Here is a 69,118-nt window from a genome sequence, read left to right as displayed (position 1 = left end):
GTGGCCGTGAGGGAGGTTTGACCAACTCCATCTTTTCTAACAAGGGGGTGAGACAGGGGTGCATACTAGCGCCCCTGTTATTTAATTTATACCTAAATGACCTGAGAGCATCTTGCCTCTCTCAGGAATTTCACTCCCCAAAAATTGCAGAAATAAGATGCCCTCTGCTTTTGTACGCAGACGACGCGGCCCTTCTCTCCCTTTCAAAAGTAGGGCTTAAACGAATGCTACGAGCTTTCATGTTCTATTGCTGTGAAAATCGATTGATTATTAACTTCTCCAAAACCAAAATTTTGGTATTTTCCAATCGTAAAACAACCTCTGTCTGGTCAATTAACGGTCATCAAATAGAACAGGTCCCATATTATAGATACTTAGGGATTATCTTTCACTACTCGATGAACTGGACTACCCATATAAGAGCGGCAATTATGAATGCTCGTAACACGATCAAGGGCGTGTTATGCTTCTTCTTTTCCAAGGGTGGGCAGTACGTGCCAGCTGTCATCCAGGTTTTCAAAGTCAAAATCATCCCCCAGCTCTTATATGGGATCCCCATTTGGATACATTAATTTAATTTCTCGGTGGAATCAGTTCTTTCACTTCTCTTACGCAGGGTGCTAGGCGTCCCAAGATGTGTTACCTCTGCAGCTCTCAGACTAGAATGCGGTCTCACATCTTTGGAATGCCAGGCATGGTTGATGGCGGTGAACTTTTGGGTCTCACGAGCATTTAACCCACGGCCAGGATATTTAACTGCCCTCTGGAATGATGATTTTACATCTAATTGGTGTAAAAAATTTACCACGAAATTATTACGGTTAGGTTTTTCCGCGGAATATTTAGTATCCCAACCATTTTCCATGGCAAAAGCCCAAATTGGATCTCGGCTTAGAGATTCTGACTTACAATCTACGATCAGCGGAGCCACTAAAGTATGTTCTCTTTTTTTGAAACTAAAAATGGTCCCTGAAAATTATGCTCCCTATTTGGACTACCTTACAGTACCTAAATTTAGACTAGCTTTTACGAAGGCCAGATTCAATTCTCTGCACTCAGCACTGTTGAAAGGAAGGTATGCTGGTCTCCCTGTTGTACAACGTCTTTGCCCATGTGGAATGGGCTCCATCGAAACCCTTCACCACATGGTTTTAAACTGTCCCCTATACTCTTCGCTAAGGGACAAATATCTTTCCCTCTTGCTACTAAGGTATTCTTCCAAGCCCCCGGAAACTATAGTATCTTACCTATTGGCTGGTTCAGATAGGGAAACTTCCCTCCAAGTAGCTAAGTTTATTCAGGCCTCCCAACAAATATGGCTAACCTTGTCCTCTTAACTGAATGCTCTTGCTTCGAAGCAATGTTATTTTGTATTCTGTTTTATTGTCATTCTGTTCCTTTTGTATATATACTGTATTTTGTATCTCTTGTTTTATAGTGGGTCCTTGACCGTAATAATAAACTTATGACTTATGATTGCTGTGTGCAAAGCCAACAGATTTTAAATGGTTTTTATATTGTTTTAAATTTTAAAATTGTGTTTTAAATTGTTTTTAAAATATGTGTTTTAAATTGTATATTTGTTTTAATGTTTTTGATTGCTGTAACCCGCCCAGAGAGCTTCGGCTATGGGGCGGTATACAAGTGCAATAAACAAACAAACAAACAAACAGAGTATTTGGGCACCTTAAAGATTCTGAGATGCTTTCAACTAAGTTCTACTAAGAGTAGACCCATTGACATTAATGTACTTGTTAGTCATAACTATTCACTTCAATGGGTCTACTCTGAGTAGGGCTAGCATTGAATACCACCTAACAGATTTTTCATTATTATTTATTAATAAATTTATTATGAAGGCAATTTCATCAGATGTATTATTTTCCTGAGTTACAGGTAAATATACATACGGTTTGGGGCGGGGGGTTTAAACAACAACGTTAAGTTTACTTTTACGCAAGCTTCTCATTTTTTGAACTCTGAGAGTTGGTAGTAACAATGTAACAAGGAGATGCGCCACTTTCCCTCCGATCAGTCAACAAAAAGAGGACCAGAATTCTCCCATCTCGAAAAAACGGAAGCCGCTAGAGCATATATAGGCGTGGCTCGTTGGATACTGCAGGAAATTTGAGCGTAACTCTGCATTACACCCCCTCCCATGTGCATGGAGCTTCTTTCTTAAAGAAAAAGAGTCTGAAGTAGGAGGAACCTTTTTCCTTTAGGGCGGAGGTTGTAGCAGGGACAAGTTTTGGTGGGACGCCAAAATGGCAGCGCCTCTTCTAATCTATTCTGGCCGTATTGCAGCGTTCAAGGTAACCGAGAGAGAGGCTGTAGGAGACGCTTTTAACTCTTCGCTGTGGTGGGGGTTTTTCCCTGTCGCTAGAGTTGCGCTACTGTGCCATTTTATGTTTGTCTTAGCGGTTAGACTTGCTGGGGTGGTGGCGTCAGGATTTGATGTGAAGTTTCTAGGTTGTGCAGTTGATTCGGTGCATGTTTATTTGACACTAAGGCCACATTCACACCATACGTTTATTTCACTATTGTTCCACTTTAAACAGTCATGACTTCCCCCAAAGAATCCTGGGCGGTATAGTTTATGAAAGGTACTGAGAGTTATTAGGAGACTCCTACAGCTTTTAGAGCGGTTTAACAGTTCCTCTTCTCAGAGTACTCCTGAAACTGTAGCTCTAAGTGGAGAATAGGGGTCTCCCAATAACCTGTGGTGTGGTGACTTATCTTCATATAATAGTGATATTTCAATGATATTACAAGAGTGTTTGAATGAGATGCTTATGGAAACAATTAGAAGTTGTGACTAAATGGTAGCTTAATTATCATTCTCAGGAGGAACAATTACTTGAAGCTTTTTAAACCACTTTAGGTTTTAAATTGGTCTTTACTGTTGTATTAAATTTTATACTAGTACAAGTACTGACATGGTTAGCCTGAATTCTTGCTCCTTATTCTTATTCCTATAATTGGTAGTATTATCTGCAGGTTGTTGTGGTACAGGTTTTGAATATGAAGCTTTAAATTCTGCAGTATTTCTTTATGTGTGGTTATTGAGCCACTTGTCATTTGGACTATGAATGAAAGAAGTAGTAGTTTCTTCCATGGTAGTTTTATATTCTACATTTGTCTAGTATCTTACAATAGGAGTGGGAACCCTAAGGCCCAGGTGCTGAATACAGCCCTCCAGCTAACTCTCTAGTTGGCTCTTGAAAATCTTGCCGGGCCACACATTCTCTCCCCAGGCCACACCCCCTCACTGGCACTCTTTCCCACCCCAACTATTTTTGCCTGGCTAGAATCTGTCTTTAAACTCTGATAATGCCTCTTGCTTGCCTGGATGAAGGATAAAGAGAGGTGTGTGAGTGTGTGTGGTGCACAAAGGTAATATTTTCATTCATTGTTCCTCCCATTTTTGAGTCTGGCTCCTTCTGTCTCTGGTATGTGGCCCTCAGAAGGTTGTACAGAAGGAAATGTAGCCCTCAGGCTGAAAAAAGTTCCCCATCCCTGTTCCACAATGATGTAGAAGGGGTGTATTTGCCCCCCCATCAAACATTACACTCGCATGACCATAGCCACATTTGGAAAAATATCCCCTCATTCATTTGTAAGTCAGTTGTGTATTGAGGCTGTTGGTGGGTGGAGGAAAAAGAAACGCATTTCTAGGTGCTAGCATCATATTCTAACGTTCCATTTAAGCATTTGATGTGAGCACCTAGGACTTTTAAAAATGTTCAGAGCCCTGAAGTAAGTATATTTGATGTCTGAGAGGAAAAGTGTGTCGTTTTAAATATCTAAATATTTATGAATGTTCCATTTCTTGGTGCAAATGGATATACACAGAGCAACAAAGCCTTTTGTTAGTTAAAGACAGCATTAAAAATTTCTTCATTTTCTTACTTAAAACACGTCACTCACAGAGATTCTTATTCACCATTACTGTACATAAACCCCTAATTTTTGCCATATTAGTCTACACTGTACTTTATACTTGTTATTTATTCATTTTTAGCCTTGCTAATTAAAAATGACATAATTAAATCAAGTGTCTTTCTTAATTCTTTCAGTTGCAAGCATGGGGGCTTCGAAGCCTACGTTCTGCTGTTTCTTTCAGTACCAAACCAGGGGACTCTAAGAAAGGCTCAAAAAAAAGTAAGAAACCTTTTCATTGTTTATTAACTACGCAAGCTATAATATGATGCTTTCCATACATTTTTGTAGCAATATTGATCAAGATTTGTTTATTTTAATGGTATGTAGAATGTTAAGATTCAAATATTTAAAACTACGTACAGTGGTTGATTCTAAGTGTTCTATAAAGGAATTCTAAAATTGCTTTTAAAGAATTGTGTGGCACAGGTTGTTCATCTAACGTTTCAAGGTTTATTTTTAAAATCACATTATTCTAAGAGTTTTTAAGAGATTAAAACACTCAGTGCAGTAACACTTGCGGTTGTCAAACCATTAAACATATAATGTTGAAACTCTGTGACATTCCAATGTAATAGACATTATAATAAGGACAGAAATTTAAGAAGAATGTTGTTATAAACTTTTAGCAAGGTGGCAGATTACTGGCCATACTGCCTGGGGCTGATGGGAGCTGGAGTCCAAACAACTTCTGGAGGGCCAGGTTTGTTATTTCTGCTTACAGAGTTTGTTTAACAATGTCTAACAGATGGATACTGACAGGTAAGTGGAGCATAAGGAAATTAGTCCACCCAATGCAGTTTATAATTCTTATTATATCTATGCTATGTTCATCTGTTCTTGGGATATGTTTTTGGCACAATATGGTATACATGTCATTGTGCTGCAAGCCTCCTGTCATCCCTACCTATCCTCAAAGAGAATTGTTATATTTTTTATATTGCAGAGCTTCGTTTCTCAGATCTGTTTGAATAGCCTGTAAAAATGAATGCAAGGAAGGTTGTACAAGAGCATCATAGCCTGGTCTTCCCCTGACTCTCCACATGCTGTGGAGGAGTAGCCCACATATTCTAGACTGAAGAGTGTGCACCACACTTGGTCTTTTGCACTGATGAAGGGACACATTTCCTGTGAGCATCAATGGAAAATAAAAATTGAGTACATAGATGCTGCTTTTCTGATGCTACTGGAAGTGAAATGGGTTCTGCTAGTTTGATAGATAGTATAGTTGTCCTCTGTCAGAAGTGTACCACCTCTGCTATTCTTGCCATCCATGCTTTGCATCCTTAAAAACACTGTGGAAAACAGTTTCACTATATAGCAGTCCAGTCGTCAGTGGTGGTGATTATTCTTCAGTTGGACCAAATTCAGTAGCACTTGAGGTGTAGGTGTGTGAGAGAGTTAAGTGGGGAGTACTGCAACTTAGAAAGTTGCTGCAATGTGGCCATTGACTTTCAAGCTAAATTTTTGTTCAGTCCCTAATTAATTTTCCCATGCTAACATGACTGATGAATAAGCTGAAAATGAATAATTCTGCTACCATGCTTTTAGATACTGTCCTCCTTTTTCCCAGTAATGATGGCCATGCTAATGTTCCACTTTGATTACTTCATTCCTCCTTAGCTGTCTGAGCTTCACAGCATGTATACAACTCTGTCTTAGTTCCATGCTGACTTATTTATTTAATGTCTTTTGGCACTCTCTGTTAAGGCTTCTGTTAAGTGCACTTGGTACAAGGACATCTTAGAAATGAATTAATTTTCGTAGATATGAAACATATACCTTACAATTCCCTGCATTATCATCATACATTTTATCGCTTAAATGCCCCCAAAATATATCTTGCTGTGATTAGCTCAGGAACTTGGGAACAAGTCAAGGAAATGCACCCAGTACATTGCAAAGGAATAAAAAAACAGAAGACAGTGTTTGGAACAAAACAGTTATGGTTCAAGCAGCATTTGAGCTAAAAACTAAAGGAAGAAAATATCTGTTCAGAAGATGTGGGGCAAGACAAGGGCTAGCAAGCAGAACAGGGACAAAAGAAGTAATGGTCACTAGTTTGGTTCCAGTCACAGTAGTGGACTGGTCTGTAACCTTGACTTTGAGATTCCCATTTTGTCCAGCAAGGTGGCAGATCTATGTCTGGATTGGATCTTTTAGACTGCAAGTGTGGTTCACATGATTGCATGTTCTTCTGCATACAAAACAAAAACATATACTATAGATAGCTAGCATGTCATAGAGAACCGTTTCCCCCAACATCTAGTTTTTCTATATGCAAGGAATTTGTTTGCGACAATTAGGCCATGGGAGCTTGAGCCAGTCTGATGAAACAAGCTTGGCTTGGGTATGGCTAATGAGGGGCAAACAGTTGGACATCCTGCTTCAGTTTAGTGCCAGTCCCTGATGCTTTACCTGCCTGTGCAATGCTTGGTTCTTTTTTGTGCTTTGCCTTGTTGAAAGATGCTACAGTACTTTTCAACTGCCAATAACAATGATTAACTGTTATAGGATATGTGGAAAGAATTATTGAGACTTGCAACTGTATTTTCTGTCCTACTTTGCATACAGCTGATGTGGACCTCCTAGGAAAAGGGTAGTATGCCATGAGGATTCACTGAAACGATAAAAACAGTTGGTACAAGAATATAGGGACATATTCTGCAACAAAGAACACAACTCTCCAGTCTGTGTTTCAGGAAAGGTGGTGTTAATGCTTTACATTCATTCAATTTTTCTGCTGGGGTGGCCTAACTGTACAAAGAGCCCAAGTAGTTGCTTGGGGTGGCAATGGTTTTTAGGCATACAGGTGAAGCAACATGTGTTACTTCCCCCGCATCAAAGAAATCCTGGCTGCACTTCTAGATCATGCAGTCTGCAAAATGTCTTGGGGCAGTTGTGATCCAGTAAATGTTGCTTCTGTCTCCTTGAGGTCTTGCATTAGTGCAACATCTTTTTTCAACATACAGAATTCACTGCCACAAGAAGCTCTGGTGGTCACTAGCTTAAATGGCTTTTAAAAAAGAACTAGATGTATCGCTGAGGGAAAGGGCTGTCAGTGGTTATTGGACTCTTCATGTGTAAAGACAGAATTCCTTGAATTCTGGGAAATCTGCTACATTCATACCCTGCTTTTGAGTGCCCAGAGGCATATGGATAGCTGCTTCTGTTGCAATAGATTGCTAGACTAGATGGACCTGGGTCTGATCCAGCAAGACAATTCTTATTTTCAGAGGTGGTGGATATGACAGTTGCTCTTCATTTACATATTCCTTGGTATAGATCAACACAATTTATGTAAGTAAAAGGAGACCACTAAAACTTCATTGTGATAAGAAATGGGAACGAAATAGCCATAGGAAGCACCACTGAAAGACAAAATACTCATTTTGCATGACAAATATAGAAACATATAAATTTCATTATACTGAAAAGCAAGTGTTTAATTTCCAGTGTAAAGCCATTCATAATATATAAATGTTGCACTTGCAACATATTCTATTGCAGTTGTTGAAAGTTGTGGTAGCACTGAAATGCTTTGTTTGAATCAACTTCTCACAAAATATATTGAATGTAGTTAAGGTACTTAGATACTGCAGCACTAAATATCTTTTTCACACAGCTAAATATACTCTTCAAAATGCACTTGAGGAGATAGGAAAGTGTTTTCATCCCCAGTTCAAAGATTGGAACAGAGTGTTTCTGACAACATTATGTTCACAAGCAGTGTGACACCACAAGGAAGAAATACTCTTCATGTTCCTATAAGGAACTTCTGCAAGCAAAGGCCTCTTTGGGTGCATATTTATATGAAATGCAGCGCCTAATGGAATCTGAACTTCTAAACTGGTGTTTATTCCAGATAATTTCACAAATATTTCCATATTAATAGGTATATTTGAAACTGTCTATTCAAAAATTATATTCCTCTCTGCCATTTTATAAATGTAATTGGCACCAAAGGAGTGTACCAAAACAGCAGTTAAATGTCCTCTAAAAGCTGTCTCCTAATTCTTTTCCACAATTTACAGATAAAGGTGAGATCATAATTAACACTAAACCTGCTGCTGCTGTAAAAAGAAAAGATGAAGATCTGAGGAAATCCTTGGCAAAGAAAACTGTGGTAACATTTCCTCAGAGAGCAAAGTTTCCTTCTCTTGAGGGACAGTCTGTTTTCTCCTCAACAGGAGGCTTGAGTAAGAAGAAGGCAGATGGAGAGACATCCTCTTCATCAAGCTCTGAGTCAGATTCTAGCTCTGATTCTGAAGAAGATAATGCCTTCAAAGATACAATAAAAACCAAAATATCATTTCCAAGTCGAGATCCTCTTGCTTCTGAGAATAGAACAAAGAAGACAAAAATAACAAGAGAAAAACATTTTTCCCAAGAGCAAATAAAGGACAAAGCACCTGAGAAGTCCCCTTGTAGTCCTGGATTCACAGAAACCCCTATCCAACAAAAGGAGTTGCATCGGACAACAGGTGGTGATAAATGGTTAAGGTCAGATTTGTCAAAACGTGCCACAAAACAAAGATATGAAGAAACACACTTAAAGAGTACAGGCTTGGGAACAAAAGTTGCAGAGAGTCAAAAGCCAACAGAAGTTACAGCTAAACATCTAGAGGCGTCTCTCCCTGAAGCAACTTCAAGTACATTGTCGAGAATTCAGTCGGGGCCTCCACAAAGTGTGGCACAAAATCTGACTTTGCTGAGACAGGAAGAAAATGTAGCAAGGGAGACACAAAAGGCTGAAATGCAAGGAAGAACTGCTGCTGAGCTGCAAGGAGAGGATTTGGAAGGCAGAATGCCAGTGGCAGAAACCACAGTGAAGGAGGAGACTGTCCTAGAAGCAGGAGCTCAGACTGAACAACACAGCACTATTCAGGGTATCACTTTATCTTGTTTGATCTGCACTGATGTCCTGTGGGAGATGAGGGCTTTAGATGAGCAAATACCTTTTCACTCTTACTAGTGTTATTTGAAAACCTTCTGGAATCCCTTCCACTCTTTCTTGGAGCTTTATGGTCATTTGAGCAGACTTTTTCACTTTGCTGATGAGTTCTTTGTCCAATTCTTTGCCTTTCTAGTCTTCTGTTCTTTGATTCTCCTGTTTAGCTTTTAGGTTGTCAATGGAAGATGGCAGTGTTTTCATAGCATTCTCCTTAATTTTGTCTGTACCAGTGGTCTTAACTATTTGAACTATTTATACCAGTGGTCTTAACTATTTGAACTATTAAAAACTAATTGGGAAGTGGGGGCTTTGAAACTGAAGTGAGCCAAATGAAAATGGGCAACCATAACAAAATCAAAATTTTGACCGAGTTTTGCTAGAAGCACAATGAGGCTATTGAGCAACCTATTTTGCAGTCTCTTGCTCTTCCTGCCCAGAGCTTGCCCTCAGGCTTAACAGCTGCTTTTCTGCTGGGACTGTCTGTTCCTCCAATACTCCTTGTTCATGTCTTTTTCCCCCTCTTGCAATGCTCTTACAATGGTAGAAGCTGCCTCTTGTGCTAATGGGATCACAAGGAACAAAGTTTACTTTGGCAGCCGGGGAGTGATGGAGAAGCTGTGCCTTCAGGCTAGCAGAGATACAGCTTACCAGAGCCCAGATTTAGCAACAAAGGACATTCATAGCATGTGACTTTCCCTGGTGTTCTTCCTTAGTAACATCTCTCTGTAAATTGAACTCATTTGGTTTTTACATTTGTAGACTATTTTGGAGTCTCTTTTGGTCTCAAAATGCACCAAAAACTCACTAAAAATTATTTCTCATCACTTCCCTCCCTCCCAGTACTTCAAAGACTGGATAAATTCATAATTCAAACTATGTTCTTTTTTATACTCTTTCGTTTTTTGTGGTGCACTCATGTACTTCAAAAATCAGTACATTTTGTACTAAGACACATTATTTATCTCCCCAATAATTAGTCAACTTATAAGGCAGAGAAAATAATATTGAAGCCAGTTGGAAGATGACTTGCAACTGGTCTAGAAAACAAAGAATCCTGCTGGGCGAAACTCTTTCATATGTACCCACAAGAAGCTTTGCAAATGTTTGGGCTTCTGTCCATCCAACAGAGGGCACTAGCAACTAGAAAAAGCTCTGCTGAGATCATATACTGAGAATGCTTTGACAGTGTTCCATTTTACCTTGGTTGTAGCCTAGAAAAATTGAAATAATTGGAAAACTGGAGGTAGGTGAAACATGAAACTTTAAATAGACTGTATTTAGCAGACAAGGTATAATCCAGTGGAGCTTCTCGAAACTGATGTCAATGTAACTAAAAGCCAAATCTGGCTGTGGGTTTGTATCTAGGGCATAATCCCGGCAAAGGTAAGCATTTTAAAGTCCCATTGATTTCAGTGGGAAAGGCTTTAACATATGCTGAATTTTCCCATGGAAATCAATGAGACTTAAGTGCTGGACTGTGCACAAAATCTCTTGCCTCTCTAACATTGTGTTCAAGCTTTTTCTATCTGATATTCTATGCCCTCTGCAGCTGGTTTACTGACCAAGGAATAATAGAAATAGAACATAGAGGTGAGAGTGTAGATTTTTTTAAAGAAAACACTAAAAAAGGTCTAAAAGCATAAACTAATTTATTGATTATGACAGGGGCGGATGAGAATTAAAATGTTCAATGAAACACTGAGCCATGCAAATTAGGGGTGGTTGTAATACTTTCTAACTACTTGTGGGTGCTTTCATAGAAATTTTGTGTTACAACCAAAGGAGTACCAGGTGGTGTTTCATGGCAGTGCGAGAGTTCTCATTGCATTACTTAAAGTACTTGTCCATCCTTCAGTAGATTTCTACTACTTGTGGCCTTTGTGAACTTACTAGGGAGATAAATACTCCTCTGAGGGGAAAAATGCAAACCTCTCTTTGGTTTTGTATATTCTCCATTGGAAGTAGAAGACTGAGGAGCAGGTGCAAAATCTATAAAAATGCACCTGTGAGCCCTGGATCTAAAAGTAGAACATGCATATGCAGAGGAAAGCTGTGTTGCCTAGTCAGAGCTACGCTTCCTTGTTTTTCACAGCAGCACTTCTTCCTGCCAAAGAAAGAAGCCACTTTCTTCTCTCTGGCAATGAGAATGGCTGTGACATATACAAGAAGCAAAACTTCAGTTGCATGTATGGAGGAGTCTCATGTGCACATGTTCCTGTTTTGAATCCGGCATTAGTATTCCTGTTTGAGAATATTTAAAGAAACTAACCTCCTTGAAATGAGTTGCAACTAGATGTATACATTTTTTTATTATTTGTATCTTGAGGCAATCCTACATGTTCACATTTAAGTTCTCTTGAATATTGTGGTGTATTCTTGGTTCCCTGTAAAATATCAGTAGTTGGCTACTGTCTCGAGTGGCAGAGTGAGAAATCTCCACCTATATGAAATCTGATGGTGCCAGAAAAGATGTTTCTTCTTTTATCTCTGAGTTCACAAGTATATTTTTCCCCCGTAGAGGCCACACCATCAGCTGAAACTGCTCAAGAAGTATTTGACATTTCTACCTACAAGAATCTGCAGCATCATGAATATACACCATACACCTTTGTGGATTATGATGTTCAGCTCTCAAAATTCAGGCTGCCTCAGCCATCATCTGGGAGATTATCTCCATGACACTGAACCAAATGTGGAGACGTGCAGACAAATTACTTAATTCTGGCAATGAAACAATATCTATATTACAATTAAAGTGCTGTAAATGAGTTTGCTCACTGTCAGTTATTTTAACATATGGATCCCCTTTGAGAAGTCACAAAATCACAGCTTCTGTTTCTAACAATCTCCCACTGTGTACTACTTTGTATTCTCAGTATCACACTTGTATTGCTTAGCTTTATCTAGAAAATCCCTGCTTATAAAATCCACGCAGAGTACCTATCAGTTGGGACTGAATTGTAATGGACAAGGCACTTTTGATCAAATAAAACTACATTTTCAATATGGTCTTGGATAAAGTTGCACTACCGGCTACCTGCTGAATAAAGTCTCTTTTAGCTTAAACTAATGTGCATATTATTGTAGTAGGTATTGAAGACAAGACTAGTGTAATAGTTTATGTCTGTGGAGATGATAGTGCTCATGCAACCTGAAGTCCTTCTAATTTCAGGTGTGTGAGAGTTGCAGTCCTCGTATGAAATCAAGAAAAAGTAACATGTACATGCTTAGAAGCATGCTCCTTTATTACTGCATAAGGTTCAGTTCTAGCATGCAGAACAGATTCTAGAAGTGAGCCCTCAAAACTTTGAATTGAAATTCAGAATGCTGGAAGGTAATTAGGTACACTAGTATTCATGTATTAAACCTGTAGGAGAAAGAAGAGATCAGCTGTCCTAGTATTGACTTTAGGATTTGATTGATTTCACTTCAATAAAATCCCAACATAGGTTTATTATTAGATATAATGCACATTTTAGGTATATTTGATTAAAACCAATTTTGCTTGGGGAAAACTATTAGCAACACAGAATACTTATCCCCACATGTGCCTTTATTTAGTCTACATAAAATATGCCATAATGGGAGGAATAGTTCTATTTTTGGAAACATTTTTATCTTATGACTGGTAGCTCCTTTAGCTTAATTCTACTGCCCTTCATTTTTTAAAAAGTGTTAATATAGTAAAACTTCCTTTGTTTGTGACCAGGTACGATGAAGAATATGAAGTTAGCCAATTGGCTCTCTGCTATCCATACATTACTTTAGGTTAGCTATAACTCTGGTGTATTGGGACTAACTTTGAAAGTGTTTCATAAGTAGCTGAAAGCAAACAGGACATCATATATATGGATTGGATCCCGGGTTGGGCTGCAATCCTAACCATGCCTACTCAGAAATAAGGTCCCTAGAATTCAGTGGAACTTACTCCCTGGTAAATGGAGTTAGGATTGCAGCTTTATGCAAGAACAGAGTAGACCATTGAAATTTGTGGGACAAGTTACTTGTGACCAACTTAGTCCCATTGATTTTAATGGGTCTGCTCTAAGCATGACTGAGTTTGAATCCAACCTGTATGCGTGTGTTGCGTGTGTTTATTCAACTGTTTATAATACAGTTTGTATGTCAGTAAGTGAACAAAGTACATCATGCTTTTAGAGATGAACATGATTTTAGAGCTGGTTCCTCTTATCCAAATCTGATCCCTCTGCTTTGCCTTACTTCTGTTTAGTCTCACCTTCCCTGAAGTAACTTAGCCGTTTTCACATTGCGTTAAACCATAGTTTATAACATAGAACAAGCAGGAATGAGCTGATGTTCCCCTTTTATTGCCAAACTGGGGGGATAAGTTCAGAAGCTTTCACTTCCACCTTTATTTAACAGTGGTTTATTGTTTCATCTGAACCAACAAACTCTGGTGAACATCATCATTAGTTTCAAGCAAGCAACTTCAAACCATATTAGTAAAGGTGACTTAGCATTCAACAGGAGATTTGGGGCGAGGTGTCAGCAGTATGCTGACAATACCCAGCTCTTATTTCTCCATAATGTCTGAATCGGGAGAGGCCGTGCAAGCCCTGGACCGCTGCCTGGACTTGGTGATGGGCTGGATAGGGCCGATAAACTGAGTCTGAATCCTAGCAAGACGGAGCAACTGTGGATTAGTGGTTCGCGAGTTCAGATGATTGGTCGGTTGCCTGCTTTGGATGGGGTCATACTCCCTCTGAAAGAGCAGGTTTGTAGTCTGGGGGCCCTCTTTGTCGCTAGAGGTCCAGGTGACCTCTATGACTAGGAGTGCCTTTTACTAGCTGCGGCTGATAAGACAGCTGTGGCTGTTTCTGGACCAGGATATCCTGACCACTGTAGTCCAGGGACTACAGGCTGGATTACTGTAATGGCTCTATGACGGGCTGTCCTTGAGGTTGGTCCGGAAGTTGCAGCTGGTGCAAAGTGCGGCAGTGAGACCACTCACTGGAGCAGGGTATCAGCAACATGTCACCCCGCTGCTGAAAGAATTGCACTGGCTGCCCATTTGCTACTGGGCCAAGTTCAAGGTTCTAGTTCTGGTGTACAAAGCCCTATATATCTTGAGACCAGGATACCTGAAAGACCATCTTACCCCTTTTATACCCAGTCGATAACTGCACTCTGCAGGTGAGGGCCTCCTACAGATACCTTCTTATCAGGAGGTACATTCTGCACAACATAGGAAATGGACCTTTAGTGTGGTAGCACCTACCCTGTGGAACTCCTTCCCCTTAAATATTAGGCAGGCGCCATCTCTGCTATCTTTTCGGCGCCTATTGAAGACTTTCCTCTTTCAACAAGCCTTTTAAATTGAGACCTATCCCAGTCTGCGTCTGTGTTGGAATTGCTTTTAATATCTTTTTTAAAACCTTTTTTTCCTAAACAATATGTTTTTTTAACCCTTTTTATTTAAGATGTTTTTAAAGCTTTTTTAAAGAATGTTTTTAAAGTTGTTTTGTTTTAATGTATTTTCAGGTCCGTTTATATGATATTTTAAAGGTGTTTTTGGTCCTGTTGTTTGCTACCCTGGGCTCCTGCTGGGAGGAAGGGCGGGATATAAATAAATAAATAAATAAATAAATCCTGACTTCTGGGGACCCTAGGTCAACTTTTCATTGTGTAATTTACACAATGTAAATTGTGTAAAAACAGGATGCTAGGACATTGTCACTAATTTTAACCTATATAGCCTTCTCAAATTTTGGCCAGTTACTACTTACTGTTTTTCTCAGAGCTTGGAAGATTACTTTTAAAAAGTAATAAATTACAGTTACAGTTGCATGGCCCAAAAAAAGTAGTAATTACCATTACAATTACAATTGCTCTGAAAGTAACTGATTACTTTACTTTTCCTCCAAGTAATCACTACAATTACATTTCAGTTACTTTAAAAAAAAGCCTACAAGGTGCTGGCCTTGGCTGCTGCCTAAAACAACATTAAAAATAAACAAACACATACAGAGGTAGTAGAATAATTATTTTTATTCATAAGATAGCAATGGTGGTCTCTCCGCTGGTAAGGGTGGTGGGGAGAAAGGCAGAGGCCACTACTTAGATCTTTCCACGTCAAACCAAGTGCACCCCCCCCACTCAGCCAGCCAGCATAATCTCTCTTACTTAACCACCTCCCAGACCCTGCCCTGCCACCAACTAAGGGACACTCACTCAAGCAAACATTTTCCCCTGAGATGCAAAAAAGTTAAAATACTGCAAATGCAGCACAGTAGCCAGAGAGGGTGGTGGTGGCCACTTTGTGTGGCATGTGCAAACATAGTATTCACACACACACACACATCTTGTCATCTTTCACCTCCACAGTTCTTTATCTCCATTCTGCTGCTGCCTCCTTCTCCTCCTTTATCCATGTTCTTGACCTCCAGATCCTTTTCCCCTCCACTCCATTCTTCACCACCACTATCCATTTTTTTAAATAATTGTTTTCTCCACTCCACCCCGTCTCACTCTCTGCCTCCTCCCTCGTCACCTCCTACCCATCCACAGAGCATGAGGAAAGAGCAACACTGCACAGAAGCCCAGTTTGAGGCACATGATTTTCATCTACAAATCAGAGGAGCAGAAGACTTGCCCTGCTCCCCCCCAAATAATGCCCAAAAGTAATTCTGGAAACGTTACAATTACTCCACAAAAGTAGTAAAATTACTCCTAGTTCTATTACAATCAAAATGTAAAGGAATTACCCATTCGTTACTCAAAAAAGTAATGAATTACAAGTAATTTGTTACTTGTAACTAGTTACTTCCAAGCTCTGGTTTTTCTTTTAGAAAACAAACACCACTTATTGTTTTTCTTTTGGAAAACAAAAAAAACTAGTAGTGTCTAAATAAGCCCCAGCAAAAAGCTCCAGGAGCAAATTGTGTTGTTTACTCAAGAAGCATGGGGAAGGGGCTAGCTCAGAAAAATTCTACCTCCTGAATAAGGTGGGGGTTTTTGGGGGGGGTGTTTTGGTGTTTTGGTATTGTCAAGTATACTTGTGCTAACAACACAGAAAAAATGGTCTCTGGGGGACAAAGTTACCCCATCCTTCCATTGGAAATCTCATTGGGGTACAAATATACCCCAAAGTCAGCCAGCATGATTCTTTGTTGGGTCTTTAAATTAGCCATAGTTAAGATTAACCACAGTTTGGCGTCTGAGCAACATGGCAAGCTGTGGTTAAAAGCTGAAGTGAAAGTGCCTGAACTGCCAGGAAGGTGAAATAAGAAAAAGGAAGTAGAGAGTATACAAACCTGAGCACCAGTGCAGCTTGTTCCTTGTTGTTTACATCATACTAAATTATGATTTAGGCCAATGTTAATTTAGCCAGTTTTTATGGCTGAGGGTTGTGTCAAATGGTACGAATACTCTGACACAGTATAAGGCAACTTCCTATGCTCCTTCTGTCAGTGGAACTGGAAGCAAATCAGTGTTTGGAGATTCCTTGTTTCTCCTGCAGCCCTTCCACTTCTGCCCCAGAGGGTTGGGGGCCTCTCCAGAGGAGATTTAGAAGATGGGGTGGGGTGGGGTAGGGTAGGGTGGAGGAGGAATTGCCAAAACCATTGTGTTTAATGAAACATTCATCCAATACAGCCGCATCAGTGTGGGTAAAATAGGTCCTTTACCAACTGCCCAACAATAACCATAATTGGTAATGCTGCTGAAATCCAGAAATAACCACACTGAGCAGTTTTTTTTGTCTTTTTTTTCAGATACATTTCATTAATTTATAGACTGCTTTTTGGCTCCAAAGCTTCCATTCCAACAAAATATACAGCACAGTACAATAAAATGTTATGAATCGGAAAGCAAAATATGAGGCAGTAAAATCACAACATGGGAAAAAGCCTTCCCAAACTAAGGATTAAAGGGTGCGCTTATCAACCCTACTTCCCCAACATTTAGAGGCTAGAAACCAGAACGGACAATTGAAAATACTAAAACAGCTTACTCCAACTAGAAGAATTAGGGGTAAAATAAAAAGTAAAATTACAAATACATTATTAATCACTGCCACAAAACGTTACGTGGTACCCCATGCTTCCTAGACAAGCAGAGTCTGGCAAAAGTTTAGCATAAAAAGGATGTGGCCCTGTCCTTATGCCAACCCAACAGCCTCAGTCAAGAGCTTCAGGCTCTCCTCTCAACTAGTTCCACCTGAGTTAACTGCCAAGGCACTGGCTTTTCAGGCAGTGTGCACTGCATTCAGTATTTGTTGAGCAACACATATTAGGGGTGTGCGTTCTTTACCACAAACAAATTAAATAGAAATGAATGACTTCAGAACAGGCATCTGTGTATTTTTTTGTTTTGTTTTAAAAAAAGGTTTCATTTACTGTAGCAGTAGCCAGATCAGTCTGAGGTTATAGGGGAAAGGGGAGGGTTTTTTTTAGTTAGGTCTATTTATAGTCTAATCCTGAACACCATTTGGTGGTCCAATTTGTACTGAACATCCAAGCCGTTCCTTTTTGCCTAAAAAAACTCACCATACGCTAAAGAGGTAAAGGACAGATAGGGACGAGGGGAGTTTAGCAGCTAGTGGGATTTATAATAGTCCTTATTTTTCAGGTTGTTTTCCAGGAGCTTGGTTAGATAAACTCTGGGGCTGTACAGCTTCTTTCTCCCAAGGCTTAGAATATCAATGGTCCATTGATCCCTAAGTCTTAAAAATCCTTTTGGATTTTTTAATTTCACATTGTGTGAGCACCTGTTGGGGTCCTGGACTTGGACTAAAAATAGATGACATTTTTAAAAAGTTTGGCCATTCATCTTTGTGACTTTTTAAATTATAATATAGGCATCCCTTTTCTTTCTCTCTGAAATTTGGCCATTTTGTTCCGTTAGAGGGTAGTAAAATATTAAAAAATCATGCAAATTGGATGAGAAATACCCAAGTTGCAGGCAGCAGAAGAGTGCCTGGATCTTTTGCTGAAATCAGTGGAAAATGAAAACAGAAAAGACCAAATGAGCAAAACTTGACATAAAAAGGATGCCATTCTGATAAATTAAAACAATTGATTTTCTTTTTAAGAATGGAGTGACAGAACACTTCTCCCCTTGTTACCACCCTCCTCCAGCACTTGTACACCCTATATTCAAGCTAGTATGTCAGGTAAAGTAACCTCTGGTAACTTTTATCCTTTGGGGCCAAACAACATGCTTTCAACCTCCTTCATCTATCACAAGAACAGTTTATTAATACGAATTAATGTTTCTTTACACTAAACCTTTGTACCCATAAAATCTTGGCAGTATCACCCTTAGCATACCCTGAGCACTAATTCATAGTCCCTGATTTTAATTTTTAATTCTTTCAAAATCAGAGGAACTGGTGTGATGGCTATATATTTCTTTGTAACAACCCTTAGGCAACTAGAATGTACCATGTCTATGAAATACACATGGGCCAAAAATTCAGAACGCTCCTTGACATGAATGGCAGTGCTGTTGGAGCAAATTCAACTCCAGAGTAACAAACCAGACAGACAAATATCTAGAAAAATGATGTGATAAAATCCAAATATAAAGAGAATCTGAATCAATTGCCTATACCTTTCCAAAACATTATGAATAACTGTACATCTTGACAATCTTACCCAAAACATTACAATCTCTCTGTGATATCACTGCACTCCCAGTAATATCCAAAATATTAAATTATTCGCAGCTTGATGATCTAGAGTCTAATTTCAACCATGTAACAATTACTATTAGTTTTTTTAATTATATAACAATTTCTGAAAAGATGCATTGGTCCAAAGTCTTATTGGACATCTTCCTTCCTGCTGTAATAAGCCATACAGTCTCCCATTTGTTTTGAGATTAGAAAAATATACATATGCTTTGGTTTTATTTCACACCAAGGAAAATGAATTGCCAGTAAAAGCACGCAATTTGGGCTCTAAATGCACACAGGAAAGTTACTGAGTAGGAAAACAATTTCCTAGACTTACTTTCCAATTGCAAGCAGACTTTAATTGCCTTCTGTAGAAGTATACTTGAAAACATAATTTTGCACAGACAACTGATGAACAAAGTCTGAATGATGTTTTGAGTGATAGTGAGAAAAAGCATTATTGAAATGCAGTAATTAAGATAAAAACTAAATGCTTCCTTATTTTTAAAGTTTTAAAATACAGCTTAGGAACAATACTTAATTCAAAATTAATCAAAATCAGAGAAGAAATTAGGTAGTTTTGCAGCTGTTGAAATGACTGTTGGGGGTTTCTACCGTTTTCCCTCCCCATCTGTTGTCTCTTGCCATATCCACTGAAGAAAAACATTTTTCTTTCTTTTATGTTTAGTGCCATTATGATAAACCTAATGTTTGGGACTTCTAGAGATAAGTGCAATTATACAGAGAGATGTGTGCACCCGAGTATATTAAAGTTAATTTTTCTACAACTGACAGAAAGCTGAAGCATGGTACACATGCAATTCAATCAAAACATGATTAGTTGAAACATCTAAGAATGAGTTATTTTTACATGTCTCTGGCTGCATACACACCATACTTTAAAGCACATTCAAAACACATTATTGTCCCCCAAAGAATCCTGGGAACTGTCGTTCCTTGAAGTTGCCAGGATCTAACTCTGTGAGGGGTAAATTACATAAAGGTTGAAGCTAAGCTATAAATGTAAGCCAGGGATGGGGAACCTGTGGCCCTCCAGATGTTGGCCCACAACTCTTATTATTCCTGACCATTTGTTATGCTGGCTGGGGCTCATGGGAGCCGGAGTCCAACAACATCTGGAGGGCCACAGATTCCCTATCTCTGACCTAGGCTGACTGCACAATAATTTCCCCCAGAACTACAGTAACAGTAGTTATGGGAGGAAGATGAAGTTTAGGGATCCATTGCACAGAATTCTCTGGAACTAGACCAAAATATAATTGCAAGGATTCTGTGCAAAAGCATGAGAGTCCCATGATATAGAACTGCTAGATATTTGTAAGCCACTGTCTTGTAGTACTGGCCAGTGCTTTACAAAGAGGAAGTCAATCAATACATGCAATGGAATGGAGGGTTGTGGAGCTCCCCTTCATACATCGACCAGCTCTTGAGACAGGAATAGGAGACTTTCCAGTCAGTGACATACTGGGACTGCATATGGGCTGAATTAGACATTACAGCAGCGTGGCAATTACAATGTGGGTTTTGCTGATTTCCTATAGCAGGATGCAGCATGTGTGGAGGGAGCAAATTTAGATTACAGCATGCCAGGTAGGAGGTGCTGAGCCTTTTCTGTTCTTACACTTCTGAAACTGCTTCTCTCCTACTGTTTTTTCCCCTGTTCTTCTGGATTACCTCAAGTCTTGTCGCCCTGCTGGTAGAAAAACAGCTGTAAAGTAGTTCTGTGAGGAAAAGCATGGGTGAGAGTGAAGGGCTCACCTCCACCCCTCCTATGTTCAGCTCACAGTGTGCTTTTTAATGGCCTCCCAGGTCCCTCACCACTTTATAGGAAATGGTACAAACTGCATTGTAACACATGGGCTTCTAATTTATTCCTTGGGTTATAAAAGGTAAACTACACATGCCAAAAAAAAATGGAAGTATATGGGAGGTCACTCTAGAAGCCCTTTTGGAGCAGTGAGGTGTTTGCAAAGGGACCTGCTTACAAGTACAATTACTGAACTGGATACTTCACTGCAAAGATGAATCCTATCAAAGCTGTATACATGGCCAAGAGTGTGGCAATTTGGTGCATTGCAGAAGTCTTATTTAATGCTAGGCTACCAGCAGCGAGTGCTGGAATAATTCAGTTTTAATAGTTCATTTTGGCTTTTGTGAAATTAGACTTAAATCTGCAGTCTTCATTATCTTTTTGGGGAGTCAGTTTGAATGTGGCACAAGGAGGGGTTACATTGGAGAAAAGGTGCGAAGTTACTTAACTATTCTTGACCTGGGAATGGGATTAGCTGAATAACCTGCAGGAAAAATATTTCAGTTGGTGAGACCCTTTATAGAAAGATTGGGCCATACCAAAGATCTGTAAGTCAGGCTACTGAGGATATATTGCCTATTGGCTGTACTAGATACTTATTCAACTGTATATAATTAAATCAGAAAGGGGGAGAGACCTATTTGTACTGCCACTGAAAAAGTGTTAGCAGTAATAGACTAATATATAAGGTTCAATTCTGTGTAATGGATACTTTCTGTTCCATTTCCAAATGACTTGCAGATGTATTACTGTTGCAGCTGTTTGCAGGCCTTGTAATAGCGTTAGGCTCTGACTCCATCAGTTGGTGCCAATGAATTCTGGCAGCATAATGTGTTTTGATATTCCCAAGGATGGAATCATAGTCAGCTGTAAGGGCCTGATGAGGAGAAACTAAACCAAGAAATGATAACCGAGAAAGCTTTAATCCAACCAATTTTAAAGGGTTTTTTTTTCAGGAGTGGGGGTGAGGGAGAGGGCTTATTAACCCAGTAACATTTTACTAAAATCTGCCTTTGAAGGACATATTTGAATGTGTAGTTTTAGCTCTTATTTCAGACTCTCTGAAAACACAATGCTCCTAAAGCCACATTAATTTAATTGCTGTAAACAGCCCAGAGAGCTTTGGCTATGGGGCAGTATCTAAATGTAACAAATAAATAAATAATGCTATTAGAGTATGATAAGGTAGGTATTCTGTAGCTTTATTGAATTGGGCTCAATGGTTATTTATCAAACACAGTAAATAGCATTCTTTTGAGCTTCCAAGTTATTAGAGACTTCAAAATCACCACCCAAAATACTACCTCTAGCAGAGGTGTTTTTTATTATTATTATTTTAGAAAACTTGCCCATCCAAAAAGACACGGAAAATATATCAGTAAGAATGATTTAATATTGAACACTGCACACTATGAGTGGGCTTGTTTCAATCTTCTTATATATAAAATATATCAGGAAGCAGAAACACATTTATTTTTATGAGCAGAGACATTCCAGTTACAAGAAGCAGCATATCAAAAAGAAAAAAAGTTTGACTGTTTTCACTTATATTGCTCATAAAGCAGGATTATGTGAAATAAACCCTAGAGACAGAAGCAGTATAATAGAACTCTGAATTCTCTACTGTGCTCAGCACTAGACAGCATGTGCAGAATGTGTATTTTATTACTATAACTCCATATATTTTGGAATATTTATGGAACATACTGGTTACAGTTGACAGTGTGAACTAAATTTACAGCTGCTCAAATAATTTGTGCTGTCTGTGCAACTATTATAAAAACATATTAATAGATACAAGCTTTTTGGCATTTTTTCCCAGTTGATCATTCTAGCACTAGTGTTTCATTAACATCTATACTATGTATTCAATGCCTAGTAAATTATTGCATTTTTATAAAAAGAATAGAATTGTATGCTATATATTTTAATCTTACTTTATGTACTCAAAAAAGCCTTTGCTGTCCACTAGGAATTCTCAAGATTTTAAAAGATGTAACAATGTGTCAACCCTAGTACCAAAAGGATGAGTGTAATACCCATTATTTTAAATAAAACTTTTTATCACTTGATTTGTATTGTGTTCCTTATTGGAACTCCAAAGCAGCTACAAACTTCATAAAACAAGTGCCTTTGCCTTCTTCCTTCCTTCTACTTGTCATAGGGCTGTTGTTCTTACATGGCTGCTGTAGGTGGAAGAGGGCATTTTCACGTTCACAATTGAGAACACAACAATCCCCCCCCCCAAAAAAAACCCTTTCACTTCGATTGGAAGCTGCCTTAAATTTAGTCAGACCACACTGATCCATCTGCCAGCACCTCTGTCCAGAAACTGAGGAGTCTTTTCCAGCCCTACCTGGAGATGCCAGGGACTGAACCTGGGACCTTTTGGATGCAAAGCCTGGCTTCTGCCATTTAGCCATGGCCCTTCTTCTTACCTTCCTGAGATGCAAAAGGAATTTGCCAAATCAGATATAGGGTCTTGTGGAGGGAAAGGGTTCTATAAATCTGTTTTTGTGTTTGGTGATTCTGTGAATGTGTTTTGCTTGTTATATGTAGAAACAAGGGGAAAGAATTCCTCCAACTAAGAATTCCTCCAACTTAGCTAGTGACCCTGGAGTTTTTGCCTGCCCCCCTCCCCCAGTACTGCCTTCAGTTTTCCAAAGCTATCAAAACCTTGATAGGCTGCATATTATTTGCTGCCACCTCTGCCTACTTGTGACACAATGTGGTATCAATTCTGTATGCAGGAGGCAGATATGTTGAAGATCCGTCCTCAAAGAAATTGTCTTTGTTATTCTTTACACACACACAAAATAGCATGTATCGGTTCAAAGCACTTACTATACATTTTCTTGATAATTTTCTCTACAATGGTCAGCTAGTTAGTATCATCCCCATATTGTATATGGAGGCCTGTGGCTAAAAGATCTTCCCAATTGCAGCCTTGTAAATTCAGACTAGAAATTTTAATTTTCACAGCTCACCCTTTTAGCCACTGCAACGTATAAGAACTCTAGTTTTAGGATAGATTGAGTCCTTATCAACAGGGCTGTGGAGTCAGAGTCGTGGAGTCGGAAGCAATTTTGGGTGGAGTTGGAGTCGGTAGAAATGTATTGACTCCGACTTCAAAATAAAATTAATATTTTAATATTATTATTAATACATTAATATACATTTGCCATTTATGAAGGAGTCAGAGTCAGACAGTACAAAAATTAATATACATTTGCCATTTATGAAGGAGTTGAGTCGGACAGTAGAAAAATAGAGGAGTCGGAGTCGAAGGTTTGACATACCGACTCCACAGCCCTATCAAGACCCAACATAATCCTACTGAACCCAAGCAGCAGTTTTGCACAGATGGCATAAAATTAATCAAATCAGTTTTACACTAATGTAACAGACCAATATCCTTCACATGTAAAAAAAAGTTCATCAAAAATTATTTACACACTTATAAAACTCTTCCCCTTAAAATGAATAGATGCTTCCATTAAACTTGATGAGAGCCAGTGTGGTCTAATGGCTAGAGCACTGGGCTATGACCTGTAAGACCAGGCTTTGAATTCCCACTCAGCCATGAAGCGTACTGGGTTACCTTGGGCCAATCACAGCCTCTCAGCTTAACGTACCTCACAGGGTTATTGTGAGGATAAAATGGGGAGGGGAGAACCATGTATACCACCTTGAGCTCTTTGCAGAAAAAGGTGGTATATAAATGAAATATTAATCATAGAATAGTAGAGTTGGAAGGGGCCTATATGGCCATCAAGTCCAACCCTCTGCTCAATGCAGGAATCCAAATCAAAGCATTCCTGACAGATGGCTGTCCAGCTGCCTCTTGAATGCCTCCAGTGTCGGAGAGCCCACTACCTCTCTAGGTAATTGGTTCCATTGTCGTATGGCTCTAACAGTTAGGAATTTTTTCCAGATGTCCAGTCAAAATCTGGCTTCCTGCAACTTGAGCCCATTATTCCGTGTCCTGCACTCTGGGACGATCGAGAAGATATCCCAGCCCTCCTCTATGTGACAACCTTTCATGTACTTGAAGAGTGTAATCATATCTTCCCTTAGTCTTCTCCAGACTAAACATGCCCAGTTCTTTTAGTCTCTCCTCATAGGGCTTTGTTTCCAGTCCCCTTATCATCCTTGTTGCCCTCCTCTGAACCTGTTCCAGTTTGTCTGCATCCTTCTTGAAGTGCGGAGACCAGAACTGGATGCAGTATTCAAGATGAGGCCTAACCAGTACTAAATAGAGGGGAACTAATACTTAACGCAATTTGGAAACTATACTTCTGTTAATGCAGCCTAATATAGCATTTGCCTTTTTTGCAGCCACATCACACTGTTGGCTCATATTCAGCTTGTGATCAGCGACAATTCCAAGATCCTTCTCACATGGTGTACTGCTGAGCCAAGTATCCCCCATCTTATAACTGTGCATTTGGTTTCTTTTTCCTAAGTGTAGAACTTTGCATTTATCCCTATTGAATTTCATTCTATTGCTTTCAGCCCAATGCTCCAGCCTATCAAGGTCCCTTTGAATTTTGTTTCTGTCTTCCATGGTATTAGTTGTGCCCCCGAACTTTGTATCATCTGCAAATTTGATAAGCATGCTCTGTACCTCCTCATCCAAGTCATTAATAAAAATGTTGAAGAGCACTGGAGACCGAGCCCTGTGGTACCGCACTTGTTAGTTCTGTCCAGTTTGAGAAGAAACCATTGATAAGCACTCTTTGAGTTTGATTCTGGAGCCAACTGTGGATCCATCTGATAGTTGTTCCATCCAGCCCACATTTAGCTAGCTTGCTAATCAGAATATCATGGGGCACTTTGTCAAAAGCTTTGCTGAAGTCGAGATATATTATGTCCACAGCATTCCCAGAGTCTACAAGGGAGGTTATAGATAATATATTCTCAAGCAAAAAAAATGTTTATGACTGGAAATATTTTTAACTCCAATTCACAGATTCTCCTAAAAGCATGAAAGAAGGCATAGAACCAGAGAATAGTAAAGTTGGAAGGAGCCTATAAGGCCATTGGGTCCAACTCCCTACTCAATGCAGGAATCCAACTTAAAGCATACCCGATAGGTGGCTGTCCAGCTGCCTCTTGAATGCCTCCAGTGTTGGAGAGCCCACCACCTCCCTAGGCGATTGGTTTCATTGTCGTATTCTCTAAGAGTTGGGAAGTTTTTCCTGATGTTCAACCAAAATCTGGCATTCTATAACTTGAACCCATTATTCTGTGTCCTGCATTCTGGCATGATTGAGAAGAGATCCTGGCCCTCCGCTGTGTGACAACCTTTCAAGTACTTGAAGAGTGCTATCATATCTCCCCTGTCTTCTGAAGGCTAAACATGCCCATTTCTTTCAGTTTCTCCTCATAGGGCTTTGTTTCCAGGTCTGGCATGTTTGAGCATTACTTAATTTAGATGGGCTGTGTATCCGATACTCCCTGCTCTCTCTGATTCCCTGCTCGGCATACTGAAAGAGGATTATGGGACTGGCTCAGGCTGTGCTGTCCACAGTAAGTTTTGTTTTGGTGCAGGCTTGTAGCAGGTGAAATTGTGTCTTCTAAGCATGAAGAAAGCAATGGCTGGCATGGCATATAGTAGTGGTACCAATATAAACAATTCTCATAAGCTTAGAATCAGAAGAGATCTTGAAGGTCATTTAAATAGGGATAATGTCTATGAAGAACGGCTACTGAGACTAATCTGGGAGAGGAGGAGCCAAATACCAGTTGGTCCCAGCCAAAGCAATGGAATGAGCTGTGCCGTTTCATCTCTTTCTCTACCGTAGTCAGTTGAAATGTGCACAGTGTGTTCTTTAGGATAAAACAGATAATAATAATAATAATAATAATAATAATAATAATAAGAAGAAGAAGAAGAAGAAGAAGAAGAAGAAGAAGAAAGATGATGATGATGCATAGGCACCTGCAGCCAGGACAAGGGGGGCAGTTGCCTTAATACAGACAAGACTGAGACACTGTTAGTGGGTGTTTCCCTAGACCAGATGGGTGGGGCAAGGTCTGCTCTGGATGGGGTTATTACATTCCTTCTGAAGGAGGGGGTACGTACTTGGGAGTACTTCTGGATCCATTATTGTCTCTTGAGGTCAAGTGGCCTCAGTGGTGCGGAGTGCCTTTCATCAGCTTTAATTGGTAGCCCAGCTGTGCCCATCTGGATAGGGGCAGCCTAACTTCAGTTGTCTATGTTCTGGTAATCTCTAGGTTGGATTACTGCAATGCGTTATCTGTGGGGTTGCCTTTTAAGATGTTCGGAAACTGCAGCTGGTGCAAAATTTGGCAGCCAGATTAAGTGGGACAGGATGGTCAGAACATATAACTGCATTGGCTATCAGTTAGTTTCGGGGCTCAATTTAAAGTGCTGGTTTTGATTTATAAAGCTGTATGCGGCTCAGGACCTCAATACCTCAAGGGCTGCCTCTCCCCACATAAACCAGCCTGGATCCTGTATTCTTCATCTCAGACCATTCTCCATGTGCCCCCTCCAAGGGAAGTGAGAGGGTGGCAACATGAGAATGGGCCTTTTCAGTGATGGCCCCCACTTGTGGAATGCTCTCTCCAGGAAGGTACGCCTAGCACCATCATTATCTATTTTCAGGTGCCAGGCAAAAATCTTTTTTATCCAGGGTTTTGGCCCTTAATTTGAAGAACGTTAGGTATCAATGGCCTCTTTTAATGTGGCAGTCTTGCAAGTCCTGTCTTTATTTGTACTGATCTGTTTTTAGGTTGTGTTGTGCTTGTTATTTTAATGGGTTTGTTATAATTGGATTTAATCTTATTGTTGTAAGTCGCTTTGGTTGCTTTGCAAGGAAAGCGACTAATAAATATAAATTATTATTAATATTATTATTTAACCCAACCCCCATGTCACTATCATATTTATTTTTATTTATTTATAAGATTGCTTATTCACCCTTCACCATTTTTTAAAATTTATTTAACAAAATTTATATACAGCTTCGTAACAAAACCTCTAAGCTGTTTACAAGAAATAAGGTCTCAAGGCATATTATAATAATATAGCCATAGTTATAAAAACATGTAAAACAGTAAAACAATTCCAGCCAAAATGGAAAGGGGTCACGTCTTAATTGTCTGTTCTCCAGGCTAAGCATACCCAACTCCTTCAACTTTTCCTCAAAGAATTTGATCTCCTGGCCCCTCACCATCCTCATCTGCCGCCACTGGACATGTTCAATGAAATAAGCACCTCAAAAGTTTTGAAGTCAGTGAAGTATGTTCAGCTGGACACAAACGTTGCTTTCATTTCAACTACCATTTCTTTCAAATAAATAATAAGATAGTAGACAGGGTGACTCTGTTGTATAAATGGAGCATTATGGAACTGATCAAACAAAGAGAGATGTCTAAATCTTACAAATGATGTAAATTATCTCTTTTTTCAGGCTACTTCCAAGTAGATTGCAAAGTTAAACACATAAATATTCTCAATTAATTCAGCTAAAGCAGTTAGCTTGGATCCAGATATGAAGTCCTTTCTATTACCACATTTCTTTAGCAGTGTTCTAGTTCATGTTTCATGGACAAATATTCAGTAATTTAGGGGAAAAAAATAAATTAAGCAGATCTTCCAGTGGGCTAATGCAGGCATATTTTTGGATCAAGATGACATTCATCCAAAAAAGAATTAAGCCACATGAAAGAATTGTTACATTTTCTTGATGAAAACATGTCTCCGTTTTTATTTACAAACTTGGAAAAGCCCTTTTTTGCAGCTCCAGTTCAATTTAAAACATTATAATCATTCAGCGTCCCATTGACTTAAAAGGGAAAGCCAGCATGTTCCATGTGTATTTCTATGCCATATATAACATAACAGCCAGCAAATATTAGTACAGTATTGACCCACAAGTGCTATTCTGTTGCATTAAGGTTTATCAAAGCAGGGATACAGTTAACCTACATGTCTTTCTTGTCATTTTAACAGCTTAACTGACAAATTGAAAATAGAGGAAAACATTGTTCGGCAGAGGCCCTTTTTAATTTATTTTAAATCTTTCTACCATTTGTACCCTACCCTTCAGCTAAAAAGTCTCCCAGCGTATCTACATATACTCAAAACAAGACAGTCCCTGCCCACAGGCTTACAATCTAAGACACAACACAAAAGGAAAGAGAATATCCCTTTTTTGTGGTTAGTATTCCCCCAGTTTCAATGAGAATTTGTACAAAGGCCTGCCATAAACATGCGATCACTAAATTATCCACTCAACCTGTTATAACTATTATTACACTCACCAACTGCTGTTCTAAAAAGAAAAAATAATTGGTATCCATATGAGAAGTGAATCATTCTTGTCCGGTTCCTGGACAAAGTTGTCTTCTTGTTGCTGTTTTCTGGCAGAAATAAATGACTTTTCATTTGAGTAATAATTATAGTAAAATTGGAAGATATTGAGGTATATCTTTACCCCTCTTACTGTGCAGAAGCAAAGTCATTCTGCCAGCAAGTTATGGTATATGATCATATCTGAAAACTAGGCCCAGTGTTCCTAAAGCTGTGTCATGGAAAGCTTCCTTCAATCCAGGAAACAATATTCAAATATTCCTAAATGTAACCTTAGGAAAACAAAGCCCACTGTTCATCTGGAAGCGCTCACTCTTTTCAGCCCTGGAGAAGATTAAAGGAACAGGAAGAAAGGAAGTTCACATGATGTAGGAGAAAGTTCCTTTGTAATCAAGAAGCCTGCAAAAAAGATTGCCCAAATGACCCTCAATTTAAACAATTTAAGGGTTAGATTAAGTGGTTAGTATCACATACCAAGACAACCATGCAGCAGGGCCCCTACAAAAACTACAGTTCCTCTATCCATAGACTATATTTTGGCAGAATTAAGTAAAGCAATACTATAGCCCTCCTAAGAGTTAAAGAATTAACCACAAAATGTCTTTCATTTGAGCAATTTTCAGTGAACTAATGTGCTTCAAAAATAGGTGGTACATACACAGCTATGAAAGTGGCTTTGGTGTGGAGCTGGGAGGAACCAGGAACCAGAATAAAGCTCTTTTATCTAGACCTGGAATGGGGAACTTGTGACCCTCCAGATGTTGTTCAAACTCTTCAGCCCCAACCAGCATGGCCAATGGTCAGGGGTGATAGGAGCTGTAGCCCCACAATATCTTGAGGGCCAAGGTTCCCCCATCTCTGATCTAGATTCAGTGTTCCACTATATTTCTGTATTACAAAGCAGACAGTTTGGGGGAAGATTTTATTCTTATCCAAGGGTTCTTACGACTTCAATCTGGCCCAATTTAAGATGTGAATCTTGCAGCCTTTATGCTATATTTGTTGAATGGTGGGAAGGAGCTTGTTACCCTGCCTTTCAATCCAATCAAAGCTAGTGCTGGCTCAAAATGAGAAAGAACACTTCTTATATAGGAAACTCACTTTGAAATGGGTTGTTTCGTCAATTTTTTGGTGAAACAGCAGTTCATCCTTGCCTCCCAGGACCAGCATCCTTCCTGGGATTCAGAGAGAGTAAAGTATGGGTAACAATTATCTCCTCTTTAAATAATTTACTCTCTTTAATTCTTCCTCTGCCTTTCTGTTGTGTTGCAAACTTCCCTTCTCTGCCTTAGAAACTGAAGTTCACTAATCAACCTTGCCTTGACCCTTCCTTCTCTTTCTCTGTCCCTTCATGGGAAGCCTTCAGTAATTAGCTATTTAATTGCTATTTTGTTATGTTTTCTCAATAAAAACACAATTTCTAGAGAAGCTCTGGTCTCATTCCATCACTCTCTTTGGGTAGCATGTATACAGTCCCTGTTATTCACACTTGGCTCTTTTGTGTGTTAGTTTAAAATGTGATATTCTGAGTCAGCAGCCTGTCCTCCAGAAGACTCAGAATTACAGTGGGAAACAGTTCCCACTAATACATTTCAGTTAAGTTCCTAGTCATTTGTCTTCCTTGAGAGCTTACTATCAAAACATGGAGAAGTAGTCTGTAGACATGCTTACAGACAAGCGTCCCAAGCAAAGTTAACAGATAACGGATAGCACTTGAATATCCGTTGAAAAGGTTTTGCTGAGTGTTCCTCTAGCACTTCACCTGAGAAGTATTGTGTTAAATACCCCGCCCAAAAAAGGGGGGGACAGCAACTGAAACAGACTTGTTAGAAAAAAGTCATGATGTTCCATCTGATGCAATCTTATTTTTAAACCTGAAATACTACGGGAAGACCATTTTTACACGGATTTATTTTTATTTTTAAAAAATTATCTTGCAAAAATTCAGTTACTTTATCTAAAAAAATGGAAAAGGACTGCCTTCAAGTCAATCCTGAGTTATGATGACCCTATGAGTAGGGTTTTCATGGTAAGTGGTATTCAGAGGGGGTTTACCATTGCCTTCCTCTGAGGCTGAGAGGCAGTGACTGGCCCAAGGCCACCCAGGGAGCTTCATGGCTGCGTGGTGATTCAAACTCTGGTCTCCCAGGTCATAGTCCAATACTCTAACCACTACACCAAAAGCAGAACCAAAGGCTTAAAAGGGACTTTGAGGGGAGGGAGAATCAGAGACTGAAAGTGCAATCCTGTACATCAAGTTATATGGAATTTACTTCCAAGTAAATGTGTTGACTAATTAGCAATATAAATTAATGAAATGTTTTTTTGAGGGGAGAATTTCAGGAAACCAATTCTCTTTGAAATTACTGGATCAATTCCACAATGTTTTTGTTGGAATCACTTTCTCCCCACAACTAATCAAAACAGTGGTATCCTTCTGCATATGGAAGGAGGCGCTCTTGAATCCAGTTTCTAGCCATTGTAAATGAAATCAATTACTGTAAGGTGCTTTATGTGGGACTACCCTTGTATCTGGTCCAGAAGCGGCAACTAGTGCAGAACGCAGGGGCCAGACTGCTTACAGAAGCAGATTACTGGTAACATGTTACCCCGCTGCTGAAAAAGCTACACTGGTTTACTACTGGGCCAAGTTCAAGGTACTGTAATTCACAAAGCCCTAAACAACTTGAGCTCAAAGTACTTTAAGGACTGCCTGACCCCTATGTTCTATCCCGATCACAGAGATCTTCTAATGGGGCACTCTTAGTAGTTCCCTATGCCCCTATGACCGAGCCTTTAGCATGGCAGACCCTGCCTTGTGGAACTCCCTACCAATAGAGGTTTCAGGCGTGTTTTGAAACCTAAATTTTTAGACAGGCCATTTACCATGATTCCCCCCCACCCCCCAGCCAATACAGTATTATGGATGCTTTTATGAGTTATATTTTTAGTTTTTAATTTTTTATGCTGTTGTATGTTGTAAGCCACCTTGATGTACTCTATGAAAAGTGTGGCCTATAAATACTTTAATAAATAAATAAATATTAATAATGTGCATTATGACCATGACAACACTGGTGAACAGCAGTTGTCAGCACCGCCTGTTAACCAGTACCATGAAACATTTTAAACTACAAGGTTTTTAATTTTTGATTAAAATTAAACATGGCAGTGGCTAAGAGCCTGAAATACAGAAGGAATTTATGTCTTATTATTGGTTATTATGAGAGCCAGTGTGGTGTAGTGGTTAAGGTGTTGGACTACAACCTGGGAGACCAGGGTTCAAATTCCCACATAGCCATGAAGCTCACTGGCTGACATTGGGCCAGTCACTGCCTCTCAGCCTTATGAAAACCCTATTCATAGGGTCGCCATAAGTCGGAATCGACTTGAAGGCAGTATATTTACATTTTATTGCTTATTATGTATTATAGGTAATATCCAACTAACTCATACTCAGAATAGATCCACTGAAATCAATGGACCTACTTCCAGTATGACTTGGTTGGATACCACTTTATGTTTATACCCCAACAGTTCAGGGGGACATACAACCAGTTTTAAATCATGGCCTAGTTCTTATTGTAATTATGGGGAAATTTCCCAACCGTTATCTGAGAAGCAGAAAGCGTACTTAATTCATTTGCCTTTATTTCCACTCTTCCTCATTTTGACCATTCAGACTTACTAAGATGACCTTTATTGCAGTATCAGCTGTATAAAACCTATGAAGGTCAAGGACATGTGGAGAGGCAATCACTGCAACTGCTTCTCATCTCCTTTTCTCTGGAGATTCGCCAAATCCCAAGCATTTTCCAGAAGCAATGCCAGCCCTTTTTCATTTGGACAGGCATTTGGTGACTGGGAGTTAAGCCAACAGGGAGTTATTTTAAAAGAGGCTGTATGTTTTTACTCTATGATCTTATTTTTTGTCTCTATTATAAACATGCTACCTGCTCTGATACTTTATGATTGGATAAGATACCTAGAAAAAAAATTTATTATTCCATCCATAGGTCATCACAAAAATCAAACTACGAACATGTTTTTGAATATGGACTCAGATCCTAAAATTTTCTCAAGAGCTGGTTGCTGCATGCCATACTGAATTTTTCCCAGAGACTAAACCACCCAGTGATGCCTGCCTTAGTCCAAATATATGGTTAGCTTAACAATAATTATTCCTATGCATCTACACATTTAAATAACTTGTCATCTAGTATGAAGGCTTCAATCCTCCGCATACTTTCCTGGGAGTAAGTCCCTTAAACGTAATGAAACTTACGCCCAAGTTAATATGTATACAAGTTACTAAAAACACGAAATAAAAACAATAATCTGTGGAAAAATATTATTGCTTGTATCCAATGGTGGCTTTGACATAGTGAAGTGGTTCTGGTAGAGCAAGGAGGATTCACCAATCCTTCATACAAATTGTAACCTTCTGTGCCATATCCCTTACTGTTTCAGAGGGTCCTGAACCCCCAGGAGCAGCTTTTTCTGGATTAGGTAGAAGGAATCTGCCTTACATAAGAAATGCTTCTGCTAGCAGAAAGTCACCATTGGATATAACCCTCTGATTTTGCCTGTTCTAAGATTTACAGGCTCCCTTTAAGTGGCTTTGCCATTTGGCCAGGCGTGACCATGAGTTCTGCTAGACTCACTGGAACCAGCTGCTTGACCATTCTAACCTAGCAGTAAAATGTTTGGCATTAATTTCTGTATCTGATGAAAGAAAAACTTGTTGACAACTGCTCATGCCACAAGACGTTGTCTAATAATGAAGATGCTATAGTACTACTTTTACAAATGTTTAATTTATTAATACCTAACTTACAAGATGTTATTGATTTTATTTTGAAAAACTGTCTGATCGCTAGGCCACAACCCTCAACTCCAAGACAGTTGCACTATTTTGAATGAGGATAGATGGCTATGTACAGCAGCCCAGTCCTCATCATATATACTCGTAAGTCCCATTGTTTAGAAAACTCCAGCCATCATGAAAGACAAAAAGAGGTAATTAAATATTACTCCAATTAAGCCTGAAGGCTCAAGATAAGCAACATCTCGTTGACCACGCAGACAAAAAACGAAATGATTATTTATGTAATTGGGTAGTTCCCTGTTCACTTTTCCCCAATGTTTGTACTTTATACATTTATTTGCAGGACATAAAGGCCATTGTGGCACCTTAGAAATGAACTAGTTTATTGTGAATCAGATTTCATGGGCAACAACTTATTTTATCAGAGCCAACACAGGTTAAAAAGGTATTAAGGCATGTGGAGTTCCAGTTCATGGAAAGTAAAACAGCAACTAAAGAGACCAGGGATACAAATACAAGGAGCCTGTATTCCCTTTTATTCCCATCTTCCTTGTACTTCAGGCCAGAGAAGAGAAGGCTGGAAGCAAGAGAGGTGGAGAAAGGCTGGTTTCCACAGAGGTTTCTATTTTCTTTCTCTCCTCCCCCCCCCCTTTTTCTGCTCACTCTTATTCTGGAAGCTTCCTCTAAGAAGCTTTCTTTTCTTTTTGAAGAGCAAGATACAAATACATGAAATTAATAAAATAAAATCAGAATATAGTATGTCTGCTCCCAACAGGCTGGCCAACGAATGCAGAGGCATTTAAGGTGACTGACAAGCATTTGGCACACCTATACATTCACGTATCATTGCCTCCCAGTTAGTTACCTCTTTTCTAAAGATAAAGGACAATTAGCTATTTTAGTAGAGAAAAGCGGCAATCCTTTTTCTCCTATTTTCAGTGGTCTTGCTTCCAAACAAGCGTATACTCTGTATGCAGAACGGCAACAGCACAAGTCAAACAGCCAATAAGCCTGTAGGCTACTGATCGCGACCTGAGGCTGGCTTTCTTCCCAATAATTTAATCCGAAATTTAAAAATAAGAAAAGGAGACGAGAGAGATTTCGAGATGTGTGCCCATTTTCTTTTTTAATTTTTATTCAAACAAAAGAAAATGTCATCCAGTCCTAAGGAAACTAATTTAGAGAATAAAATAGAGAAGACCTTATTTGATTTTTAAGAGTTCCTATTATTAAAGGTCTTGTATATAAAAACGCAATGATCAGTCAAGAGCTCCTCTCGGACCCTGCCGATTACATTACATCCCTGCCCATCGGGTTCGCCTCGGCCATCCTCCCGTTCAAGCGAAAGGCAGCTGCAAGACTACATGACGTCACACGGGACCTCGGCCCTGGCCTGTGGCTACATGACTCCAGGGAACGGAGCCTTTTTTCCAGCGCTGCCCCACATGCGAAGCTACCAAAGGAACAACTTTAACCTTCGAGTCTCTCCAGACCAAACCCGGAGAATTCGGAACAGGCATCCGAAAGAAGTGCGTGGCACCCTCCGCCCACCTTATAAGTATTCATGACTCTGCTGCGGCCGCGCGCAGAGGCCCAAGAAGGCGGCACCTTAACCGCTGCCCCGCCCCTTCACCAAGGCTTGCGTCGAGGTGGGCGTATCTAAAAGCACGACGCGCCCCGCTCCCTCGTTGAATATTGATGAGACGTCTTGGAAGCGTGATGTCGTCTGGCACAGCGCGCCACGCGATTGGATAAATCCGTGTGTGCGTGGTGACGCGCATCGCGGCGGTGCGGGTCCCGATTGCTGCAGCCGCTTGTCAGTGTGACGAAGATTGGCACCCAGGTAAGCGCTGTCACTCAAACCTGCTCCTAACCAGCCAGCCATCCATCACGGCGCGCCCGCCGCCACTGTCGGCAGTCTTGGCTCAGGCGCGCAAACAGACCCGGGGATATGGGGCAGAGTGGGGGTAGACGAGCCCGCCATACGGAATAGCGGGGCGGGGGCATTCGCACCGTAACCTACCCGGAGGGGGGTTAGGGGCGTCGGCAGACAGGCGCGAGGAAGGAAGGGGAGGGGGAGTGAGGAAATTTCTGGAACAGCCACCGACTGGCCGTTGCTTTTGTAGGAGGTGGCGGCGTCGTGCGCGCGCACTTCGTGATAGGGAAGGTGTAGCGCGCCTCGGGGTAGAGGGAGCGGGGAGAGAAAAGGGCAACAGCTGTTTGTGGCACGAGGCGAAGTGGGGGTGGGGAGGGCGATATTTAAAAGGGGCCATTTTCGGGTACATTCCTATAGACCCGAAACGGGGCGATCGGAGTTATACAGCTGGTGGCGGATTCCCCGCTTTTCCTTGCTTTCTCTAGTGTGGTTCGGGTTCCTTTGCCTGTTGCCCTCGTCTAGCAGGGAAGCCAAGGCAAGCCGAACAGTCCTTTCCGTCGTTCGAAACAATCCTCCTTTTCCCTCAAAAACTGACGTGGGGAAAACGCAACGCTGTGAGGCAGTGGAAAATTCATGGGAATTGTCGTTATGTATAATCCAGTTGTTAACAATAAATATGGGGCGTTTTGCCGCTTCTTGGTTTCTAAGTCGTTTTCAGACGTTTACTTAATGACCTGCCTACCAATCATACAAATGCCAAGCATATGTATTTCATATAAACAAAAAGTGGTGGAGTGAATCGAGCCATGCATGACAGAATGGACCAAAACAACAGATAATCCACCAGGAATTATATGTCTCCTCAATTAATGTTAGCAATTTTTACCTGACTGTATATGGAGAAAGATATATTTGGAGCTGGCATTAAGTGTTCAAGTGCCAACTTCTGAAAGAACTGGAAAAATAAGTTATTGTCCTGGATACAAATACCACTTTTTTACATGTAATGTGTACTCCAGACTCAGCTTGATTGTGATGTTGGTAAACATTCTGTGGTGCATTTCACTCACTCAGTTTAGATTCCAGTGTTCAAATGCATTAGTCAAGAAACTCGGTAACGAAATGCTTGAACGAAAAGACAACCGCTATCTTTAAAAATGATATTTAAAAACCTCCATGGATTTTAGACCCTCTCTGGGACCCCATCCCTTAAAGTAGTTTTGAAAAAGAAGTACTGTACATAACACCATAATGCTGGGATTTAATGCCAAGTTTTAAAGGATTAGTGGTAATGTGCAGAAACTCACATTTAAAGCTAGGAGAATTTTCTTCACCAAACTGACATCTGCTCCTGACTGCATGTATGGCTATTGCTTTTGTCTACTGTTACTACCAGCCTTGTAGTATTAGTGGAGCACACCAGATTTTTGTATCAATGTAAATTCTGTTCCCCAAAAGGCTGATCTCTTACCATGTGAAAATTAAACACCTATTGGATTTGCTAATTTTGTATAATCCTGTTGGTCACTAGTGTAGGATGGTGGGGAGAATTAGTGCTAGGCAGTCAAGACTCCAGAAATCATGCTCAAGATGTCTTCATGCTTCCAACCTGTTAGGTTTCCATGCAAACCTAACAGATAGAAACTACAATTCTCATGACATGTAATTCTGAACTTGTGAGGCATGCTTAGAAAATAAAGAGAGCCCTGACTTCAATAAGTATACATTAACATTAATAAATAAATAAGATTTGACATTTGGCCATAATGGAGTCCTCAAGGACACTAGATTCTGAAGGACCCATATGCAAAACTAGCTTAGATTTGCATACAAACCAGAGCCAAGTGAGATACTTGCAAGAGTGGCTTGATGTTTCTGTACTGGGACATGAGACCCATGACACTATTGCTAGCATGCACATCGCCTTCCCGGTGCCAGAAGTGCTTTTATCCAGGTTAGGCTGGTATGCCAACTGTGACTTTATCTAGCCTCAATTAGCCTGGGTTACATTAATGCACTCTACATGGGGCTGTCTTTGAAAAATGGTTTGGAAACTTCCAGCTGTGCAAAATGTGGCCATCTGGTACTAGTGGGTACCAGGAGGTCAAAATTTATTACACCAATTTTGTATCAATTACACTGGTTGCCATTGTGTTTTTAGGCTCAATTCAAAGTGCTTGATACGAACTTTAAAACTCTGGGCTGTTTGTGACTGGGTTACTTAAAGGATGGCCTCCAAGCATGCTAACCTGTATGCACATGGAAATCCATGTTAGAGGGCCTGCTTAAGTGCTCTCTGTCAAAAGACAGGCTGGTGGGCACTCATAATAGGCCCCTCTGAGATTGGGAAGAGCTTATCCCTTATATCTTTTAAATGAGCCTTGACATTATTTCTCGGTGACTTTTAATGGGTCTGACAGCTTTATTGTTTTGTCACTGCTGTTTTTTAGGTTTTAGTATTATGAAATTGTTATTTTAAATGGTTTTTATGTTGTACTTTGTATTTTTAGATGTGATCTCCGGACCATGTTCTTGAAAAATGGGTTATAAATCTCTTGAATGAATAAATAAATATCCTGTTGACCTACCACTGTATTGGTCCATCCCAAGCTGGAAATAGTGCAGTGTTGCTCCTTCCATCCGAAGGCCACCAATGCAGTAGCTATGTGGACATATCGCTTGTCTGCTCGCTTGAAATTATTTCTAATTTTAGTGAGCAACTGAGTGCATAATTGTGCCTTTAAGTGTAGATGAGTACAGACTTGCAAGATTAGGTCTCGGAAAGAAGATGAGAATAATTTTAACGAGTTGCTACTGTTTTGTTCAGTAAGCCTATTTAGACAATGGCCAAGTTGAATACCAATTATGTTAGCTGATTTCATCAAAGATAGTCTTTGAATGATTCAGAAAGCATGTGTGCACAGTCTGGTTTCCATGGCCAAATTTCTACACTAGTTTCTCAGTTTCTTCATTTGAGATACGTGGTCAAACTCCTCAAAACATGTTTATCTGTTTTCATATGGATTGGACCTCACCTCACAGGTGTTTGTAGCACTGCCATTTTCATATTGGGCTTGTGCTCATTCTGAAATACTTCCTCACGTTTTTCAGCTTCTCAGATGTGTTTAGCCTTTAGAACAAAGGACTAAATCTTTATTGATGTGGTGCATTAAAGATTCAACTGTAATCTCAGTGCAGTAGGACTGGAATTATGGTTTAAGTCTTGTGCACTTGCTTTGCAGGCCTGAAAGTGATACTGTTCCAGCCTAGGCTCTGACACAGTGCAGCCATCTTATGTGGACCATAGACCTATGTTGTTCAGCTATCAGATAATGCTTAATTATCCATAAGGGGTTCATTAAATATTGCATTCTTGGTGTTCTTGATGTTCTGCTAATAGTTTCTGCATATAGTTCCCATTTTTCTTTTTTGCTCCAGTAATCACCTAGGATATAACAAAGTTGGTTTCAGAAAAGAGTGAAGCTAAAAACAAGTCTTGTATTGATAATTTTAAGAAGGAACACCATGATATTTTAGCCAACTTCTTCGAACAGTATTTCATACAGTTTGCAATCCTTCCTTGATCTGGCATCTTACACTTTTTATTACAGAGGCTATTTTCAAAGTAGAAAATAAAAAATCCAAGAGAGATGTACCCACATAGATAATTTGAAACTACTGTTAGCCATCCTGAGTTTCAGGATAGAATGGGATATAAAGCAAAATACAAACATTCCAATTCTAAGATGGAAGGAGTGGAACACTCAGATTTGTTCCTACCTTTAACAAACTATGGTTTGTTGAATCAGGAACATTACAGCTAAACAGGGCTGAAGACTTGCTCCACCATCACGTGAATGCTGAAGTTCTTTGCCCACTTACCTGAAAATAATGTTGAACAGAGTGGCAATTTTTTTAAAAATAAAATGCATTGCTAGGGCTAAGATAACTAATAGTGGAATACAGTGCCTTGCAAAAGTAATCAGACCCCTGATCAATGATCTCATATTACTGAATTACAAATGGTACATTGTAATTTCGTTCTGTATGATATTTTATTTTTTAACACCGAAACTCAAAATCAATTGGTGACATTGGTTTTATGTTGAGAAGTGTTTGTAAGAAACATAAAAAACTAACATGTTGCTTGCATAAGTATTCAACCCCCACACATTAATATTTGGTAGAGCCACCTTTCGCTGCAATAACAGCTTTAAGTCTTTTGGGTTAGGTATGTACCAGCTTTGCACACACTGTCAGAGGGATTTTGGCCCATTTTTCTTGGCAGATTTGCTCCAGGTTGTTCAGGTTGGTTGGATGTCACTTGTGGATCGCAATGTAAAAGAGCACCACAGATTCTCAATGGGACTGAGATCAGGACTTTGACGGCCACTGTAGGTCATTCACCTTTTTGTTCTTGAGCCACTGCAGTATTGCTTTGTGCTTGGGATCATTGTCCTGCTGAAAAGTGAATTTCCTCCCAAGCTTCAGTTTTTAGTGGACTGAAGCAGGTTCTCTTGCAGTATTTCCCTGTAGTTTGCTCTATCCATTCTTCAATTTTAACAAGATGCCCAGTCCCTGCTGATGAGAAGCATCCCCACAGCATGATGCTGCCATCGCCATACTTCACTGTAGGGATGGTGTATCTTGAGGCATGGGCAACGTTAGGTTTGCACCACACATAGTGCTTTGAGTTTTGGCCAAAAAGCTCTATCTTGGTATCTGGACCACAAAACCTTTTTCCACATTGCAGCTGGGGCACTCTCATGCTTTCTGGCAAACTCAGACGTGCTTTCAGATGGTACTTTTTGAGTCACAGCTTCTTTCTTGCCACCCTCCCATACAGGCCAGTGTTATGCAGAGCTCTTGATATGGCTGGCTGGTGCACCATTACTCCACTCAACTCTGTAGCTCCTTCAAAGTGATAGTTGGCCTCTCTGTGGCTTCTCACACAATTACTTTTGCAAGGCACTGTATAGTAAGAGAGGTGGCAACACATCATGAGCATGGCATAATGGCAGCATTATGTAAGTAAAACACAATTACAGAATGTAAAACATCTTGCTAAGAACAATGTCAGAACTTTTGTAGGAAATGCTATATTCTTGTTGAGCTTGTATGTTCAGTTTTGCAATTAAAATTGGAAGTTCTTTAATTATTGTTGAAGAAGCTAAACGTAATTTGTCTTTGCATTCTGTTTATCGTTGTCATGCTATTGTCCAAATATAATAGGTGCAATTTCTAGGGAGGACATACATTTGAATGTTGCAATATTTGACCACCCTCATGGGCATATTCCAAACAAGAGTATGTAAGCATGTGTTTGAAATTGCTGTTGAATTTCCATTACACAATTTGAATAAAACTCTGGCACAAATTAATACATTATTTCATATATGCTTTGTTTCATTAGCTTAATAACCCTCATACAGAACTGTGCAAGTCTTTTTTAAAAGAAGTCTGTATTTCTAAAATAGGAATCTTAAGTTTCATCATTTGCAATCCCATCATTTGTATAGAAATCAGGTGTCATTTTAGGGAAACAAAGCCTTTAAAATATAAATAGGACATTGTTTATGTATTGCAGTGTAACAGAAGAATAAAAGTCTTTTCATTTATATTGTACTGCATACCATATAACCATGAAATTATTGTGATGATAATAAATTGCCCGATTAGTCATATCACTAATGTGGAGTTACAGTCTTCAGCAAAACTGTAAGCAATTGGTGACACAAAAATTTAGTTGCTCCAAGGACTATCTGCACATGGGAAGCAGTTTACTGCATGAAGATTGGGTTTTGGGGTGTAGTTTACAGGGAAAACATGCCCATCCAACACCACTGAATGGTTAACCTTTGGGGAGCAAAGTTGACAGTTCCAATCATCTACTTTACAGGGACATATATAATAGGGCCCCGCTTTTCGGCGGCCTGCTAATACAGCAGTTTTCAATTAGAGTAAGGCCCCACTCATATGGCGCTTGTTCCGCTTTTATGGCGTGTTTCAGGCACCATTTTATTGACGGAGTTCCTCTTTTCGGCGGGTTTTGCTTTTCAGTGGGGTTCTGGAATGTAACCCGCTGTATGAGTGGGGCCCTACTGTACACAGCAATAACTCTGTTACTATAAGTACAGAGAACATATGTATACAGTAGTACTCTATATTAAATGTAAAATGACAAAAAAGCTAACATTTTTTATAAAGTGTTTTTTACACATCATGCCTAGGGTAGACCTCACTGAAAAATCAATCCCATTATAAGTAAAGGCTATTATAATAACATTAAGGGGGAAACTAGTGTTTCCTAGTAATAAGGAACAGCCTAAATTCACACTTTAGTTTTTGAATGCCACAATATTGTTTTGTAATCAGCTTTTTACTCTGTAAATAATTTTGTCGTGAACATCTGTATTTGCTATAAAGACTCATCAGAAAACAACTCAAAGTGAATAGAAATCATAAAAAATTATGAAGCCAGTTTAATGTTTCAGACCTCAAGTTACTTGTCACATGGATGAAGTCATGGTAGTAGATAATGACTGAAGTTGAAGAAGGACAGAGCAATGCAAATGATGGGAAGCTGACGGGGAGGGGTGGCAGCGGAGGAGCCAGCAAAATGTTCTGCGGCATCCACTTGCCACTCAGGAGCTGCTGGCCTGGCTGAGCGCCAGCTCCTACAGAAGCTGTGCATAGGAGGTGGACGAGAAGAGCCAGCTCCCACAAACAGGCCTACTGGGGAGTAAGCAGTCCCTGTAGGCCACAATTGTAGTTTTTTTACTGTGCTGGCCTATTAGTCGGCTGAATTAGCATGGGCATTGGGACCCAGGGGGAGCTCTCTGAGGGGGGCTTGGAAATTGCGCAGCCCCCTCCCCCCGCCATGCCCCTGGAACACCCCATTTTCAGGGCTTACACTGGATCTCTGTCCGCTAGGCTGGCCATCCCTGGTGGACCCCTAGTAGCACTGCCAGGATCCTGGCAGTGCCACAGCTCAGCCACAGCAGGGGGATTCTGCTAGCTCCAGGAACCTGCCAGCTCAGCCAAGGGACTGCTGCATCCAACTCCTCCCAGCCTGGAGGAAATATGAGTTGGATTGCACCCTAAGTCAGAGTAAATAATAAATCCGTTTCCCTATCTAAAACTCAGGTCATCCTTTGAAAAGGCTTTGGGCTTTGATGAAATTACTGAAAAGTCATGTTTATCTCTTTGTTCAGGCAATGTGTTTTCCCAAATATTATGGTTGTATTTTCTATGTATTTTCCTACAGTGAAATAATGTTTACTTAATGTATTAAGGCTGCAATCCTACAAGGATTTTGCTCAGAGGAAGTTTTAGTGAAGTTCTGAATAAAAATGCATAGGGTTGCAGTGCAAGTCTTCAATTCTATACAGATAAATTTGGGAATAAGCCCCATTGAACTCAGAAGGTCTTATGTCTGAGTAGACAAGCATAGGATTGCCCTGTTTTTGGTGTAAGGCAATACAGTAATATGCTATAAAATATTCCAGGTTGACAGCTTTATTAATCTAATTGAAGATCTACCTTATGACATCTAAAAGCAAAGTAGAATGAAACAATTCCACCTTTGTGTGTGTCAGTTTTTCTCCCAGTGATTAGTTGTGTATAGCTTCCTATGCCTGTACTCTTTCAAGACAATTACCGAAACTATTATGATTAGGCGTGCAGCATCTCCCTCTATAGGACTTGTGGGTGAGAGGCAACAATGCTTCAGTCCAGAAACAATGAATGCTACATATTATATTGTGGCAGCAGTATCACCACCATTACCGTTTGGAAACCTTTATCCTGATTCTAACCATGTTTATTTGGAAGTAAATTTTGATCTTAAATTGCAGACCATGATAGTATCAAGAAATTTCAGATGCTCAAGTTGATTTAAGGAAACTAAAGCTGGGAAGCACTCTGAAGATCTGGAACAGGAGTGAATTATCACCAGATCAATCATCTTTATTCTCTGAAACGGACCTTAATTCTACATAAGAGTTGTAATTGCAGAAGCTGATCTAGCATTTAAATCTCTTCTTAACATATAGTATAATTTGGGATCTAAGGCAGTTTTTAAGATGGAAAATATAAAGGTGTATATGCTCTCATTTACCATGTTGTGCAATAATTATGTTAATAAATAAAAATAACTTCATAAAAATGCATGCAGAGAGAAGATATAATTTTTGGGTGGATTCCTTTTCTCTCTCAAGATGGAGAACATTACCTAGTTGAATGTATCTCCTTCTTAACTCCAGTGAGAATATTTTATCCCTATCAGTTGGTATGAGAGACATCAGCCTATTGCTTTTTCTAGAGAATTGGAAAAACTCTGTTACACACACACACACACACACAAACCTGAGAAACAAATATAGGAACAGCATGGTAGCCAGCTGAAAAATAATGGAGAGTGCTTGCAAAAGTGGGAAAAGAAGACCTTCAAAATGTTCTTTGGTGGCTAGTGTGAGGAAGTTAAAAGCAGCTCCTTCTCTGAGGAAATGTCTCTGCCTGGGACCAACCAAGGGTCTTCATCTCTTAGGGTAACCTGCAGCCAACTTGTCTTCCATGTAATATACCCTTTGAAACTGTGCACTAAGGATTATTCTGTAGCCTTGAAGATTTCTTCCAAAGATGGACCACTGAAAATAGAGGAGCTGATAACAAAACAGGCTACAATTCCTTATATGTGACTTCATTACATTCTATAATCCATTGTGAGAGAGTAGATGAAATGCCTTTTCCCTCCTGAGAACTTTGGACATTTTTTATAACTGAGCCCTATATGTTATACGTTAAACAAATGGATTTGTTTGAAGTACATTTCCACAACAAAACTCAGAACTGGGCATTTGGTTCACATATCCATCTGTTTATTTATTAATTAAATTTATATCTCACCCTTCCTTCCAGTAGGAGCCCAGGGTGGCAAACAAAACAGTAAAAAGACCCTAAAACATCTTAAAAATAGACTTTAAAATATCTTAAAACATCTTTAAAAACATTTTAAAAAGCAATTCTGGTTGTTGAGGTACTACCAGGAATAAGTTCTTTGCAAAAAGGGTGAGCAAAGTATCTTTCATAGATATTTTCAATCTTTAAAGTTTGAGAACTTTCAGGACCATGTTCAGTCAACAGACCTAGAAACAAAGGAACACACGAGTCCCCAGATTATGTCTTGCATGTAGACGGATACAAATGAAAGCAGCCTGATGAGAAAGGTGCTGGACAATGAAGCTACCTGACATTTTAGTGCATTAGCTTTGAAAATGGAGAGGCTTTGTTGCAAGAATTGTTTGTTGTTGGTGACCTGCATTTTATGTAGATGGTTATTTGCATGTGACATTTTACTGCCTCTTTGTGGCTCCTAATTTGACAATATCCTGCTTGTCCACTCCTGTCTTCATTGAATGTATCGTGGGAAGTTCTCATAGAAACACGTGCAGGTTCTTGCTTGCTTCCTATAATGTTTTGCTTGCCTAGGGAAGAAAAAATGAGACTTCTGTGCTTGTGACTGAAAATGCATATGAACATATACAAGGGAAGATACACCTGACCATCAGAAATTCTTCAGGTGAAATTTGTCCTAGCATAGTTGCAGTTAGCGGCTTGTGAACAATTTATGCTTTTCTAATATTTGAATATTAGGCAGGCGCCATCTCTGCTATCTTTTCAGCGCCTTTTGAAGACTTTTCTTTTTCAACAAGTCTTTTAAGTTGAGAGTTATCCCAGTCTGTGTCTGTGTCAGAATTGCTTAATATGTTTTTTAATAATGTTTTTAACCCTTTAAAAAAGTTTTTAAAATGTTTTTAACGCTGTTTTGTCTTAATGTATTTTAAGATTTGTTTTTATGATGTTTTAAAGTGTTTTTAGTGCCTTGTTTGCTGCCCTGGGCTCCTGCTGGGAGGAAGGGCGGGATATAAATTAAATAAATAATAATAATAATATAAAGAGGCTCCATCTTCCTAAGTGCTTTGGAGATTAGCGTTGTCTTTCTAGTTCTTAAGTCATGGTCTTTCTTGCATGGTCTTTCTAGGTGCTTGTTTTTTCTCCTATGCTCAGCTTGAATGTTTGTAAATAAACAGATGTCACACACCTACCATACATCTCCAGTATTCACAAGAAAATGGCTGTGTGAGAGGCTGTCCCTCACACTTTCAACGGTATAAGGAAATTGGGAACTCAGTACAGCATAGTTGTACATCTGTAAGCTTTGCTCAGCATGGAGATGGCCTTTCTGTCACATAGTACAGACCTTGCATGTTTTCTGCAGTGTCTGATGCATGATGTGATTGTCCTGTTGTGAATGGAGATTATATTTCATTCTCAATGTATCCTCAAGGGCTGTGGGTGCCTGTACCTTTGGACTGACTCACACATTTAAACCAGCTGTTTTTTAATCCATAGAGCCTCTGTGAACCAGGTTGTACCCAGATACTGTATGTAGCATGAAAAAGTGTACATGTGGTAAGAATGGCTGCTGCCAGGCTGTATTTGTATGCAGCTCATTTCACACTGAGGTGGCTCTACATCAACCTTCCCCAATCTGGTGCACTCAAGATGCTTTGGACTATAACACCCATCATTCCTCACCATTGGTCATGCTGGATGGGATTATTAGGAGTTCTAGGCAAAAACATCTGGAGGGCACCAAATTAAGGAAGGCTGCTTGACGTGTATGGAAAAAATTAAGTAGCTAGCCCATGCATCTATCAGCGTTTTGTAAGTGAAAGGGTATGCATATGTACAAGGAAAAGTAGGATGATTATATGTGGAAGGGAAAGATATGTGAACATCGCAGCATATATACTAGAAGAAAACTATATGTGTTCTATGTGAGAGATTCCATGAGTTATTAAAATTATTTCTTGGTACAGCCAGTGGGTGATTTTTAGCTTGCTTGTAATCCCCAGATGTACAAAGAAATCTCACTCCAGAGTATAGTAAAAAAAATGCCATCTGGTCCTGTAACTGTGGCCAATGTCAAATATTCCTCAAGAGAGAATATTCTGAAAAACAATTATCACAGTGCCCAGAATGGCTTGTCTTGCATTGTTCACTGTCCTGCATACTTTGGTTATATATCCCTTTTGACTTTTTTTATTTTAGCAAGTAAAACCACATGATATTCTTATATGAAAGATTATCTGATCAATATTTTGTGGCTGTAACTTGTGTATTTTAGTTACGCATTTTGTTAACAGTTCCTGTAACTCTTTATTATGATGATAAATAGCAAGAGCAAGTGACTAACTCATATTGAATTTATAACTTTTTCTGGAAAATATGATTTAAATAAGCATCATGATTACTTTTTTCAAAAAGATGTTTTGAAGATTCCAAGATCTTCTAGGTTAGTGTAGCAAATACAAATACATAAATGGCATTGTCACCCCCCAAACCCCACTATTTAGCTGCTGCATACATAGATTTCACTTATATCTCTTGTATTCAATAGCATCCTTTGAAAACACTAACCTTTTTATTTTTTTCTTTAGAAAATTTGAACTAAGCTATGATGATTTGACTTTACAAGAACCTTCAGTAACCATGATGGCAACGCAAACATTAAGTATAGACAACTATCAAGATGGACAACAAGTAAGAACATTTTTAAATATGCACTGCAACATATCAGGTTAAATAATTATGACACCCAAGACTTGAAATCAATTCCACCAGGTCTATATAACTTGCTCTCACCTGTTACTTTGATATGTTACACAAGCTTTGTCACTGGCATATACATTGTCCATTTCTGTTCTACTGCTCTTTGAAGAAAGCAACTAAATTTTCAGAAGCAAAAATTATTTAGAAGGACTTTGGAACACAGGAAGCTACTTGATACCAGATCATATTTGTCCATTTAGCCCAGGGTTAGCCAATGTGGTGCATTCCAGATGTACATTTCACATCATCCCTTACAACTGGCCATGTTAACTAAGACTGATGGAAGTTGTAGTCCAAAACCTCTGGAGGGCACCACATTTGCTATCCCTCATTCAGCCCAGTATTGCCAGCTATGACTGACAGTACCTCTCTAGGGTGTTAGGAAGAGGCCTTTCCCATCACCTACTTCCTGATTCTTTTAACTGGAGATGCCAGGGATTGAACCTGGTGTCTTCTGCGTACAGCGGATATGTTCAACCACTGAATTATGCTTTCATCCCATACTTGCTGAACAAAGTTTGTTTTTTGCTTTGTCATTTTACTTTATACACATATACAATACTTTTTGTGCCATTTTGCTTAAATGCTGCTGTAAAACTTTAACTTGTTTATCTGTTTTGCTGCTGGGGATGTCAACCATTTATTGTTGTCCCTACCTATGTAGTATTTTGACTCTCATTAGCTATTTTGGAATTTTCCCCAGGTATTGTGAGATGGGACAGGGAGAGAGAAGCATCTAGGCACTTGATGAGATTGTGTTGTCTTTTTATATTTGCTAAATGTATTACGTTACTTTAGGGGAAATATATTTAGGTATCCACCGCATAAAATGGCATCCACCACATAAAATGAAAGAGTATGATCATAAATGAATTTCAAGGTGATTCTAGAATGACTTTTTCTAGTATTCAGGCCTGCTAACTTTATGGCCCCTTCTCTTCACATTAATTTGGCATCACCCTTGGTGGTTTCACCCCATATTTAGTTATCGCTGAACCTTTTACATGTTTCATCTTGTTACAAGGTAGGTGATTTTGAAAATACTGTTCACTTTGTGCAAATTATGAGTGAAAATTGGTGATTCTCCAATGGGGACTAGGAAAACCTAGCGATTCATGGGGGAAGGCAGCAGTCCTTCAACCTATCCAGAGTCTTCCACAGTAGCACAAGAGACATGGTGCAGAGTTACAGTAAACATACTACTATCTCCCCAGGTTTCACAGAGAGGAAAAATATCACAACTATAGTCCTGTAGTTACATTTTTTTAAATTGACTTTACTGAAGATTAGTCTAATTCATAATAAACTACAGCTGCCTACCAAAAACTAGATATTTGACATTTCTCATATCTTATCACAAGCTCTTTATCATATATATGATATATATATATATATATTTATCATATATATGATATATATATATATATATATATATATATATATATATGTCCTTATTTATGTTCAGTACAGAACAAACTCTGAAAAAATGTTTATTAATAGTTAAACCTAAAAATCAAGCTATAGGCTTCTCTAGGAAAATCATTAAATGGTCTCTCCTTTGCAATAATTCTGAAAAATTCCATGTACTCTATAGCCAAAGTTAAAGCCTGAAATTTAAAATATTCTTACCTAGAAATAAGTTCCACTGAATTTTCAAGTAAATATGTAGCTTATTGAATTACCTCTAATGATAATTTGTATTTCCATCTGTGCAACTGAGATTTTGCCTCTTGCAGAACTTCATAAATCTTAAAAAAATAGTATCGCATTTTATTTTTCATTTACATACAGTTTTGGATTATATTTACATTTTAGTTAAATTTTCATTACATGTTAAAGTCACTTGGGAGGCAGCTATTTTGTTTAGAAATCGCAACACAATCCTATACACGTTTACTCAGAAGTCAGTCCCATTGTGTTCTGTGTTTAGGATAGTAACTTAACTGGCCATTCTTCTACAAAAATTATTTTGATTCTTGATCTTTAAGAACAACAATTGTGAGATGGAATGAAATTGTTGCAGTTTTCTGCAAACATTGAGGATAACTGGGCTTGAGGATTGGCACTCGGATTCAATATGCATTTCCTTGGAAGCAAATCCCTATTAATTTTAATAAAATTTGCTTCCAAAAATGTGTGGTTATTGTTACAGCCTAAGTTAAAAGTGGCTCTTTAATTTTAAACGTAAACTTCTTTTCTCAAATTATCTAGGTGAAAAAGATCTGAGTTTGTTTTTTGGGTGTGTATGTGTAGTCTGATAACTTCAGAGATGGCCTTGTGGAATAGCACCAGACAATGAAAAAAAGAAATTTCATGAAAAACATTAAGTCAAAAAGGTAATTCTTTTCTTCCAGGAAGCATATGCTACCAAACTGAGAGTTGAAAATGAAATTACCTTCACTGTTATGGCTTCTGCAAATGCAGATATATAAAATATGCATCAAGGAGTACTCAATTTTTTGGGTAAAATTAAGGGGCCCTAATGAAATTTACAAAGCCTATCCTTGAGTCATTTCTGTTTTACCTAAATCATGCCCCCTGTAGCCTTCTAAATCAGAGATTACAGAGGCCAACACAAAAGATGGTAGGGCTAGAATCCCTATGGTTCCTCTGTAATTTGAGCACTGGCAGCAGACAAACTGATTATAAAAAAGTATAGATATAAAATTCTACCAGGATTGCAGGACTTTGTATTTAAAGTGGCTTTAAAACTGATTATATTAAATATTATATTTCATAGAATGTAATTCCTTTCCCTTTATGTATATGTTTTTCTTTCCTCAGTGTTGCATCTTTCACTTACTCTCCTCCACCTTCAGCAGTGCTCAGCAAATCAGCAGTCTTTTTTGTTTAGAATGCTATATTAAAGTATTAAGAGTTAGCGATTTTATAGTCTGATGCTAAGGGTGCCTACAGAGTGTTGTTGTTGTACCAGGAAGATTACTTCTCTGTACTCTCATTGTAACATGCAGTTACAGAATCTGGGTAGATTTATATGAGGGAAGGAGACTTTAAAAGAAGCTAGAAATGTGAATCTCTACTACGTCTGAAAAGCAGAGGTAGTCTTAAAACGTGATTATAGTACTTGCAATATGTGACTGGCCATTAATTCAGTGCTTCCTCCCGAACTGCCTTCTCCCAGTTCCTCTTTGTGGACCATAGAACATGGGTGTGTTTATAAGGAGGGATCAGTGACAGTGTTAGACTGAAGACTATATCAGTCAGTTACATGATCATTGGGTTGATACTGCATTGCGATCTGTGCATTGTGAGGATTCTTTGGCTAAAGCCATGGCACCTGGAATCTATGTAATTTTGATTGGATAGGACTATGCTTTCATGTCACCACTTCTCCATCCTGTGTCGGCCGTGGCTTTTCCTCAGGTAGCCTGCCGTCATGTGGGGATATAGCGCCATCTAGTGTCCGAAGGCAAGAATGGATCGAAGTCAAGACCTGGGGCATCAAGCCCCTCCCACTCCAGTTCATTCTTTCCTTTGTCCGAGGCTTTTGGATCTTCTAGTGTAGCGTTTGTAGCTAAGGTTTTTGTGTGTTTTGTGAGTGATAGAGTGTGTGGGACTGATTGCGTCTTTGTCTTGTCATTCCCTTCCCTCTTTCACTGTTTTTATTTTTTGACTGGGACGTTTGTTGGGTTTTTTTTTTCCTTGGTTGTTCTCCCCCCCCTTAGTCCCTTGGTTGGGGGTTGCGGCGGCTGCAGCTCCCTTTTACAGCCTTATCTTCTCTTTGATGCCACCTTCCATTCATCCCGTCCCCCCTGCCCAGGGTTCAAGACAGGTGCCGGATCATGCGGGAAGCCGTAGCTCATCTTCTCGACATAGCTGCAATAGAACCAGTACCATTGGTGGAGAGAGTGCAGGGGGTTTTGCTCTCTCCTATTTGCAGTTCCCATGTGAGATCTGTCATGGAGGGCGGTGTTAGACCTCAAATTTGTCAACCGTTTCATGAAATATTGACGGTTCAAAATGGAGTCCCTGGCATCAATTATAGAGGCTCTACGCGAAGGGGACTTTCTGGCTTCCATAGACCTGAAAGAGGCTTACCTCTGTGTGCCCATCTGCCCGGCCCACAGACGTTTCCTGCAATTTGCCTTCGGCCCCCATCACTTTCAATATTGGGCAATGCCTTTTGGTCTCTTGTCGGCCCCGAGAGTCTTCCCCAAAGTGCTGCTCACCCTGGTGGCTTCCCTCCGCCTCCAAGGCATTCATATCTACCCCTGTCTGGACAATCTGTTGATTCAGGCGGGTTCCAGGGATCTGGCCCACTCTCACATCCACTGCGCCCTCACAGTTCTGCGCACCCATGGTTGGCTTGTCAATCTCGACAAAAGTCAACTTCAGCCAACTCAGCGACTGCAACATCTGGGCGCAATTTTAGACACCACACAGGCCATGGTCTTTTTATCACCAGATCGGATTACGGCCATCAGAGCACCTTGCAGGTCGATCAAGCGCGGACATAATGCTTCTGGCAAGGGCTCTGGGGATGTTTGTCTCGACCATCCACATCGTACCATGGGCTCAGCACCACACTCTACCCTTACAGTGGGCTTTACTCCCTTTCCAACAGGACATTGCCACATCCAACCACTGGACAATCCACTTGCATACGTCTCTGCGGGCCTCCTTCCATTGGTGGGCGACAGTCGAAAATCTTAGAAAGGGAACCCCGTTCCGAGAACCAGACAGGACTGTAATAACAACAGATGCCAGTCTGTCCAGATGGGGCCCTCACTGCAGTTCCCAATTTGTTCAGGGTGTCTGGTCCAGTACAGAAGCGAGTCAGAATATCAACTGGTTGGAACTGAGAGCAGTGCATCTGGCCCTTTGGCATTTTCAACCTATATTCCTTCTGGGCCATGTACTGATTCGAATGGACAATACCTGTGTGAAATCACATCTGAACAGGCAAGGGGGAACCAGATCACAGTTTCTCTAGACGGAAGCATCTCAACTCTTTGACTAGGCCAAAATACATCTAATTTCATTGAGGGCAGAACATCTCAGTGGTGTTTTGAACGTTACCGCCGACTGGCTCAGCAGACAACAGGTGATCCCGGGAGAATGGAAGCTTCACCCCATGGTGTTCAGCCTTCTCCAACGACGGTTCAGCATCCTCTCAGTGGACCTGTTTGCCTCCAGTCACAATTACCAGCTACCTTGCTACTTCTCCAGGTATCTGGACACCAACGCGGAATCGGTAGATGCACTGTTGACACCGTGGCCAGCATGCCTCCTATATGATTTTCCCCCGATACTGCTACTGAGCAGGACTTTGAGGAAGCTACGACGCGAAAGGGCCCGTCTGGTCCTGATAGCCCCGTACTGGCCTCGCCAGCCGTGGTTATCCGATCTACTCTCCCTTTCAGTGACAGACTCTTGGAGGTTGCCACTCAGGCCTGATCTCCTCTCTCAGGGTCCGATATGGCATCCGGATCCTGAATGGCTCAATCTGACAGCGTGGCGTTTAAACGGGAACATTTGATTCGTTCAGGACTTTCTCAGGAGGTTGTGGACACAATCCTCGCGTCTAGAACACAACCTCTCATATCTACCAGAGCACTTGGTTTGCCTTCTCTAACTGGTGTTACTCTCAGAACATCCAACCATCTCAGGCTAATGTTCAACAGGTGCTGCAATTTCTACATAGAGGTCTGACGATGGGACTTAAACTTAACACCTTGTGTTGCCACGCCGCCACCATATCCTCTACTCTCTCCGTCACATCTCCTAGTGTTCCTATGGGTTCACACCCACTCGTCAAACGTTTTTTGAAGGGAGCCACCCTACTGTCGCTGGCAGTTTGTCACCGTTTTCCTTCGTGGAGTTTATCAAAGGTCCTGCAAGCCCTGCAGCGTCCTCCTTTTGAGCCCCTTCAATCTGTGCCATTACGACTTTTGTCCTTCAAAGTCCTGTTCCTCATGGCGATCACCTCAGCTAGAAGAGTTTCAGAGTTGGGGGCATTGTCCTCGGTTCACCATCTCTGTATTTTCCATAAGGACTCAGTGGTACTGCGTCTAGATCCCTCCTTCCATCCCAAGGTTGATTTGGTGTTCCACTGTAACCAGGACATTGTTCTTCTCTTGTTCTGTCCGAATCCTGTCCATCCACTGGAGAAGGCCTGGCACTCGCTAGATGTCCAGAGGGCCTCAAGACCTACCTGTCTCTAGCCCAGGACATACGGTCAATGGATTCACTGTTTGTATCCTTTCATCCTTGTACTCTGGGGAAAAAGGTGGCCAGTTCTATGTTATCTTGTTGGTTGCGTGCCTGCATTGCATTGGCCTATGAGTCGCTTCAGCAGCCAGTGCCTCGTAAGATAACGGCGCACTCAACTAGGTCAGCAGCCACTACGGCTGCTTTCGCAACCAATGCACCTCTTGCAGAGATTTGCAGAGCGGCTGTATGGTCTACTCCAGATTCCTTTATAAGGCATTACAAGATAGACCGTTACACTTCTGCTGATGTCTCCTTTGGGAGGCGTGTTTTACAACAGGTTCTTTATGACAATTAATCAAGGGGCGGTCCCTCCCTATTGGGGGCTGCTTTGGTACATCCCACATGATGTCAGGCTACCTGAGGAAAATGGACCATTGGTCTCACCTGAAGGGTGATTTTCTCAGGTAGACTGCTGTCATGGCCCTCCCTGTTGGAGGCTTTTTGGGTTTTTGGTACTTTGCAAATTCTCACTCTTCAGAGTTATACTATTTAAACTATTTAGTTAAGTCAAGACCCTTTTGGAGCTGTTAAAGTGCATGTAATCTTTGGGTTATTATTTGGGACAATGTTTCCTTGTTGGTAGGCCCGTTGGCCTTTTTTGTCTTCTCAGATATACTGGAGTGGGAGGGGCTTGATGCCCAGGTCTTGACTTCGATCCATTCTTGCCTTCGGATGCTAGATGGCGCTATATCCCCACATGCCGGCAGTCTACCTGAGAAAATCACCCTTCAGGTGAGACCAATGGTCCATTTTAATTCACCCAGGGCACAATCTTGCACTGCCTTGCTTAGAGCTGTTGCGCCAGCACACTGAGAACAGTATGTGGACGCTACACCACAGATATACCCAAGCCTATCTACCTAGGCCTAGTATTAGACCTTGTGGTGGTTATTTGTATATGATATGAAGCCAGTTTGGTATTGTTTTGAAATTTCCATCCAGCACAATTTGCTTATAAATTCAGGATTTTAATTTTTTTTTATAATAGATAGTAACTTCTAAGTTGTATGTCATCTGCATGCTTAAATATAGGATGGAGTTGTGAAGAGCTACCAGACTCCCAATTTATGATTGATTTAACAAAGTTCTTTTAATTTCTGTCTGATTCTTAAATATATTAGTGAAAATAATTTTCACTTGGTATGATATGACATACACAGAGAAGGAAATGAATGGCTTATGTTTTCAAGATCTGCTTTCTTTAAAGTGATTATTGTTCGAGCAATGTATGTATAGCTTTATCCAAAAATAGCTGGCTATGAAATGCAACATTCTGTAACAAACAATTTATTAAAAGAAATCTGCTAATAGGAGTCAAACTTGTAGTGACCTCTCCATTATCTTCCCGCCTCCAAATGTTGCAGGGATTAAATGAGTTTCTTGTTAAATGGATGTGCTTTTTGTATAGTTGCCAAAAGGTTGGTATGACTTGGCAAGTTACTAGGGCTTTGCCTTTCTCTTGGTTTAGAAAATGAACTGTTTAGCTGTGAATCTATGCTGCTGGCAATATAAAGCATCTTTCTTTTCCAGCAGATGCAAGTAGTGACAGAGTTAAAAACTGAGCAAGATCCAAACTGCTTGGAAGCAGATGCAGGAGGACTGAGTCCTTCCCCAGTAGAGTCCCAGACTCCGATGGATGCAGACAAGCAGGCCATTTACAGGTAGCAGTGCTGACAAGATAAACTATTCAAGTAGTAAAATATCATCCTCTTTAGTAGGTAAAGCAGTTGTTCTCAAATTGTGGGATGGAGCTTGGGGTGGGGAGAAAGACATGGAACATTTGGAAGAGGGCAATGAAAGTTCTAGGGATGATACGTTGTAAGGCTGATGGCACCTTTTCCCCCTCTCCAGCCAAGTCATGGGTGGCATTAATGCCCTCTAAAATATCTTCATTATATTTGTGTGGCTAACACATGTTAAGACTGCAATCTATACATTTACCAGTCCTGTTGAAGACAGTGGTATTTACTTCTAAATGAATAAGCATAGGCTTGTGCAGTAAGTTCTTATCTCTGTGGGAGTTAAGCACACTTAAGAGTTCAGGACCTTTGTCCCAGGATAAGGCTGGATATTTGTATTGAATTTTTAGATATGTCTAAATATTTTTGTGTTGGAGCTACATTGTTACAATCTAAGAAAATGAAGTATGACATTCTTACTGGCTTTTTAAAAAAATATATTGTACTCTATTAGGTTATATGCTATAATTATTTTGGTGTTTATCTGAAAAAAGTTTTAAAAAAGTATAACTGAGATCCTATAGTTCAAGCTACCCATCAGTCTCATTTATGTCAAACTGTGGATTGATATTGATAGTCAAATTAGAACCATATAAATGACTCTGTAGTCAGCAGTATTTGATCCACAGTAAATAGAGGAGCAAGTACGAGAAATTGCACAGCATGTTCATTCCTAATCCCAATTTAGTAATTGCAAATGTAATTTTATTACATTAAATGTAATAATAATGTAAAACAATAACATTGCATATATATAATATCTAAAATGTTAATTTTTTTTCATCAAACTGACTTGCACAAAGACATTTCCACATTTATAGTTTGCTTATCTTTTCTGCTTTTATTCCTAGACATCCACTGTTTCCCTTATTAGCACTATTATTTGAAAAATGTGAACAATCTACACAAGGATCAGAAGGCACAACATCTGCAAGTTTTGATGTAGATATTGAAAACTTTGTTAGGAAACAAGAGAAGGAAGGAAAACCCTTCTTTTGTGAAGATCCAGAAACTGATAATTTAGTAAGTAAAAACATTTTAGAGAGGAAAATGATACACATCTTTCTTTCTGTTTTTCTAATTAATTATTGCATTTATATCCCACTTTTTCTCCAAGGAGCTCAAAGTGGCGTATAACAACCTTGTGAGGTAGGTTAGGCTGAGAGGCAGTGACTGGCCCAAGGTCACCCAGTGTGTTCCCTGGTCTCCCAGGTCCTAGTCCAACACTCTAACCCCTACACCACACTGGCTCTTTTTCTAGCATTTATTAAAACTTTATATTTGGAAAACTGACTAAAAGAAAGTTGAAATTTAGATGTTTGGACTTTTTTAAAAAAACAACACCACCCTGATATGTGAGTGTCCATTATTTCTAACATTCCTCTAGCTGACCATAATACATAAATTTATACAGACAGTTTTCTTACTGCTTGGTAATCTGAAATTATTTAAGACTATAATATTTCTTTTAAAATAGCCAAGACGCCACTATAGGTTTCCAAGAGCTGTCGAGGTGTTGCAAATGCTTCAGTTGTTAGAAGTCCTCCAAGTGCTATGCAGTCATCGTTCCTTTCAGTTGGGCTTGTGTGGGAGTCTGTGGAAAGTGCAAACCCATTAAAATGACTGTGCAGCATCAAGGTATGGCAGCCTATTTGCATTAGTGGCAAAACAACAAACAGAATTCCCCAAAATGTCTAAGGTAGTCTTCTGTAGCAGCTGACATTCCCTTTCAGTAGTACTGACCGAAGCACCTCCATCACTTAGCAAATTCTCAAATCAGCTGCCTTCTTTTTTACATAGTTCTTTGGTTTTCAGTTAATTGACCCGTTTCATCAGATTCTTTTGCCATACTGTACTGTTCCCAGTGAGGCAGATTTTCTAGTTTTTAGGATTTTTTTTGTTTGCATTTGATTTTCAGTCCAACACCACCATCTTGCTTTCTTCATTCTCTTCTTCCACTTTTTTCTCAGTCTGGAATTGGTAGTTTAGGTGTCAACAGACCATTTGGTGTAATACGTTGCTTGAAAAAAATATATTGGCTGGGCATATTGTTCATTAAGTGGAAACTTCATGCTTGACAATTAAGAGATTATATCCAAGACAAATAGGCGAGATATTCTGTCTGATGAAATCAGGGGCTGCCAACATGGTGTCTGAGAGCACACATGTGCCCCACTGAAATTAGGTTTGAATGAATTATTCATCTGTAGCCAATTGAAAAGGTTGTGTTTGCTTGGTTGCAGCATGTGAGTGGTGCCCACAACAGTTCCTGCTGTTTGTAAATGTGCCCATGGGACCAAAAGATGGACAACCCCTGGTTTAAGTGATTAGAAAGTCAAAAATCATTGAGATGCAGTTCTGCTTCTGCTTCTTCAGATTGTCTAGCAATGCCTCAAAAACCAGTACGACAAAGTCAGGTTGAATTACAAAAAATATGCTAATTAATTTGACATTTGAGTTTGAAAATTTTATTAGAAAATCAGGTGTGATCAGTCAATTGTATTACTTAAAACAGTTCACAAATGTATGCCCAAGGCCAAAATCAAAGTATACAGGTATTCTGTGTAGTATTTGAATATTTTTTTGTGTCTGATGATCCTAGCTATTGAGGCATTGCCTGAGTATTGAGATAATCTTCAAAGGCCCTTGGTGCCACTGTTATCTGATGTGAAACAGGTGGCAACCAGGGTAAGAGCCCATTGAGTGGTGTACGTTTATGGAACTCTCTCCTTTGAGAAGTATGCCTGGGGCAGAGCCTGTTCTCTATGAATAAGATTGAATGTAGTGCAAGCAGGCATCTGCTTGCGCAGCGTGGCTTTACTTCATCTCCTCCTGTGCACACCTAAAATCTGCTCCATAGAATTGGGAGACCCAATCACACTTCCCATTGTGCAAGTGGATTGTATTTGTGTTACTCCTTGTGATTCCAGGAAGTCCTTTTTATTTACCCAGGGTTTTTATTCTTACATGTTTTTATGCTTGTAGTACTGACTGTTCCTAATTCTTTCCCTTCTTTTTAGTCTGCCACTGATTTTAGATTGTATTATATTGTAATTATATGTTTTAATTATTTTGTTTTAATTTCACAACTGTAACCACCCTGAGGTTTATAATTGAACTTAAGAATAGGGATATTATGTTTCCTTAATAAACAAAACAAAACAAATGGTTAGCTTTGTGCCAAATGCATATCCAATTGTGCTTGAGTGACTTATAGATCATACATATTGCTATTGCTCAACTCTTTTTCATAAGGAAGTGGGGGCGGGAGTTGGACAAATAGGAGGGTTGCGACACTCCTGATAATTTACCTACACAAATCAGATCTGTGTAGGAAAAAGCATATATATGGCATATAAATGCAGAAAGCTATAGTCAGCTCCCATTTTTTGTGCAAGGAATGTAAGTGATGCAGATTCATTCATCACAATTGACAGTGTGCACAGTTTTCTACATTGAAACAAATTCTGTGTAGGAGACAACAAAGATGATAATTATAAACAGCCTTATTGAAAATAAGATAAAAAGTAGCTCAAACATTTATTAAAGCATCTTAACACTATAAATGATATTTGCAATTTTTGTTCTATTGTTTTTTAACATGTTTCAGCAAGTCCTTTCTGTTTTCCCTCTTTTAGATGGTAAAGGCAATTCAGGTTCTACGAATTCATCTGCTTGAGCTAGAAAAAGTTAATGAGCTGTGTAAGGATTTCTGTAGTCGCTACATTGCATGTCTGAAAACTAAAATGAACAGTGAAACTCTGCTGAGTGGAGAATCTGGAAGTCCTTATTCACCTGTACAACCCCAGGTACCTTTCACACTAATGGAAATATATTTTCTTTATTTGACTTATAATCTGTCATATCCTAAAGGCTCAGGTTAAGTAAGAATAGATTTGTAAAAAATAGTAGATCAAATATAAACTACTATGTTAATAATGGTTAAAGTTGTAAAACATGCAATTTACAAATAGATGATCTATGACTGGCAAACTAGCAATTTTTAAGGGTTTGTGATATTTTTTAAGATTATTAGGTTTCCCATGTGCAGTTTCTTAGCGGTCAGGTACATGGAAATGTAATTTTTAAAGAATGATCATAATCTATCAACTCTTTATCTGCAGTCCAGCAACTTTAAACATGATAAAGATAGCTTGGATTTGCTGGAGCAGCTGTCTTCATGGAAAGAGTCACCAGAAAATGTGAGCAGTAGAGCAAAATTGACACAATTATCATTGCACCTCTTTGACACTATTTTCTTAGCCTAATTTTTGGGTTGGCTTTGTTCATCTCATTGTAGATAATGGCCCCATCCAAGCAAAGGATGATCTATATGTAGAAACAGGGTTCTCTGATTGCTCTCCATCGCATACGCAAGGCTTCAGGGCATAAAGCTCTTCACAGTCAGTACCCTGGATTCCATGTGCATAAGCATCCAGCTGAGAGATCTGTATGGAGAGAGTTATTTACCTGCTGCTTCAGTCACAGCATCCCCTTCTTCTGGCTGCCTTACTGGGGAGGGGGAATCTCTGAACAATGAGAAGCTGTGTTATACTGAGTCAGATCTACCTATTTCAGAATTGTGTGCTTCATTTGGTAGAGGTTGTACAAGGCCTCAGGAACCTGCTACCTGAGATCCTTTAATGGAGATGCCAGAGTTTAAACTGGAACCATATAGAAAGTATTTGCTCTACCATTGAACTGTGGGCGCTCCTATATTGTAACATCTATAATACATGAAAAAAGTATCTATGCTGGCATTCTGTTTTGTATAATTTATTGGAAGGTCCCCAGTGTAAACAACACCTGCTGCACAGAAGTATTAAATTTTTAAACTGAATTATTAGTAATAGTAACTGGAGAAACAGAAATTGATAGATAATTTCATTTCTTCTTCATTAACCATTTTTCCTTGAACATAAGTCAAAAAGGCATTGGTATTGCTATAATTTCAGAGCACACCTTTCAAAACTTCAGAATATGGCTACATTCATCCTTCATCCTGTGAGAGCTCTCCTAAAAACCCAGTCAGACAACATCTGCTCACAAATTTCATAGCATAAATTACATTAACCATGAATAGTATTAAAATATTGGTATATATTTTGGAAATATAATAGAGGACCTGTTCATTGTGTTTCATTGCATCCTTCATGCCAGCCCCATGCCAGTAGTACTAATTGTAAATTGCATTGTTGTCCAGTCCCATCTATGTATTTGGATGATGCCTCAATAAATCAGGTAAAGTTTCAAATCTGAAGTTTGAAAAAATATATTAAATCATCTTTAAACTTCAAATTTTAAATGCTTCAAACTTCACCTTTTCTGTGTAAAAACAATGAAATCTTAACTATGTTTAATTATGAGGATTCATGCCATTAACTTTAGAAGGGCTAGGATTTTCCCCACAATACAGTTTTATGTATCTTCTGAACGTACTTGTGGCTTCCTTATGATTTCCTCATAGCACAATCCTAAACATGCCTACTCTGATGTAAGTCCCACTGAGTTCAGTAAGACTTATAGTACTTCCAGATAAGTGTGCATAGGATTGCATCCTTAAGTTTATAAACATAAAGTCTTTTTTTTTAAATGTGGAGATAATTCTAAATTATTCTAGAATAACACTCTAAATATTTAGTGAATTAATTCAAATCTAGCAATTTGTCACAAGCTCTTTGACTGCAATAGGATGGGACTAGCCCATTGTTAAGTAGCATAAGCGCTTGAGTTAATTTTGATCCAGATTTCACATATGTGTTTTATATACGTACAAAAAACCCAGCATTTGGAAAACAAAAATATCTACTGTAATTATTTACTCCTTTCACTGAATGTCCTTGTCATGTGAGTTTCATGTCTTTGATCATATTGGTTAGTAATGATGGCATCATCATCATCATCATCATTGAGTTTACATTTTAAAAATATCTTGTATTTTAAGCTGTTGCAACAGGAACATCCTTTGTTATAAGATCTGTAATTTTTGTTGTTTACTGTTTCTAGCCAATTCAAAGTGCCATCACAGGTACACTCAGTCCCCAGGGGATTGTGGTACCTGCATCAGCATTGCAGCAGGGAAATGTAACTATGGCAACTGTTGCAGGTAGGATGTACTAAACAAAAATTCAAACACTGTACTCATCATAGATATATTTTCTGATTGTTAAATGACTAAGGCTGCAATCTAATTAATGTCCACTCAGATGTAAGCTCCATTGGGTTCAATGGGACTTACTCCCAGGTAAGTGTGTATTGGGTTGCAGCCTAAGAAAAAGAATTCTTGAAATGATGTTTTAATTACTAAATTTATATTCTGCTTTTCTGCCAATGCAGTCAAGGCCATTTACAATTTCAGTTCATGGTACATAAACACGTGGGCATGACACAAAAGGCAAAGAGGATGGGGAGGGATAAGGAAAATAAGAACATTCAGGTACACATTCTTACAAAATGTTTCATAACTATTAAAACGACCAGGTTGAATGACCACTAAGCAAACTGTTTTGGAAAGGAGGGAGCCAAATGGCAATTAGTCCCAGCCAAACCAATGGAGTAGGCCTTCCTTTCGGCTCTCCTTCTGATGCAGCCAGGTAGAATGGCTGCTAATAGATACATTATTATTTTATATTATTTAAAAAGAAATTGTTTAGATGCAATGTAAACAGATGTCTTAGCATCTTCACAATAATGGCTATGTATGTCAGCTGTTGTATACAGCATGATTCTGAAATAATAAAATATTTCCCCTGATACTGAAAATTAAAAGACTTGGGTTGCTGGTCAGAGAAGAGATCCATTAGTGGAAACCTTTTTGTCTTCACAACTCACATTTACTGAATTGGGATAATTTCTTTTTAACTTGATTTTTTTAAGTCAAAGGTAGCCACCATTTTAAGTATAACATTGCTGTTCAAACCTATTGAATTATTACATAAGGAGATATGAACTATTGAAAATAAAATTAAGGTGAACAAAATACAGTTGTGTAAAAATATTTTTTAAAGGATCAAGCCTATATATTGAATCTCTGTGATATTAGCATAACATAAAAGGTGATAAAAGGCTTTGTATTTTGTATTTTCTGTTCTGTTCGGGTCTATGACCGTAATAAACAAATTGAGTATTGATAAAATTCTAGTGAAGTTAAAAGGTTGTTCAAAATACTTTTGTGCATTTTTTAAAATAAGTTTTGCGTGTTACGTAAATAAATTCCTTGTTTTGTTTCTTTAATAGTATCTACATAAAAACACTAATTATCATTCTAAGCTGCAGTATAATATAGTTATAATATTCTTTTCAGGTGGTACAGTGTATCAGCCAGTGACTGTGGTCACACCTCAAGGTCAGGTAGTGACACAAGCGTTATCACCTGGAACCATCAGGATCCAGAATTCACAGGTTTGTTTTACGCACCTCATAGAAGAGCTTAATGTGTGGGAAGATGCCAGTATTTACTGGAAAGATATGAAAACCAGGGTATTCAAGGTTGTATAAGTAATGTATTTAAACCCTTTAAATATAAAATCAGTGGGTTGGACGCTGAGAACTGGAAGTGAAAGGAGGTTTGTGGAAGAGAACTTTCCCACCACCTCCTTCCCACTTCAGACTCCCCCCTCCCCTTGGGAGGCTGCTGGGGCAGGGGGAAATTGGCAAAAATTGGGGTCACTTTGTGTGAACAGAGCTCTGCTTATACAAAGTGGTACCACCACTCAGTTATTTCCCCAGCAATTCCCTGTGTCCTGTCCCAATCCATTCTAGAGGGTCACTTGTTCTTCAGGAGCAGCTTTTCAGAGGGTTTGGGCAGCACTGAGGGGAATAATCAGGAAAAAGTCTAGTAAAAAGAAACTCATCTCTGTCAGAACCTAATGTTCCATCACACTAGTGACCAAGAAGAGAACCCTAGGCAGAACTATGGAAATTGGGGCTTGTGGGCAAACCAAGTTACATGTATTATGTGTAACAAAGTGATTTTCAGTCTTCCAGTGGTGCTAAAAAATTAAGTATTACATTTTTTTCCAAAATTTCTGTTTTTGTTGGGGGGGGGGCACAGAAAAAGCAGTTATTTTGTGTGGCTTCAAAATTTCCAGAAATTTAACATCTCCAACCTATAATAATGTTATGATGTGTTAATAACTGTCTGGTACTTGTCAATCTGTGTGCAGCTCCAATTACAATTAAACCAAGATTTAAGCATCTTGCATCAAGATGATGGGTCATCAAAAAATAAAAGAGGAGTTCTTCCAAAGCATGCTACAAATGTGATGAGATCTTGGCTTTTCCAGCACATAGGGGTAAGGCTTGATCACAGTGTCTGGGAATTGGCATTGTTCTAATAATTTCTGTTGGTGTATTTTTTTGTTTGCTACATGAGGGAGAAAAATGTTTTGTCATATCTGAAGCTTTTAAATGTACACAGTTTCTGTTGACTTACTGAGACTATTAATAATATATAACAGTTGAATCAGGGCCAGATTCAGTAGATGTCTAATATATAATCTTGATATCTTAAATTCTGGAAGTATTTTTGGTTTTATTTCATCATGCAATTAATCTAAACACTTCCTAGGAGGCTAGAATATATTCATGGTAATAAAGGAAGGGCAAGGTGCACCATCTTGTTTGTTTGTGCAGATTGCCTTACACTCTCAAAAGGGGCACAATGAGCCTTGTTAACTTAGGGTCACACATACATCCTGTAACAGCCACATGCATAGCATTTATGACCTTAAATATCACACATATATTTTGTTATAGGTTTTCTTCTGAATACACATGCTATATGTACATAGAATTCAGTCCCTTGGGTTGTATGTTTTTGGAGGTGGGAGGGTTGCTCAACTCTTTGTGATGTCCACAGTCTTAAATGTACTCATGGCCAAGTTTATTATAGAAACAAAATTGTACTGCCTGGACAGAAATGTGACTGGATATTGAACTCTTCAACTTAAACAGACTAAGATACATAACAGCTTGCTAATGTTGGTGCCTCCATCCAATGGTGTTAAAGTGATATTAAAATATAATTGGTGGTATTGCCTTTTGAACTATACTATATAAGATAATAAATTACTAAAGGAAAAAATAGAATCTGTATTAATTTTTAATAGTTCCTGATAAGTCATTAAAATTTCTCTAACAGGTAAATTATAAATATTTCATGTAATATGTTTGTATTGTAGATTTTTAATTGATAATAATTTTATTTAACTCCACAAGTTATTTCATCTCTACCACATGACACATTGTGAGAAATCCAGGTTTATCACATGCTGTGTTCACCAAGGATCATGCTGTCTAGCAAGGACTCTTGATAGCTATGATTATTCCCTCCCGCATTCTTGTTTTTTAAGGATAAATTTATGGGGGGGGGGTTAAGTATAAATTTATGCTGTTAAACGTGTAAAACATTCACTTAGCAGTAAGCTTGGTTATCATTTAAAGGTTTCACTATGATATCCTTTATGGATTCATGTGATATTTCATGACCTCTCTGCAGTCACACATATTGGATCTGCACAGAGCTAGGTTTGAGATGTTGCAAAGCTGTTACTTGCCCTCTTTTTTCCTAGAAGGGAGGTTCTGTGTTGTCATTTGAAGAGTAAACTCCTGAGAGATAGTTCTTAAAATTCTACTTCTTTTGTTCCTGTGCTAAGCATTTAAATTATCCCCAGTTTAAATTGCAGCTGATTACTAATTAGTTAATCAGTTATTTCTGAACTGGGCCAGTAACTGTAAACAGATCAGAGATATCAGCAAAAAAAAAAAGATATGCCAGCTGTTTTGCTGGAAAGACATAAGGAGTTAACATTTTCTGTGGAAATTCTGAAAAAAAGAGATTCATTATATTTAGGGAGAAATGGCTAGTTCATCTTGCAAACTTCATAAAGTAAAAGTTAATATAACAGAAAAAATTGAGGCTAAATAATTTTTGAAAAAGTAGAGTAAAAAGGAAATGAGGGCCTCTGAAGGTGACAGAATTCTCAGTCTATTACAGATATTTATTTTCCCTTGAAGCTTTCTCTGCCGACAATTCTTTATCTGCACGTAAAAGGGTTTTGCGAATTGGCACCAGAGAGTATAAGAATAGAGTGCTTTTAAAACTTAATTTCACAAAAAATGAATTCTAAATAATAATCCTCACTTCAATATTAGATTAAGAAGTTATGATCTTTAATTGGTGTCATAAAATTAACATATTAAATACAAACAATGGAAGCTGCAATCATTTGCAAAAAAAACAGTTTATCTGGTCAGAGATTACCTGATTAGCATAGAATTAATCCCTTACTAAGTTTTATTCTTTTTGTTTTATAGTTGTAGATTTTTGTATTACATTTATTGGATATCTTCAAAGTGTCAAAAAGCAAACGCAAAGTTTTTATGTCTCCCTCCCCCTTCCTGTCTGTAGCATCCATATCCAACAGAGGATGAGAAAAAACAGATAGCAGCACAAACAAATCTGACATTACTTCAGGTTAACAACTGGTAAGATACAATGAATATGCCCAGTCATTTGTGTGTTACAAATTTTGCCTATATTAAAAAGTCACATAGAAATGAAGTCAGGGTATTAGTTTACCAACTTTTCCTGTGGTCTGCAGTGGGAAGCAAAAAGTAGATGTGATCATTGTAGGGGCTATTGCACCCATTTGCCATCTTTTGGTACTGTACTTGGTAAAACCATACTGTACACTATGCGAGCAGACGACAAGCATGGATGGAACTGAATGGGTAAATGGCAATACAAGGTGCAATCCTATCTGTGTGGACAGGAAGCATGTGCTTGTCCTGATACAATCTTATGACCACAAAACATGAGTATTAAGCAAAACTCATGAATACCAAATAGCCTCCCCCCCCCCCAGAAAAAAATTATTCCAGGAGTGAAAGAGAGGTGATTGTGAATAGACTGGAGGATTGGAATAGTTTGGGATGGGAGGAGGCTGGAGCCATACAAGTGTCTTAGGAACAGAAACTGCAGTTATTTACAGCCTGTCTTGTCAAGAAAAAGTTAAACTAGACCTGCAGTTGTATGGCTGCAGACATAGGAAGAAGCAGCAAAGAAGGGAAAGCTAGTTCAGGAACAGAAAATCACTTGCTGGCTAGTTTTAAAGTATCAAGGAATCTCATTGGTCCAGGAATTTCTTCTGAAATCTAACAATTCTGGTCCTTCCCCAGCCTAAAACATTGTTAAGGCAGGTAAGGATTTTCCACTCAGTTAATGCTGAAAGAGTCAAATTTGAATGGGTTGGTTTATAAGATTTAATTTTGGCTATTTTTAGGTTTATCAATGCTAGAAGGCGAATTCTTCAGCCAATGTTGGACTCCAGCTGTTCAGAAACTCCAAAAACAAAGAAGAAAACAGCTCAAAACCGACCTGTTCAACGGTTCTGGCCAGACTCCATTGCATCAGGAATGGCTCAGCATCAATCAAATGAACTTACAATGTCAGATGGTGAGCAGACTCCTCAGATATCTGTGTAGAATATTTAATAAGCTGCTTTATTTGTTCCTTGCAAACTGGATGATTTAGACCATCTTTTGAACCAGTCAAGCAATTTTGCAAACAGTTTGAATTGACAAAAGGGATTCAATCTCTCCATTACAAATAAACTATTGAAATTAAGGAAAATTCTCATGTGCCAAGTTGGATTATTTTATGCTCTTATATATCATGCCATGCATATAAACACAGGTCTGTAGTGGCTCAGTGTGGTTAAACATGCCTGCATTTGGTGTGCACTTGCAGCTTGATCCTATACATGTTCCATTTTGTTCAATGGGGTTTGCCCCCAAGTGAGTGTATGCTTTAAAGTTTGCTGCTTTAAAGTTACCAGCTTTGGAATTGCTTTTCACTGGTAGCCCAATTTTACAAGTACAACCTTTAGTTCACTTTTAATTTTCAGATTCTTGGCTTGTTATTAATTTTTTCAGAATAGGAATTATGAATTTTTAAAATATTTTAATTATTTTTCCAATTGGACCTTTCCCCCCCCCCCAATTTTCAGGAGCTGTTGTTACAATTACAGCCCCAGTCAACATGAATGTAGACAGTCTCCAATCTCTTTCATCTGATGGTACTACTTTGGCTGTTCAACAAGTCATGATGGCAGGACAAAGTGAGGATGAATCTGTGGACAGCACTGAAGATGATGGAGCAGACCTCTCAACCACAAACATCAGTGGGCTCGTCTTGGACAACAGTGATTCTCTGCAGTAGGAAGCACAAGAATCAGACCTAAATATTAGGAAAAACAAAAGACTGACTGACTTTTTATAGTTTGCACAGCAAACATTTTACACAAGTTTTGTTTCTAATATGTTTTATATGTAGATATAGAAGAGTGCACTTTTTGTATTTCATAGTCAGCTTAAAGAGTGTCTTTGCAGGTGCAGCAACTTCTTTCAAATGTGTTTTTGGTTTTGATTTTGAAATTCTATTAATTTAAGAGGGGGAAACATAATCACACCATTATTTTCTCAGGGTAATTTTCTCACTCACAAAATTGATACCAGATCCCTCTGATAAAGGAAGGAGAGTGATGGGACTGCAGTCATGGGGAAAACATGGATTCCTGGCAGGTAAATTAATTTTACATTAGCATGGATTTAAACATATTCCCACTGCACAATTCACCATCTTATTCAGTGGTTGCTGTTCTATAACATCATCAAATCTGCTGCAATTTTGTGATATATGAAATTGTCCTAGCGGGAGAATTTGAAAGTCCTTGAGTCTCCTTGAGAGTTATGTCATTTCAATTAGTCCTGTCATTTTAAGATTACTCTTGGTGGTTTAACAATGTAAATGTAAAGCATGTCAACTAGTGTTTGGGATTTGTTTACGAAGTTAGCCATGTAGATTTGAAAGATGCTTCTGCACCTTAAAAAACAACTGCCAGTCTGAAGTGGGCAACAAAACACATAAACGAAAGTGGAGATGTGTGATTCAGTAACGAATGTATGGCATTTAAAATGAACTTAATTTCTCATAGAGTTGTTTAGTGGAAACCCTAGATTCCCCCGGTACCTTTAAAATTTGCCATTGACACAGTTGCTGTTTATCATTTTATTTCACCTGCCCTGTGACACACTGGGATCCTACTTAAACAAGTGGATTTGGAGTGGTGGGGAGGCCAACAAAAAGACTGGAACGAGCAAAAGAAGCCACGAGTGTTCAATTTCAGTAGTCAATTTAAAGGTGCAAGGGGAATTTCTGGATTGCAACTTAGCAGCCCTACTCATAGCTAGTGAGTCTGTTCATAATTTGCTATAAAACACTTATTTTTACCTTATCAGGTTATTGGATTAAAATATTTTTATAAATTCTCTAAGAATCGGGATGGTGACTGTATTGAGCATGAGAAAAAATGTTTAGTACTCCTATTTGGAAGGTTATGAAAACAGTCCAAATTGAATAAACATGCCTATGTTATATTCTGTGGATCTCTGCTATCATGTAGTGGTACAGCCTATTGTGGCATAAGATGTGAGAAGGACCCAGCCTTTAATCAGATGTTGAATATTTTTAAGCATTAGTTTGTATTCCATGTAAACTAGTGTTACATTTCAGTCTATATTGCAACTTGTTTCTCAAGAGATTTGATAAATCAATATTCAGGTGAGTAAAAACCCACAATCTTGCCTTTTAATCAATAGAAAATCTGCAGTGCTACACACTTCTCACCAGTTAATAGAATATGGATATTAGCCTCTGAACTGAGATAGATTTTTGTCCACACTAGTCATTGCTGGTTCTTTTGTGTGTTTTTATAGCCAAAATATGAGATAAGATAAAATGAGCACATTACCTGGATACTCTCAACAATGTTTCAACATACTAGCTATATCATACAACATTCAAAACTAGTGATGATAAATCAGCCTTCACCATGACTTCCATTAGCGTTCCCTACCCCCCCCCCAATACATCTTGAGTTTGCTTATTATCTCTGTGTATACTGCTGCTGGCACTTCTGGAAGTTGGTATTTTCCTATTGCTTACTTGGAGGCATAGCTATTTGGAGAAACTAGATGACAGTTCTCTCCATGAACAA

General features: G+C 39.1%; 2 protein-coding genes across 7 annotated transcripts; both read left to right on the top strand.

The window, feature by feature from the left end:
- Positions 1 to 2,146: 2,146 nt before the first annotated feature.
- NDUFV3 (NADH:ubiquinone oxidoreductase subunit V3) lies at positions 2,147 to 11,661 on the top strand. The gene is made up of 4 exons (XM_061627557.1): positions 2,147 to 2,312; positions 4,077 to 4,161; positions 7,974 to 8,828; positions 11,412 to 11,661. Exons 1-4 carry the CDS (start codon positions 2,265 to 2,267, stop codon positions 11,570 to 11,572), a joined length of 1,149 nt encoding a protein of 382 aa, XP_061483541.1. The 5' UTR covers positions 2,147 to 2,264; the 3' UTR covers positions 11,573 to 11,661.
- A 23,571-nt stretch (positions 11,662 to 35,232) lies between these two features.
- On the top strand, positions 35,233 to 68,496 carry PKNOX1 (PBX/knotted 1 homeobox 1). Of its 6 annotated transcripts, none has more exons than XM_061627551.1 (12): positions 35,233 to 35,376; positions 46,914 to 47,016; positions 54,853 to 54,980; positions 55,910 to 56,081; positions 58,697 to 58,867; positions 59,183 to 59,260; positions 61,065 to 61,164; positions 62,362 to 62,459; positions 63,224 to 63,352; positions 65,470 to 65,546; positions 66,344 to 66,516; positions 67,070 to 68,496. In XM_061627551.1, exons 2-12 carry the CDS (start codon positions 46,966 to 46,968, stop codon positions 67,279 to 67,281), a joined length of 1,389 nt encoding a protein of 462 aa, XP_061483535.1. In that variant the 5' UTR covers positions 35,233 to 35,376; positions 46,914 to 46,965; the 3' UTR covers positions 67,282 to 68,496. The 6 variants fall into 6 exon arrangements, with proteins under 6 accessions (XP_061483535.1, XP_061483534.1, XP_061483540.1 ...); XM_061627550.1 differs by having other exon boundaries at positions 35,234 to 35,376; positions 54,850 to 54,980; XM_061627554.1 differs by lacking the exon at positions 35,233 to 35,376 and adding an exon at positions 49,297 to 49,421 and having other exon boundaries at positions 46,930 to 47,016.
- The last annotated feature ends 622 nt before the right edge of the window (positions 68,497 to 69,118 follow it).

The sequence above is a fragment of the Rhineura floridana genome, chromosome 5 (genome assembly GCF_030035675.1).
Source record: "Rhineura floridana isolate rRhiFlo1 chromosome 5, rRhiFlo1.hap2, whole genome shotgun sequence".
In the NCBI taxonomy this organism is placed as follows: domain Eukaryota; kingdom Metazoa; phylum Chordata; class Lepidosauria; order Squamata; family Rhineuridae; genus Rhineura; species Rhineura floridana.
Note: the sequence above shows the minus strand (reverse complement) of the source record. Positions and strands in the feature narration are given on the sequence as shown.

Excerpts from the sequence above, each read along its gene's own strand:
- NDUFV3 (XM_061627557.1), top strand. The coding sequence starts at position 2,265 with ATGGCAGCGCCTCTTCTAATCTATTCTGGCCGTATTGCAGCGTTCAAG. Across the intron at positions 2,313-4,076 it reads GCCGTATTGCAGCGTTCAAG|TTGCAAGCATGGGGGCTTCG; the intron begins GTAACCGAGAGA and ends TAATTCTTTCAG. Across the intron at positions 4,162-7,973 it reads TAAGAAAGGCTCAAAAAAAA|ATAAAGGTGAGATCATAATT; the intron begins GTAAGAAACCTT and ends CACAATTTACAG.
- PKNOX1 (XM_061627550.1), top strand. The coding sequence starts at position 46,966 with ATGATGGCAACGCAAACATTAAGTATAGACAACTATCAAGATGGACAA. Across the intron at positions 56,082-58,696 it reads ATCCAGAAACTGATAATTTA|ATGGTAAAGGCAATTCAGGT; the intron begins GTAAGTAAAAAC and ends TCCCTCTTTTAG. Across the intron at positions 66,517-67,069 it reads TGAACTTACAATGTCAGATG|GAGCTGTTGTTACAATTACA; the intron begins GTGAGCAGACTC and ends CCCAATTTTCAG.